Here is a 60948-nt window from a genome sequence, read left to right as displayed (position 1 = left end):
AGGCTGAAAGCTTACAATGTGCATACTGTAAACTGTGGCCATGCTTTTGTAAAGTACTTTCCAGACAGTTTTGACTGTTAGAAACTTCCTGAAGAGAGTTTAAGCCTCGCCCCAGGGATATACCATTGCCCCTGGAGTTAAAGTTGAGAGGCCCAGAGTAATTCTATTAACTGCGCTATGAGAGCCATTTAGCCTACCCTGCACAGACTGGGTGGTACAGTGAGAACCTTAGGGCCCCTTTCCGGTCCCTTGTGCTTCTGAGGTCCTCTCCGGTCGGATAGCTACCAGCCACCCATCCTCTTAACTCAAGCCTTTGCAGGGCTCGTGCAGCTCCAATCCCAGGTCTGCACTTGTGAACACCGGAGAGTGGCCAGCACGCTGCAGTTTTAAAGGGCGTGGACATAGTTCGGATGTCTGAGGGAGACTGCCCTAGACAGAGGCTGAGTGAGTTAGGGTATCTCGCAGAGTTGGCAGCTAAATCACCTTTCACAACCGACTTCTCAAGGACACTGTTGTTAGCCTAGCTCCACAGCTGACAAGTGGCAGAAGCAGCGTGGCCGGAAAGTACGTGGCAAGAGCCCAAAGCTGACGCTGTCCTCAGTGCAGCCGTGGGAGGCTTTTCAGGCCATGTTTCCGATGCTGCCCTGGCATCGAATTGCTGCATCTCAAATTAGCAATAACAAACGACGACGGCAATCTAGCAACTTAAAAGAACACCCAGTTTGGCACAATACGACTGTGCCTCAGAGATCCTGAGTCTAAAACAAAAGTGTCAGCTTCAGCTTGCAGACCCTGGGGAGACTCCATTTCCACGGTCATTGTTGTCTCAGAACTCAGTCCCTTGTGTTGCGGGGCTGAGGCCACCTTACCTGACTGGCTGTCAGCCAGTACCTACTCTAAACTTCTAAAGGTCACACACACCTACACTGTGAGGTGCCTTCCACCTACAGGCCACTAAGGAGACCCAGATCTTTCTCACACATTGAATTTGATTTCTACCATTGATAGCTGATGAACTCTGGGTTCAAATTTGAGAGACTTCGGTGGTTAAGCCAAGCACCTCCAAGCCTCCAGGAATCTCCCTGTAACCTAATGGTGGCTGAAGACCACAAAGTGAGTGGGGACTCGGGATAAGAGAGTGGGCTAGGGATGGAGGGGATGAGGGAAACCAATACAAAGTTCTTGTGCAAAGCTACACAGAGAAACCCTGTCTCGGAAATAATAATAATAATAATAATAATAATAATAATAATAATAAAGTTCTTGCAAAAGGAAGAGAGAGACAGAGAAGAAAAAAGGAAGGAAGGGAGGGAGGAAGGAAAGAGAAGAAAGAAAGGAAGGAGGGAAGGAAAGAGGAAAGAAAGAAGATTTTGTTTACATAGGGAAACCTGTCTCAAATAATTAGCCCTACTACATACTGAAGTAGAATAAGGCAGAAAAGACAATGACTAGATTTACTTAAAGCAGCTTGCGCAGCTCCTTGCTACGCATGACATCCTCTGCTACCTGGAACAGAACGGCCTGGGAAAATAGTTAAACAATTGGTCGTTTCCTTTAACAACCTGGCCACAGAAGCTTACACCTGTCCACTAGGGCTTACGCCTTTACGCTAACAAAAAGCCGATTGCCATACGCGCTTCTCTAGACTCTCACCTGCTCGACCGCTCTCCCATGGGGTTTTAGAGTCTGAAATGAGAGTGCAGACTGGACTAATAACAAAGCGTTTCAGGAGCTTCCGTTCACCAGGGACATCTCCTCCCTTCCACTCTTGTGGTCAGAGAGCTTATCCTAGAGGGATCTGCCACAGCATAAAGCAAATATCAACAAAATTTCTGAATTTCAAAAGCTTGAAATCTTTCAGACTATAATCTTTACATAGTGAAATTAAGGTTAAAACAAGTAAAAAAAAAAAAAACAAACTAGAGGACCTGTGACTTAGAGTCAATGAATATATTTTAAAATAGTCTATGATTAAAGAAAATTAGCAAAAGCACAAATGAGTCTTTGAAAAACTTAATTCAGTTTATAATACCCTATTAAGAAAGATTATTCCCAGCACTCGGGAGGCAGAGCCAGGCGGATCTCTGTGAGTTCGAGGCCAGCCTGGGCTACCAAGTGAGTCCCAGGAAAGGCGCAAAGCTACACAGAGAAACCCTGTCTCGAAAAACCAAAAAAAAAAAAAAAAAAAAAAAAGAAAGATTATGGGGAAGTTACAGATTTCAAGATTCAAGATTAAAACGGGGAAAAATCTCTACAGATTTTTTGATTGGTTGCTTGGTTTTGAGGTAGGGACTTCTGGCTGGCCTGGAACTCATAGAGATCCTCTTGCTTCTGTGCTGGGATCAAGGCATGCACTACCATGCCTGACAAATATATTTTGTGTATAGGTATTTTGTCTACATGTACATCTGTGCACCCACCCATGTGTCTGGTGACCACAGAGGCCAGAAGAGGGCTTTGGTCTCGTGAGACTAGGGTTGCAGATGGTTGAGACTGTCACATGGATGCTGGGAACTGAACAAAGTCCTCTGGGAATGTAGCTGGATCTGGAAACTGCTGAGCCATTTCTCCAGAAGATTTTTTAAATGTACTTCTTTTTTTTTTTCTTTAGAGTTTCATAAGTGGTGCTATATTCACATCATTTCCACCATCCCTACAATTCGTCCCTTCACATACACTTCTAAATTATTTTACTAGCATACATTAATTAGATATAATAGACTTTGCTAAGACATTTTATACATGTATGTAATGTAGTTCAGTCATACTCACACACACCCTGTTATCCTCTCTTGTCCTCATCCCACCAGTGCTTATCCCCTTCCTTTTCCAGATTAGCCTCTCCTACTTTCATGGCTGTGTGTGTCCCAGTGTGTAAACAGACGTTTTCTGTCCCAACCTCCCAGTCCCAAATACACACTCAGAGGCTCATATTAATTATAAATGCTCGGCCAATAGCTCAGGCTTATTACTAACATCTTACATTTTAAGTTAATTCATATTCCTTATTTACACTCTGCCACGTGGTGGTACCTTTATTAGCATGGCATGTTCATCTCCTGCTTCCTGTGTGTCTGACTGGTGACTCCTGACTCTGCCCTTCTTTCCAGCATTCTCAATTTGGCTTTCCCTCCTAAGCTTATTCTGCTCAACTATTGGCCAGTCAGCTTGTTTATTAAGGCAATCACAGCGACAAATCTTCACAGTGTACAAAAGGATTATTCCACAGCACCGTGGGTTTCATTAGGATTGTTTACAGGAATATGGGAATTTTACCAGTAGCTACACAATTGAAGATGCCCTCTCCCTGTCACCCATTAACTGGGTAAATCTTCAGGGAGGAGTGATGTAGCAGACTTTTTCTTTGGGGCCACCAACCAGCTCCCAAATCATGACACTGAGATGTTGGTGGACTTTTCCTTCCCACCCACCAGTTCCCAAATAACTGACATAGAGACTCAATATTAATTATAAATGCTCAGCCAATAGCTCAGGCTTGTTCCTAACTAACTCTTACATTTAAATTAACCCATATTTCTTATCTATGCTTTGCCATATGGCTTAGTACCTTTTCTCAGTATGGCACACCCATCTTGCTTCTCTCTGCATCTGCTCAAGACTCCTCAGACTCTGCCCTTCTTCTTCCCAGCATTCTCAGTTTAGCTCTCCTGCCTAACCTCATCCTGTTCAGCTATTGGTCAGTCACTTTCTTTATTAAACCACTCACATCAACATATATTTACACAGTGTAAAGGAATATTCCACACCAAGACTTACTATTAGTTATGAATGCTCAGCCTAGCTTAGGCTCATTTCTGGCTAGCTCTTTTAACTTAAATTAACTTGTTTCTCTTTATCTACCTTTTGCCTCGGGGCTTTTTACCTTTTTTTCCTTCTGTATATTTTACTTTTACTGCTTCTTAGGTCTGGCTGATGCTGTCTGGCTTCTTGCCCCAGGCCCATCCCTCTCTTCCTCCCTCATTCTCTCCTCCTTGTTCCTCTCCTGAGCCTAGATTTCTCCTCCTATTTATTCTATCTTCCTGCCAGCCCCGCCCATCCTTTCTCTTGCATAGCTATTGGCTGTTCAGCTTTTTATTAGACCAATCAGGTGCCTTAGACAGGCAAGATTGTAAAGATGCAACACATCTTTACATAATTAAATACATATCCATACATCGTTAAACAAATACAGCATAAACAAAAGTAACACACTTTTATACAGCTAAAGTAACATTCTGCAGCATAAACAAATATAACACATCTTTATATGGTTAGATATTCCACAACAACTAATAGCCAGAGTATGTATAGGACTTATGACCAAGGAAATTTTCTGGGGTGATTTTGAAAGGTAGACTGGATGCTACTTGGCCGGAGATTCAGGTATATTTAACTTAGTTAAATTCTGTAGTTTTCTTTGGTAACAGCTCTATCACCAGGTTGTTGTTTTTCTGTTATTGTTTTGTTTTTAATTGGCTTATATTGTTTTCCAAACTTGGGCAGGTTCATACATCTCTTTGTGGAGATACTAATTTATTATAAAACACTTGAACACCTATTTATCGTGCGCCAGACAGGGGGCTACGGGGTCCATGAATGGTCAGGTTCCCAGCGTAGGATACATCCCCATGCTCTAACTCTGCTCCATATCGTGACTTAGGATTTTAGATACAAATAAAAACAGCTCAGTGTCGACTTGAGGACAGTGGCTTACTCAGGTTCAGTCCAGAGAACCGATTGTAATGTGTGACCCCAATAGGTGGTGACGAAGGCTGACAGCCAGTATAATGGATGCTTAAGAATCAAGTTAGAGCCAGCCAGACTCTTGTTTTACCATAGAGCCTTGAGGTTTTTCTTGGAGGCTTGGCCACATCCTCCCGCTTCTGGTTTCTGCATAGCTCTTTGCTTATAGCTGTCTCCTTGATCCCTTGTACCTTCAGGTCTAGCCTCCTGCTCCACATCTAGCACTCGGTAAATGAGTGCTCAGTGGACACACCCACTCTGGGGCTTGACCGCCACCGCTGTCTTGGCCACAAACTCTCCCAGCATTCCTCACGCGCCCTTTCTCAGCTACTCCTTGAGGGAGCTGGGCTGCCTGGCCCCTGGATGCTCTCTTGGATTCTTCCAGCGTTGGAAGCTCTCTGGGGAGTGACTGGATTGTGTTTTGGGAGGCCTCTCCTGACCCTTCCGCGGATGCTGGCTGGCTGTATGTGTGCTGTTCTTGGAGTCTCATCAAAGCTGCTCCTCTTCCTGATTCAAATTCAGCTGGATCCATCCTCCGCTCACCCTCCCGCGTCCGCTGCAAAGCCAAACAATTATGCTCACGCTCCTGGTGACAAACGTCAGAGGTTACGTTTCCGTAATCAGTTCCCAAGTGACATTTCAGAGGGTTCATCACACTACAGTTACACAACCCCGGGGCCATATAACGCCCACCACAAAGGCAAGAGAGGATGAATGCCTGCCGCTGTCCTCATGGCTTGGTCTCCAGTGGAATTCATTCCATTGCCTTGTCTTCATTTTTATTTTCCTCCTCATGTAGGCCTGGCCTTAAAAGAACAGTTTGTGGGGCTGGAGAGATGGCTCAGAGGTTAAGAGCACTGACTGCTCTTCCAGAGGTCCTGAGTTCAATTCCCAGCAACCACATGGTGGCTCACAACCATTTGTAATGAGATCTGGTGCCCTCTTCTGTATACATAATAAATAAATAAATTTTAAAAAAAAAGAACAGTTTGTGGGGCTGAGATGACTCAGTTTTTGTTTGTTTGTTTGGTTTTTTGTGGGTTTTTTTTTTTGGGGGGGGGGTTGTTTTGTTTTGTTTTGGTTTTGGTTTTTTTGAGATGGTTTCTCTGTAGCTTTACAGCCTGTCCTGAAATTCACTCTGTAGACCAGGCTGGCCTCAAACACAGATATCCACCTGCCTCTGCCTCCTGAGTGCTGGGATTAAAGGTGTGTGCCACCGCCGCCCGGCGAGATGACTCAGTTTTTAAAGCCAATTTTCTGTGTAATCGAGAGGACCCACCTTCAGATCAGCAGAACCCATGTAAACCCTGGGTTGACACAGCAGCCTGCCTGAAATTCCAGCCTCAGAAGGCACAACAGGGGAGTCTCCCCGACCCCCAGCAAGCTGCCTAGGAAAATGAGCCATCATATAGCGGAATTCTGGGCTTGATTGAGAGATCCCTAAGAGACTAAGGTGAGGGGCTGGGGATTTAGCTCAGTGGTAGAGTACTTGCCTAGCAAGTGCAAGGCCCTGGGTTGGTCCTCAGCTCCGTGTGTGTGTGTGTGTGTGTGTGTGTGTGTGTGTGTGTGTGTGTGGTGGGGAGGTACAAAATAATAAGGGACTAAGGTGGAAGAGTGATCAAGGAAGATTTCAGACCTCAACTTTGGGCCTCCATATGCACACAGAAACATGTGCCCCCACCCACATGTAACCATGTACAGACACATGCATATACGTGAAAAGATAAAAAAGAAAAGAAAGGAAAACTTGCTGTGAGCTAAGGAATGGACATTCAGCAAGTTGGAACCTCAAGGTACCAATTGGAGAACTGGACAATCTGAGCCCCTTTATTTTGGCTAAAACAAAGAAAGTGCCAGGGCTTGTGTGTCATCCTCTCTCCAGCAGAGATGCTTTCGGCATGGAGCCAAGGACGGCATCTCTTCCTCCTCTCTCTCAGCAGCCTCTACATTAGAGACTGCCCCATGACTCTGCCTTCTACCTGTGTTCTCTCCCTCTGGAACTCACCTCCTTCTGTGGTATCCAGTGTCACTGACACCCCTACATTTTCAGTCACTAATCCAAACTTCTGATAACTCATTGTCATTTCCATGCGGATATCTAATAGCGGTTGCAGCCTGGACACATCTCACCCCGATACTCCCCTGAGCCCACTCGTCCCTCTTCCTTCTCAGTTCACACAAGTGGCCAGAAGATGAGGTAAGCCCTTGTGTGCTGGGACCATGACATGATCTCTTCTAGCTCTGAACATTCTCTTATCAAGTACATTTTTTTTTTTTTTGGTTTTTCGAGACAGGGTTTCTCTGTGTAGCTTTGCACCTTTCCTGGAACTCATTTGGTAGCCCAGGCTGGCCTCGAACTCACAGAGATCCGCCTGGCTCTGCCTCCCGAGTGCTGGGATTAAAGGCGTGCGCCACCACCGCCCGGCTAAGTACATATTTCTTAATCTCCAATTTGTAGATGGGCATTAGGTTATTCATTCAGATTTATATACTTAGCAATAGTCAGTGACGGACTCAGCGATTGGCACATAAAAGATCCTCCTTCCACTTGGCAAATCCATATTTCTGTTAAATCATTCAATATATTCCCGCCCCCACCCCCACTCAAGTTACCAGAATTGTTGCAGTCAAAACCTGAACTCTGGCAGTCCTAACAAGCTAGTCTTGGTCACCAATACCAATTAAAGAGTCAGAAAATGATGAAAAGCAGAAAAAAGAGATGTATCCAATATGACCGTGTTAAGAAGAGAAACAAAGTGGTCTATGACCCAGGTCCATCTCTGGATCCTGACATGAGGCACCAGGTGTAATGGTGCACATCTTTAATCCCAGAACTTGGGAGGCAGTGGTAGGCCTGGTCTACATAGCACGTTCTAGGACAGCCAGAGCTACTCAATGAGAGTCTGTCTTAAAAAACCACAACAGCAATAACCAAACAAAACCTTCAAAGGCATCCCATCAACAACTCACCTCCTCCAGGTAGATCTTACCTTTCTCATTTCTCCACATCTTAATACATAGTCAAGCTTTGACTCCATCAGTAGATAAACTACTGGCTAGCTCAGAGCCCTCCAGTCCTGTCTCTGGAAACTTACTCAGAGATGTATTTTACAAACTTCTTAGACACCTCTCAATTCAAGTTGACAAGATTAACTATCATACCAATGGAGAAATTTCTCAAAATATCACTGTTATAAAAAGGAACACCACTGGGCGGTGGTGGCGTTCGCCTTTGATCCCAGCACTCAGGAGGCAGAGCCAGGCGGATCTCTGTGAGTTCGAGGCCAGCCTGGGCTACGGAGTTCCTGGACAGCCAGAGTTATACAGAGAAACCCAGTCTCGAAAAACAATAACAATAGTACTTTCAAATATTGATAGCTGCAATACACATAACCTCTTTGGAACATTCCATGTTTTTCAACAGTATAGAATCCTGTGACCAGCAAGTTTGAGACTCACTGATTTACAATATCATTTTAAATGGTTCAACTAGTCCATTGATCTAGGGTATCATAATTTCTGTAACTCGTAAGTAATGCTGAGAATAAGATCCTTAAAGTGATTTGTGTAGACTCTTATTTGTCTTAGCATACTTTTCAGGGCTGCTTTATTTAATGTGCATGGCTGATATATGAGGTACTCTTTTTTTTTTTTAAGATTTATTTATTTATTTATTCATTTATTATGTATACAGTGTTCTGCCTGAATGCCAGAGGAGGGCGCCAGATCTCATTACAGATGGTTGTGAGCCACCATGTGGTTGCTGGGAATTGAACTCAGGACCTCTGGAAGAACAACCAGTGCTCTTAACCACTGAGCCATCTCTCCAGCCCTATGAGGTACTCTTATATCACTCTATTTTTAAAATAGTGTGTGCATGTGGATGTATGTGCATGTGTGTGCACCCATATGTGTGTATGTGCACCTGAGCACAGGTCTGCGTGCTTGTGTGTGTATGTCTGCACGTGTGCACGCACGTGCTTGCACATGTGCGTGTCTACTCCTGCCGTAGCACCTGTGTGGAGACCAGAGGATGACTTGCAGGAATTGGTTCTCTACTTCCACCTTGTGGACCTTGAGGATCGAACTCATGTCGTAAGGTTTGGGTGCCTTTTTTGCTTTTTAGACAGGGTCTCTCACTGCACCTGGAGTTTCAGTGAGCCCCAGGAATCCTCCTGCCTCCACCTCCTCCCAGGGCTGGATTTTGTACATAAACCGCTGTGCCTGGCTTTTACATGGACAGTACGGATCTGGACCCAGGTCCTCATGTTTATGTGGCAGGCACTTTACCAACTGAGCCATCTCCTCAGCCCCCGATTTAAAAAAAAAAAAAAAGCCAATATTTACTTTACAAAAATGAAATATCAACAATATGAGCCACTTCTTAGCTAATAACCCATTTCTTCTATTCTTCTCAGTCAATCGCCTGTTTCCCTTCTGCCGCCTTCCGGTAAAGCAAGGAGAGTGGAAGCTATTGGTGGGATAAACCCCATCTTCCTAAAACACAAGATGAAAGCCAGCACTGCACACGCCTCCCTTTCCATCCGAGGCTTCTGCACGGTCTCCCTCCTAGACCTAGCGACCGTCCCTACCAGGATTCATTGCTGCCTTCTCTCCATTTTGACGGAAGGGCAGCGCCGGGTACTTAAAGGATTCAGACATTTCTCATGAATTGCTGACTGAAGTGTGGGACAGACCCTTATCCAGTAACTTCGGCTCTTAAGTCAAGGGTCAGCCCTAGTCCACTCATCCGAGCCTTGTGTTTCGTTCCTTACATCCATGAAGGGGGACAAGACACCGCTCTCTTAAGAGTTGCAAAAACGCACATCCGCTGGAGCCAGAGGTGTGCCGTCCAACAGGTGGCAGCCGACCTTCAGAAGGCTGGCAGGCGGGGACCAGGCTCAGCGCCAGGGCCAGCGCACACACCTGGGGGCGTGGCCTGGAAGGCGTGGCCAGCCCGGGCTCCGGGGGCGGGGCCTGCGGGCGGGGCGGGGCCTGCAGGCGGGCGGGCGGGGAGCGGCCGGGGGTGCGGGCGGGCGGGCCTGTGTGTTGGCGGCGCCGGGGCTCGCGGGAGCTGCTCGGAAGCTCGGCCGCCGGGAGGAGGCCGCGGCCACGGTGAGCACGGGCGGGCGAGCGGGCGGGTGGCTCCGAGGCCAGGCCGCGGCGCTCGGCGCGGGAGCGGGTGCCGGGAGGGAGGCCCGAGCGGCGGGGACAAAAGGCCGCGGTGCTCGCCGCCTCCGGGACCCCGGGTCCGGGCTCGGGTGCGTCGACGCCCCTCCCTCCGAGGAGCGCCGCGGTCACCTGGCTCCCGGGAGGACGGCGGGCGCACGCTCGCGGAAGCCGGAGATGTCCGCGGGTCCCCGCGATCGGTGGCCGAGGCAAGATGCCCACAGACACGGCTGGGTCGGTGCGGGGAGCGAGCGAGAAAATTGGATTACTAACGGTCTCCTGTGGAATGTTTTGTGCCCGCGGTCAGGAGCGCCAGGACTTTCTGTTTCAAAACTGAGTCATACCCCATACAAAGCCCGCAGTGTAGCGCCGGCTCATGGTTTTCTGGCCAGCAGGGTCCACCTTTTAACCCTCCCTACATCAGAATTGGATGTTATTGTTTTGAGGGGATTTGTTTTTATTATTTTTCTTCCTTTTTTTTTTTTTTTAAATGTATGTGCATGTCTGTGTGTGTATGCAACACTTCCGTTCTGGTGCTGCTGGAGGCCAGAAGAGGGGCGTTCTATCCCGGAGCTGGACTTAGAGGCAGTTGTGAGCTGCCAGATGTGGGTGCTGGGAACTGAACTCAGGTCCTCTGCAAGAGCAGCAAGCTCTCTCAAAACACCAAGCCATCCTCTCTCGAGCCCCACCCCCTTTTTTGTTGTTGTGTTTTCGATACAGGGTTTCTCTGTGTAGCTTTGGAGTCTTTCCTGGAACTCACTCTGTAGCCAAGGCTGGCCTCGAACTCACAGAGATCCGCCTGCCTCTGCCTCCCGAGTGCTGGGATTAAAGGCGAGCCTCTTATTTTTATCCTTATTTTTAGTTTATTTAACTTGGAAGTAAAGCTAGCCTGCAATTCATTATCCTCCTGCCTTGTTGGCCAAATGCTGGGGTAATAGTCATGTCTCACCCAAGCCCAGCTAATATATTTATTTTAATTGATTTTATTGGGAATTTGTTTTTAGCCTTCAATCATATCTTTTAAGTTTTTACTTTATTACTGTTAGGTGTGCGCGCACGCCTGAGCACCTGTGCCATGGGGTGTGTGTGTGTGTGTGTGTGTGTGTGTGTTAAAGGACAACTTTGGAGGGAGGCGGTCCTCCCTTGTTATGACTTTGAGCAATAGAACTTAGGCTGTCTGGCCAGCCAAGTGCTTTTACCGGCCTAGCCATCTTGCCAGCCTCAAATTATAACCCCTGTGAAAATTTGTGTGGGTGCCCCCCCCCCTTTATTTTCTTTTTGTACTATAGTACCTTCTTAATAATGGAAGAATCTATGGTACTAACAGAAAGAATATCTTCACGGTTACCCACAATTCTCAATGCAATTAATAATTTACTGGCATTTGTTATCGGTACATTTATTTGAATGGTTGTAGATTTTGCCCCCCTCTCTGAAGTATTTACTGACAAAATGAGATCATCATTAGGATAATTTTTATGTACAGTTTTGTCTGGGTACTAACATTTTAAAAATTAGAGCTGAAGGTATAGTTTGTGGTAGAAACCTTGCCTCACACATGTGAGGCCCTAGGTGCCACCTCCAGCAGCACATGTATGCACATACACAGGGAATTTAAAAGGTGCATTAAAATAATACAGGATTAATATTTTTAAAGATGTATTTTTGTTATTGTTAATGATGTGTATGTGCATGTGTGTGCAGGTGTCCCAGGAGGTCAGAGGCTGAATTCAGCTCCCCTACCCTTGGAGCTAAAGTTACAGGTGATTGTGAGCTGCCCCAGATGGATGCTGGGAACTAAATTCAAGTCTTCTGCAATAGCAGTACATACTGTTAACCACTGAGCCATCTCTCCAGCCCTGAGTTCAGTTCCCAGCACCCACATCTGGCAGGCCACAACAGCTTCTAAGTCCAGCTCTGGGATACAATGGCCTCTTCTGGCCTCTATCAGCAGAACAGAAGTGTCTATATACACACAGACATGCACATCAATTTTTTAATAATAAAAATAAGCTGGGGAGTGGTGGCGCACGTCTTTAATCCTAGCACTCTGGAGGCAGAGGCAGGTGGATCTCTGTGAGTTTAAGGCCAGCCTGGTCTACAGAGTGAGTTCCAGGACAGCTAGGACTACTTCACAGAGAAACCCTGTCTTGAAAAACCATAAATAAATAAATAAATAAATAAATAAATAAATAAATAAATAAATAAATAAATAAATAATAAAAATAAATCCCCTCAAAACTATATATATATATATATATATATATATATATATATAGTTACATATATATTTTGTTTTTGTTTTTGTTTTTCGAGACAGGATTTCTCTCTGTGTAGCTTTGGTGCCTTTCCTGGAACTCACTCTGTAGCCCAGGCTGGCCTCGAACTCACAGAGATCTGCCTGCCTCTGCCTGCCGTGTGCTGGGATTAGAGGCGTGCGCCACCACCGCCCGGCTATTTTATATATATAATTTTTTTGAGACAAAAAATTTTTGTCACTAGGTAGCTCTGGCCGACCTTGAACATACAGAAATGCACCTGTTTCTGCCTCCTGAGTGCTGGGATTTAAAGGCACATACCACCATGCCTGGCAGTATTAATAGTTCTTATATGAATTTAAACACTGAAATTGAATTTGAATAAAATCTAAAGTTGAAATTTGAAGAGTAACATACAGTTGGTAATCCTTCAGATTGCCGGGGCTTTAGCCGTGTTCAGTATAATTTTCATCATCCCTGTGTCTGAATAATATTCTAGATTTCTTTAAGGATGGCCACCCAAGCCTGAATTTTTGAATGTTTAAGTAACCTTGGAGAATTATCTTCAAATGATTCCTCAAGGTCTGTGGCACAAGCAACTGATTCTTGGCTTATGTTTGGAGATTTTTACTTGTTTGATTTTGTGACCTACCACTTGCCTTTGAGTCAAAGCTTTTGTTTGTTTGGTTTTATGTTTAGCTTCCTGGCAGTTACTGAGGGGCTCCTTTGAAGAACCATGAAGTCACACTATGTTGTGCTAACTCTAGCCTCCCTAATGTTCCTGATGTGTCTCCCTGTGTCACAGAGCTGTAACAAAGCACTCTGTGCTAGCGACGTGAGCAAATGCCTCATTCAGGTAGGATTAAAGGAACTTTTGTTGTTATTATTGCCACAGACTGTGGAATAAATCAAAGCCAGTGTATGTGGTCTGAGCATTGGGCCAGGGCCTGAGGTGTTGAGCCTTAGATTTTTATCTCCATGGCTCTCTTCCATCCGACCAAGGTTGGGTTCAAGAAGTTCAATATAGAGTATGCTGTTCTGCTGTGTAAGCGTGCTGTTATGCCTGATGAGCACGCTAGTCTCTATAATCTAGTGTATATGGCAGAGTCTTAATAACTATATTTATAAAACTTTTAGCCTATCAATTAATAGACAAATTATTACATATAACATATTATTTTTTGGTTGCTGTGTAACAGATTATATCAAAACCTAGCAACCTCGGGCAAAAGTACGTCATCTCATGAAGCTCTGAGGACAAGGGTCTGGGAAGCAGTGTGGCTGGGAGGTTCTGGGTCAGGGTTGCTCACAAGGCCACAGGCCAATTGTTGGCTGGGATTATAGACTCTCCTTCCAAGTATTTGAAAATTATCCTTTCCGATGGACGCCAGGGGATCAACGTAGTTACCTCTTATTTTCCTAAGACAGAAAGTGACAGCATGTCGTTTGGGGAGGTTCGTGTAGGCGGGAGATAGCTGTGGGATTTGGTCTGCTTTTGACCCCAAAGACATGGCTTTTTCATTCAACATACTGGTTACTGTTCTCCATGCTGGTGTGATAGTTACTGACGAATTACATGGCTTCTCCTCTCTTCCCATCTTCCCTTTGTTCCGGCTCTCTTTTGAGGCCTCCATTCTAGGTACTGGCTGTGGCCTAAGAAATTTAATAACTATGCATACAGTTTGAATATTCCTTGTGTGAAATGTTTGTGGTCAAAAGTGTTTCACATTTTGAAATGTTTTAGATTTTGAGAGAGAGAGAGAGAGAGAGAGAGAGAGAGAGAGAGAGTGTGTGTGTGTGTGTGTGTGTGTATGTGTTCAGATACTTTGGTAATGGGACCCAATCAAAAGACAAAATATGTTTATGTTTCATGTATACCTTGCATTGCCTGAGGGTGATCTTATGCAGTATTTTTAGCATTTCTCTCAGATGTGGAATTTTCCACTTGTGATGTCATGTTAGTGTTCAGGAAATTCTAGTTTTGAGCCTTGCAGATTGTACCTTTGGGATGAGAGACACACAGCCTGTCTTAGCTTTCCATGTAGCGTGTGAGTCAGCTGTAATTCTCACTGGAGAGTACAGTCGTAAGTGTTTTTATAGATCAACGGTGTTTGGGCCTATTCCTGATATTTTCCTCCTTTTCCTTAGGAAATTGGAATTTTAGTTGTGTTAATCTCATACTCTGATAGAACCTTTACTCTGCCTTTCAAATCAAAACATTTAACTTGAGGAGTTTGTTATTAGCTGCTTGTAATTTTGTATCTCTTCTTTCAGGTGTATATGTGTTGTAGGTGTACGTGTGTGTGGTGTATGGGTGTTATAGATGCACGTGTGTGGTGTGTTTATGTGTATTATAGGTGCACATGTGTGTGTATGTGTGTTCTAAGTGCACATGTGTGTGATGTGTGTGCCCTTGTGTGTGTGGAGGTCAGAGGAGGGCATCAGGTGTCCTGTCCTGTCATTCTCGGCCTTACTCTATTGAGTCAAGGTCTTTAACCAAACCTGGAGTGAGGCTAGTGGCCACCAAGCCCCAGGGAGCTGTCTCCACAGCCCTGATTATTTCTAAGGATGTTTTGAAGTATGACTAGAGAGAGGACTATGAACCATTCATCGTAGTTAGTATATCTGCTGTCATTATTTTGTCTACACTAGTCTACGCCGTTTTCACCTTAGCTCTGTTTAATTTTAGGCCCATCCCCATATTGTTTTCTCCATAGTTTTAATCTGTATTTTTGATAGATAAGAACTCGTATGTGTATATGTATGTATGTATGTATGTATGTATGTATGTATGTATGTATGTGTGTGTATCAGCCTTGAGTGTTGGTCCTCAGGAGCTTCCACCCTGTTTTTTAAGGCGGGGTAACTCACTGAGACTTGAGGCTTGCTGAACAGGGTAGGCTGGCTGGCCAGAAATGTCTCTGTATCCCAGTGCTGGGATTGCAAGCACATGCCACCATGCCCAGCTTTTTATATGTATGCTGCAAGTAGAACTCAGAGCCTCATGCTTACATGGTAAGTGCTTACCTGAGCCATCCCTCAGCCCCCAAGAACTTTTAAACATAGCTGTTCAACCAGGACCATAATGTGAAAAATGAACTGGCAGACCCTTAGGAGTCACATAGAATGTGAAGTATGGAGCTGCTGCAAGCTGAGGAGTAAGCAAGGATCTTAGTCATGATGGGGACAGCCTTACAAGTCACCGTGGAAAGGGCGAGCCTACATAAAGAGCATATGTCTACCTCAGACCGTATCAAAACATAAATCCCATGTGGAGTAAAACAGTTAACGGTAATTCTTCAGCCGTGAAGGCTGGGGCTCCTGTCATCTGTGCATGTTAATGGTAATTCTTCAGTCGTGAGGGCTGGGGCTCCTGTCATCTGCGTATGTTAACCGTAATTCTTCGGTTGTTGGGGCCGGGGCTCCTGTCATCTGCACATAAAGGCTGTGACAGTGCTTGTAATCTCAGTGCTGAAGAGGTGGGCACAGGAAGGTCCTGGGATTCCCTGGCAGCCACTCCATCCTAATCTGTGAGTTCCAGGCCCCAAGGAGAGAGAGACCTTGCTTCCAAAGCAAAGGTAGATGACTTCCGAGAAACAGTCACTAAGGTTAACCCTAATTTCTGTGCAGTGTGTACATGTGTGCGAACATACACACACATATAGACCAAAGCAAACAGAAGAAAAAGAGCCCAAGAAAAGGCACAAGAAGCAGACCTACTCATCTGCACACTCATAAAATCCCATAAACACACAAAACTGGAAGTAATAACATATACACAAAGGACTGATAGGTAAAAAAGAGAGAATAAAAACATATAAATAAAACCAAAATATGATCAAATTAAGGGAAAAACAGCAAAGCCCCATGTCCTGGATAGTTTTATGTCAACTTGACACAAGCTAGAGTCATCTGAAAGGAGGGAACCTCAATTGAGAGATGCCTCCATAAGATCTGGATGTAGGGCACTTATTTATTTATTTATTTGTTTGTTTATTATTTATCTATTTGGTTTTTTGAGACAGGGTTTCTCTGTGTAGTTTTGGTGTCTGTCCTAGATCTTGCTCTGTAGACCAGGCTGGCCTTGAACTCAGAGATCCGCCTGCCTCTGCCTCCTGAGTGCTGGGATTAAAGGCCTGCGCCACCACCGCCTGGCATATAGGGCACTTTCTTAATTAGTAATTGATGGGGAGGGCCTAGCCTATGGTGGGTGTTCCACTCCTGGGCTGGTGGTCCTGGGTTCTATAAGAAAGCAGGGACTGGACCTGCTTCAGCTGAGTCTACCAGGCTGGGCTGACTCCCCAGGGGAGACCTTGCCTTGGAGGAGGTGGGAATGGGGGGTGAATTGGGGGAGAAGGTGGGAGGGGGGGGAGGACAGGGGAATCCGTGGCTGATATGTGAAATTAAGTTAATTATAAAATAAAAACATTAAAGAAAGAAAGAAAGAAGAAAGAAAGAAAGAAAGAAAGAAAGAAAAGGAAGGAAGGGAGAGAGAGAGAGAGAGAGAGAGAGAGAGAGAGAGAGAGAGAGAGAGAAAGAAAGAAAGAAAGAAAGAAAGAAAGAAAGAAAGAAAGAAAGAAAGAAAGCAGGCTGAGCAAGCCAGTAAGCAACATCCCTCCATGGCTTCTGCATCAGCTCCTGCCTCCAGGTTCCTGCACTGTTTGAGTTCCTGTCCTGACTTCCTTCAGTGATGAACAGGATGTGGAAGTGTAAGCTGAATGAATCCTTTCCTCCCCGACTCCCTTTTGGCCCCGGTGTTTCATCACAGCAGTAGTGACCCTGATAAGACACCATGACATGACATTGTGGGTCAAGGAACTGCCAAAGATGCTGCTGAACTCGCCTCCACTGGCCGTCCACGCTGGGCGCAGCCCACCCCTGGGAGTGGTCTGATTTCCCAGTCACCTCCCCAGAAGAAACCAAATTTTCTTTTTTTTTTTTTTCTAAATTTTGTCCTTTTATTGAAGATAGGTTCTTTTCTCATACAATATATCCTGATTATAGTTTCCCCTCCCTCTACTTCTCCCAGTTCCTCCCCAGCTCCCCTCCCCTCTGGATCCACTCCCTTTCTGTCTAGAAACAGGCTTCTAAGAGATAACGACCAAACTTGACAAAATCAAATATAATAAAGTAAAGGGAAAACTGTCATATTGAAGTTGGACCAGCAACCCAGTAGGAGGAAAAGAGTCCCAAGAGCAGGCAGAAGGGTCAGAGATGCTCTCATTCTCACGGTCAGGAGTCCCATAAAAATACTAGGCTAATAGCTGTAATAAATATGCAGAGGACCTGGTGCAGCCCCCTGCAGGCCCCGTGCTTGCTGCTTCAGTCTCTGTGAGCTCATGTGAGCCATGCTTAGTTGACTCAGAGGGCCTTGCTCTCCTGGTGTCCTCCACCCCCCACCCAGCACTCACACTCTTTCTGCCTCCTCTTACGCAGGATTTCCTGAGCTCTGAGAGATTTGATGGAGACCTCACATTTAGACTCTCTTCACAAAATGTCTGGCTGTGGGTATCTTCATCTGTTCCCATTTGCTGCCAGAGGAAGCCTCTCTGATGATGACTGGATAAGGCACTGACCTATGAGTAGAGCAGAATGTCATTAGGAGTCATTTTGTTGATTTATTATTATTATTATTATTATTATTATTATTATTATTTATCCGTGGTGTTTGGTCTTACCCTAGATCTCTGGGCTATCCAGTCTCTGGCTCTTGGTTACCAAGGTAGTGTTAGGTATGAGTTCCTTCTCATGGAGTGGGCCTTAGATCAAGTCAGAAATTGTTGGCTACTCCCACAAGTTCTGTGCCACCACTGTCCTGGCATATTTTGTAGGCAGGACGGATTGTAAGCCAAAGGTTTTGTGACTCGGTTAGTGTCCTGCAAAGCACCTTCCTGTACCAGAGAGACTAGAATATAGGGGTGAGAGCTCCATGGAGGCACCAGCTGGACTTCTCCATGTTCGATGAGTTGTGTGGGCATTGCCCTCAGCAAAGGGGCCCTGCTGTCAGTTTGCAGAGAACAACCCTTTTTCTTAGCGGCAGCCTGCATTTTTTTTTTTTGAGGAATTTCCATGGGATCCCCTTGGCCAACAACTCAATTGAATGTAACCTAGTCCCTCCAGTGGAAACCTCATCTGGCTACAAGAGATGGCCAGTTGAGACTCTGTAGCCCCCTTTATTAGGAGTCTTCATTAGGATCATCTTTATAGATTCTAGTATGTTTCCACTGCACTCGAGGAAGCCAGATTTTCATTTGCAAGTGGTTATTGATTGGAGACTTCCTCTGGATTAGGGATGGGGGAGGCATGTGTCTACCTCTCCTTCCAGCTCTGGGACTCTATCTGGTACAGACTGGTGTAAGCCCTGTGTATGCTGCCTCAGTCTCGGTGAGTCACATGGAGGTAGATCTTGTTGATTTAGGGGCCTTCTTTTCTTGGTGTCCTCCATCCTCCCTGGCTCCTACACTCCTTCCACCTCCTCTTCCTTGGGGTTCCCTCAGCCCTGAGGGGAGGGATTTGATGGAGACATCCAGGTTAGGGCTGAGTGTTCCAAGGTCTCTTCCTGTCTGTGTAATGTCTAGTTGTGGGTATCTGAATCTGTTCCCATCTGCTGCAGGAAGCAGATTCTCTGTTGATGGCTGATCAAGTCACTGATCATATATATTTGTCTTTCTGTGTCTAGGTTACCTCACTCAGGATAATTTTTTTCTAGTTCTATCCGTTTACCTGTGAATTTCATTTTTTTTTCACCAGCTGAGTGACAACTTCATTGTATAAATAGATCACATTTTCTTTATCCAGTCATCTGTTGAGGGACATCTATGTTGTTTCCGAATTCTGGCCTTTATGAATAGAGCAGAAATGAACATGGTTGAGCAAGTGTCTGTGGTAGGATAAAGCATCTTTGGGTATATGCCTAAGAGTAGAACAGCTAGATCCTGAGGCATATGGATTCCCATCTTCCTGAGGAATCACCACACTGATTTCCATAGAGGCTGGACAAGTTTGCATGCCCGTCACCAATGAATGAGTGTTGCCCTTACTCCACACTCTCACCAGAATGAGCTGTCATTGTTTTACTGAGCTTAGCTGTTCTGACGGGTGTAAGATGAAATCTCAAAGTAGTTTTGGTTTGTCTTTCCCTGATAACTAAGGATGTTGAACATTTCTTTTTCTTTCTTTCTTTCTTTTTTTGAGACAGGGTTTCTCTGTGTAGCTTTGCGCCTTTCCTGGAACTCACTCTGTAGCCCAGGCTGGCCTCAAACTCACAGAGATCTACCTAGCTCTGCCTCCCAAGTGCTGGGATTAAAGATGTGTGTCACCACCGCCCTGCAGGGGTGGCCATTTTTACTATGTTAATTCTACAAATCCATGTGCCTGGGAAATCTTCCCATCTCCTGATATCTTCTTCAATTTCTTTCTTCAAAGACTTGAAATTGTTATCATACAAGTCTTTCACTTGCATGGTTAGAGTTACCCCAAGGTATTTTATATTATTTGAGGCTATTGTGAAAGGTGTTGTTTCCCTGATTTCTTCTCAGTCCGTCATTTGCATATAGGAAGGTTACTGAATTTTGTGAATTAATTTTGTATCCAGCTACTTTGCTGAAAGTGTTTCTCAGCTGTAGGAGTTCCCTGGTGGGATTTCTAGGGTCGCTTATGCATGCTATCTTGTCATCTGTAAGTAGAGACACTTTGACTTCTTCCTTCCAGCTCATATCCCCTTGAGTGTCTTATTGCTGTAGCTAGGACTTCTACTGTGTTGAATAGATATGGGGAGAGTGGGCAGTCTTGTCTTCTCCCTGATTTTAGTGGAACTTCTTTGAGTTTCTTTCCATTTTATTTGATGTTGGCTGTGGGTTTGCTGTCAATTGCCTTCATTGTGTTTAGGTTTGTCCCTTGTATCCCTGATCTCTCCAAGACTTTTTCTCAGGAAAGGGTGACTTGGGGTGGCTGGGGTTGGGAACAGGAGGGATCAACTTGAGGGGTGGAGAATACTGGAAGTTATGACTGGAATTGGGGGGCATTTCAGTGGTGAGGTGTCACCCTAGTGCAATGAAAACTCCATGAATCTGTGACAGTAACCCTAGCAAAGACTCCTAGTAATGGGGGACATGCGCCTGTAACCATCTTCTGTAACCAGGCAAAGCCTCACGTGGAGGGATTGGGACACCAATGCAGCCACAAAACCACGTAGGACTACACGACTGAGCCTTGTGGTGTGTCGATGGAAAGGTTGATTTTCAAGTTGTATTCAATTTTGACTGCATTTAAATAGCTACATGTTAACTAGTGCTTACTAGTAGCTATGTGTGAAAAGCTGAAGACTCACTGTTAACTCCAGCTTTGGGGCTTAGAATACTGTTTAGAAATGTCTCTCCCTCTCTCACCTCTTTCCCCTTTCCTCTATAGCAGTGTTTCTCAATCTGTGGGTCTTGACCCCATCTGGTGTCAAGTGACACAGGGGTCGCATATCAGATCTCCTGCATATCAGATATTTACATTACAGTTCATAACAGTAGCACAATTACAGTTATGAAGTAGCAACAAAAATACCTTTCTGGTTGGGAGTCACCACAGCATGAAGAACTGTATTAAAGGGCTGCAGCATTAGGAAGGCTGAGAACCACCACTCTAGAACCTTCTGTGTGTAGCGTCTTTTCTGCCCGCCCTTTCTCCGTTTCTCTACCTCCCTCTTGTGTCCCCGACTTCCCAAACTTCTTTTCTCTCCAACAGGGCAGCTCGAATCTAGCTGGAATCCATGTGGGGACGCTAGAAAAGCTTATTGCGTTAGAAGTTATGGTGTCATTTCCCCCACAGTCACAGACCCGCCCCCTCCTGATGGAGGGCAGTGGTGCCACCTTGTCAGGGAGCATGTGCACGGGAGCTTAACCACAGTAGATTGGCCGCCTGAAGGATTGTGTTCCTTCTAGTTCTGTGCGGTTCTAATAAGTGTCACAAATATTCTTTTTAAAGTCAGAATGAAGACCAAGGAGAGCACATTGGCGGTTAAGGCTGCCAACCAAGGCTGATGACCTGAGTTCAATCCCTGGGACCCATATGGAGGAAAGAGAGAACCAGCTCCCAGAAGTTAACCTCTGACCTCCACATAGCCACACACACACACACACACACACACACACACGCACGCACGCACGCACGCACGCGCACACACACACACACACGCATGTACGTATATATACACACAAATAAATGCAGTAAAATATTTTTTAAGATAAGAATGTTAAATATGAAGTGGAAAATCCCATGACTCAGTTCTCCCTGCTCTGTTTGATACCCAGGAACGGCCTTTAATGTAGTAACTGTTTCTGTGTACTTCCTTTAGCAACTTTTAGCTATATGACTAAGAGATAAGCTTTTGTCACTATTTCTTTTTCCATTTTCATTTTTAAACTAGGGTCTTTTTTTAATAGATTTTTTTAAAATTTATTTGTTTTTATTTTATGTATATTAGTGTTTTGCCTGCAGGTATGTCTGTATGAGGATGTCGGATCCCCTGAAACAGGGATTATAGACAGTTGTGAGCTGCGTTGTGGGTGCTGGGAACTGAACCCAGGTCCTCAGTGATCTTAACCACTGAGCCAACTCTCCAGCCCCTAAACTAGGGACTTTTATAACCAAGGCTGGCCTCCAGCTTGCTATGGGATCGTGTGACCCTACCATTAATGGCTATGTTTAATGTCACAGAAAGCAGAGAAATTAGTTTTCCTTGCCCTGTGAACACTGCAGCCAGTATCATATTGTACTTTGTCATATTATACTAGAGACAGGATCTCACTGTGTGGTTCTGGCTCACATGAACCACTCTCAAAGATCTGCCTACTTCTGCCTCCCGAGTGCCGAGATTAAAGGCCTGCACCACCTGGCCAGCTGTCTTCAGTAGTTTATACTTTTAGCATAACTTATGGTGGGTTGCCTCAGATCCGTCTGGAATGAAGTGTTTCCTAGACTTTTACTTTAATATTGTCACAGGTGGTAATACCTGTGTCCTGAGAGGTAGTCTAATATAATAATTAAAAAGAAAATTAGCCTGTGACTCATACCTGTTACTCCAATTCTAGGGGGGGATGAGGCAGTTCCCACCAAAACCAACCCAAGAAAGAAATAAATGAATAAGAACATGAGCTCTGTGGCTGGGGAGGTGGACCAGTGGATAAAAGTGCTAGGTGAGCAAGCCTGATGACCCAGGTTCGATTCCAGGAACCCCCACATAGAGGTAGGTGGGTGTGCGACCCACATCTGTAACAGCCAAACTCCTAATGCAGGACAGGAGACACAGATAAGAGAATCACGTGGAAGCTGGCACACCAGCTAGCCTGGAGTCCCCAGAATGGCAGAGACAAGCAAAGCTACCTGGTCAACAAGGTAAACGGTGAAAATCACTCCCCAAAGCTGCCCTCCACCTGTGCACCGAACACACACCTGCTAGTGCACGTGTGCACAGGCCCACAGTAAATAAAAGGAATGTGAACTCTGAGTCCAGACTGCCCACATGTCATCCTCTTCATCCATTTACTGGATTTATATAGTGTTAGACAAGTGAGTAATTCAGTACCCCAGTTTCCTATAACAGTACCTTCCCATGTGGCTGATGTTAAGGGTGAAGTATTTTGAGCAGTACCCGGTACTTAGGAGTTCTGTCAATTACCATTAACCCGTGTTTCTGCTTTCTAGCAGTATTTGAATCCTCCTTGCTTTATTTACAAGTATATTCTAAAGCTGACAATCAGTAAATGAGGTTTACTTTAATGATTATGTTAGCACTGATTATATATTTACAGGGGGTACATTTCCCTTCTTGGGTGACTGTTTTTCATTATCCTACCTCATTAGTCATTAATGCCTTGTGCTATTTTAAATTCCTCATCTGGGTTGCCTCTCAAATGGAAGGTTTAGTTTTGGTGTTTCCAGACTCAGCTGAGGCTCCATGGCTGAGAAGCAGACTGTGGCACATGTAAGTGAGTGTTACAGCTCTGGGGGGAAAGGTATCCTGACTGCGTGGGGAGTCAGGCTATACCTGGAGCTGGGGTACGATAGGGGATGGTCTCCCGGCAGGATATAGCAATCCTGCTCCTCTCCTGGAGAGCCGCTGCAGCTGAGCTCTGCTTGACCCCCACTTAAGAGGGCTTCCTAGCAGAGCTCTGCTTCTTCTTCTCTCTGGCCCAAGGTGTTGCTTCTTTCGCTTCACTCTGCTAAAGGGGAAACCCCTGCAGAAGTGTGCAGTCTTCTCCGGCTCAGGTGAAAAGTTGGTACTTTTTCTGCTCCGCCTTGCTCAGCCCCACTAAGGGAACGTCTCTGCAAGGTTTGTTCTGCTCAGTCCCCCAAGGGATGTCTTAGCAAGGTTCTTCTTCTCTGCACCTTTGAATGAAGATCTTCACCCAAGACTTTTGAGAAAGACATTTATTTGGGGAGGAGGAATCTAGGAGAGTGGCTGCCTCTACCAGGGTGAGAAAGAACAGCCCACAACTGACCAGGCAGGGTGGTTTATATAGGATGTCTTGGGGGCAGAGTTGCTCCAGGGAGAAGATTTTCTGTTCATGCACAGAAATGACTATCGTAAGAAAGAGAGGCGGGGCTGGAGAATTGATGGCTCAGCAATTAAAAGCACTTGCTGCTCTTCCAGAGGACCTGGGCTTGATTTCCAGTACCACATGGCAGTCAAAACCAATCATCTGTAATACAGGCCCAGGGATCTGATACTTTCTTCTTTGCCTCAGTGAGCACCGGGCACACACATGACATATGGACATACATGCAGGCAAAATATCCATACGCATAAAATAATAAAAAAATCATAATAACTTAAAAAAGAAAGACAAAGATATGGTCTAGGGATGTGAGAGCTTACCTGTTGTGAAAAGCTCTGGGTTCACTCCTCAGCAGTCAAACAAAAAAAAAAAATAAGTAAATAAAAACAAACACAACAACAACAACAAACCAGGGAATAATGCTGTAGAGGTTTATAACAAGATGTTCCTTAGGGAACTTAGATTCTCTTTTGTCAGTTTGGTTCGAACATCTGTACTGCTGAAATGATGAACTGTGAGGATGTTAGAACATTTGCCTATGTTTAGTCCTCTGCATTCATGAAATAACTAAATATAAAAACGTTTCCCTGGAAGGTCATAGTCATGTAAATATTTTTACCAGGATGGTTGCAAGTAGTCAAGACAGTGTGCAGTCAGCCCAGCCACTCCTACAAGTTGCTAGGCATAAGGGTGGTCCCCATATAAATGTTTATTTTGTGCTCTGACTGCAAAGACATCTTGCTTTAAACATGAACAAGCAAATGGTTGTGGATGTCTTGGTGCACACCCTTGCAGTCCCCCTGTTTGGATGGAAAGCTATATATAACACAGGATGTTCCTTTTTACTGAATCTTTACTGTTTTGCTGCTTTTATAAAAAGAATAAATTAAAATTTGAATCAGTCGTATGTCTACCATGGTCTGTTAGCTTTCCATCACTGTTACACACTATCTCAGATAATCAGTTTCTGTAGTGTGATGGTTAGTCTACATTGGCAGCTTGGCTGCGTTTAGAATCACCTATTAGGAGACATACTGGCCGGGCGGTGGTGGCGCAAACCTTTAATCCCAGCACTCGGGAGGCAGAGGCAGGCGGATCTCTGAGTTTGAGGCCAGCCTGGTCTACAGAGCGAGTTCCAGGACAACCAGGACTGTTTCACAGAGAAACCCCCCCCTCCCCCCCCCCAAAAAAAAGAAAGAAAAAGAAAAGAAATAGGTTTAGTTGGCTTTAAAGCTTTGTTATTTGCAGTGTACTAATGTCTTAGGGTATGAAGAGACACCATGGCAATCTTATAAAGGAAGACATTTAATTGGGCCTTGCCTTACAGTTCAGAGATTTAGTTCATTATCATCATAGTAGGAAGCATGGCAGCATGCAGGCAGACATGGGACTGGAGAGGTAGCTGAGAGTTCTACATCTGGATCTGCAGGCAGCAGGAAGTGAACTGGATTGAGCTTCTCAGACCTCAAAGTCCACCCCTAGTGACACACTTCCTTCAACAAGGCCACACCTACTCCAACAAGGCCACTGATCCTAATCCTTTAAAATGATGCCAGGCCCTATGAGCCTATGGGGACCATTTTTGTTCAAACCACCACAGCTAACAAGTCACTCTCCTGGTTTTCCTTAGCACAAGTGAGATGCTGTATTAAACCTCGTGCTTCATTTACTGACATGTTATACAATAACATTTTGGTTTACACTAGGAAGTCTTGTAAACATCTTTTCCTGTATTGGTCTTCTGTCCAACCATTTTCCTGCTTTTTTGTGTGGTTCTATGTTTTGTCTTTTAAGAAAGGCTCTATGGGCTGGAGAGATGGCTCAGAGGTGAAGAGCACTGGCTGCTCTTCCAGAGGTCCTGAGTTCAATTCCCCCCAACCACATGGTAGATCACAACCATCTGTAATGAGATCTGGTGCCCTTTCTGGTGTTCAAGCATACACACAGAACACTGTGTACATAATAAATAAATAAAATCTTTTAAAAAAAGAAAAAAGAAAGGTTCTATGTGGCTCTGGCTGGTCTTCAGCTTGCTGTGTAGCAAAGGCTATCCCTGAACTCTTGATCCTCCTGGATCTTCCTTTCAGAGTGCTGGGATTAAGGATACATGCTCTCAAGCCTGGTTCAATTTCCCTGTTTTACAGTGTGCTTGCCAGACGTCATATAATAAAATCATGCAATGTGAATGCAGTGTCCATTTCTGCCCTCATTCACTTGTGTGTATGAAATGATTAGACTTGAGCTGGTAGATGGCTCAGTGAGGAAAGATGTTTACCTCCTCGTGGTGTATGCCTGATGGCCTGAGTGATTTTGGTGGCTGTCCTCTGACCTCCACATGCATGCCATGCCATATGTGGCCACGTACATGTATGCACATAAAAAACTAATTTTAAAAAATTAAATGATTAGACTTTTTCCCAAAACTTTTACCCTGCCTTGTTTTCCTTTCATTTAAACTTTTTAAGAAGTTAGCCACATTCTCACTAGAATGGTTAACAGAGGATAACTGAAGCACACATTTCAGTCTTTCATTTAGTATAATTTTCTTTTTTTCTGTTATAAAATTACTGAATGGTGTGGTCACCAAATTTTAAGAACACCTAGTGGGATCCTTCACCCATAGAAAGAACAACTGTTCTGTGTCCTGACTCTGAGTCAGAATCAAGGTGTCACTGTGAACCCTGAGGTCATCTGCACTTTCTCCAAGACTTTCCACTTGGAAAACAGATGATGTTGCCATTAACCATCTGAAGCGACAGAAGAATGAAGTGCTGGACTACAATTTCTAATAATACCCATTTTCCCTTTACCAACAGTGCTTGAGCTTGGGCAAGCACTTGTGATTGTGTCCAGTAGTGAGAATAAAAGGCACCTGTGCTCAAACGATTTGAAGATTTCACCTGAGGACTGGTTGATTTCTCTCGAAGAAGACTAATAACTAGTTATCGAAATGCTAAACAGAAACAAACTGCATGAAACAGTAATGTCTAACTCAAACCAGAGTCACATCCTAGCCACTTGCTAATTGAATGTTATGTGCATTTTATACCTTCATTTGAAAAGTGAGGGTAATCTGCCCTGATTGGAGCTTTATGAGACGTGAGATATTGCACACACAACACTTCTAGTGGTGCCTGTGTTTAAAGAGACCCGACTTAAGACTTTGGGGAATGTGGCCACAGAAGTAATTGGAAGCTTTGAGTCACTTTCCTTTTTGGGCTTCTGTGAATGTTGTGTTTGGTTCGGTCACATGTTCCATTTGACTAAGCAGCACTCAAGTTTATTCATAGTGAGGCTGGTGAAATATATAAATAACCCAGTTCAAAGGAAAGCTCACATTTTAACTCGGTCGTTTTTTCTGTTTCAGAAGTGGAGGGTTTTCAAATACATTTCTGTTTTAAAAAGTGGGCTCATGGAGTTTTTGAAGGAGGTGATCAAGAACCAGGCCTCGTGTGCATACCTGCAATCCTGTCAGGGCAGCCTCACCCATTCCACCCTGTTGAAACAAAGACCATAAAATAACGAGCAAGTTGACAAGGCGCAGAAGAGATTAAGAAGAGAGTTAAGGGCTGCTTTCTGAGTTTGGGCACAAAGACGCACTGCCATGCAAGATATTTCCCCGGGTTTTGATAATAGTATATTCCTTATTTTTTTATATCAGGGTGTTATATGGTTATTATTTTGTTAGACATGCATTGGAGGGATGAGGAGATAGATCAGTGAGTCAAGCCCTTACCCCGTAAGCATGAGGACTGGTGTCCGGATCTCCGGTGTGTGGTGGCCTGCCTGCAGTCCCAGTGTGCAGGAGGTGGAAGCAGAAGCAAGCTTACTCGCCAGATGAGCAGACACCAAGAGCTGTGGCCCAGCAGGAGATTCTGCCCCAGTACATAGATGGAGAGCGATTGAGGAGGACACTTGAAGTCCCCTTAGGCCTCCTTGTGCACACACATGTCCACACATAGACACACGCCAACATTTCTCTCATGGGAGGCATTGATTTGATATTATTTAGCACAATATATGCAAATTCATATAATGTAAGCTACTATTTGTAAGCTGTGTGAAAGGCACTATATTTTTTTAATATTTATTTTATGTGTATGTATGGGTGCCTAAGTGTATATCTGTGCACCATGTGAGTGCACATACAGGTCAGAAGAGGCATCATGTCCCTGGAGCTGGAGTTACAGGTGGTTTATGAGCCATCATGTGGGTGCTAGGAATTGAACCCTGGCCCTCTGCAGAAACAGTGAATATTCTTAACTTTTGAGCCATCTTTTCAGCCTGGCACTATATTTTTTTGTTTCTCTCAATTGGCCTAAGCAATAATTTATAAGCAACTAAGAAAGTAAAGGAATATATATATATATATATATATATATATATATATATATATATATAATATGTGTGTGTGTGTGTGTGTGTGTATGTATGTATGTATGTATGTATGTATTTAAAAGAAGTTTTATGTCTTTGATCAAGTGGAAGCTTTTATAAAGTTTGTAGGAGTCTGTGGGAGACCACCTCTGACCTGTTCCCACCTTTCAAGGGGTTCTTGGGTGGAGGAGAGAGGAATAAAGAGATGTTAGGTAGAAAGAAAGAGACAATAAGAAAGACAGAGATGCAGGATAGTTCCGGAAGGCCCTGGGTCAATACCCAGTCACCTTGAGGTTTTTTCCAAAGGGCTTTTTGTACAATGCCAAGGGGCGAGGCAAAAGACCTCCCCTTATCAAGATCAAAGAACAATGTATAGCCAAGTGTAGACCCTTCAAAACACCTGGTAACCATGCCCGTGGTCAAATCATCACATTATGCAGCTCTGCTGGGTAAAGCAAGCTCAGATTCTCTGATCCTGAGTAATTTAAGCCCCCACAAAAACTAAAAACCAAGAAATCAGCATTAGCTTTATGGTCTTTAAATACTTTATGTATGTTCAGAGAGTGTTCTCTTGATCCAAAGACACAGGTTTTATGGAGGAACAAGTTACAAAGCTTTATAACTCTTGTTTTCCTAGATTTCTGGAAAGCTTGATCTCACAGCGTTCTGTTTCTATGTTGTATTAGGTTTCTGTGTTGGTTCTGCTGTTTCCTTTCTGATGCACTAGGACAGTGCTTGCTAAGCTTCACAGGCCTAGCATGCACTCCACATGAGTTCCATGTCACTCTAACAGGCCTACCAGTGCCTCCTGATGTCTGCACAGCAGAACTACAGCCTCGGTGTACAGAATTCTGCAGAATTCACGAGGTAGAAGTTTGTATGTATTAGGTTATGGAGCAGACATCAACTCAATGAACGAGTCAGAAAGTAGTGCACCTGCCGGGCGTTGGTGGTGCACGCCTTTAATCCCAGCACTTGGGAGGCAGAGCCAGGCGGATCTCTGTGAGTTCGAGGCCAGCCTGGGCTACCAAGTGAGTTCCAGGAAAAGGCGCAAAGCTACACAGAGAAACCCTGTCTCGAAAAACCAAAAAAAAAAAAAAAAAGAAAGAAAGTAGTGCACCTGCCAACTATTGAAAATGCTGTGTAATAGCTAAGGGTGAAAATAAGCAAAATCAGTGTTGGGGAGAAAAGGCCACATCATGATTATGGACTCACTCTATGAATTTAGACATGTAATAAGATGAACTTAACAGAGATGATTTCTGTCCTGTGTCTAAATTTTTTAACTGCGGTGTTGATGTAGAGACTCAAGGGTTATATAGTATCAAGAAATACTTTAAGGTTTTTTTTTTTTTTTTGGGTTTTTCGAGACAGGGTTTCTCTGTGTAGCTTTGCGCCTTTCCTGGAACTCGCTTTGGAGACCAGGCTGGCCTCGAACTCACAGAGATCCACCTGCCTCTGCCTCCCGAGTGCTGGGATTAAAGGCGTGCGCCACCACCGCCCGGCTCGAAATACTTTAAGTTTTTAAATTACATTCATTTGTTTGTGCACAGACACACACAGACACACACAGACACACACACACACACACACACACACACACACACACACACACACACACAGAGTGTCCATGCGGAAGCCAGAGGACAACTTACTAGAGTTGTGTCTCCTCTCATGTGGGTCCCAGGGATTGAACTCAGGTCTTCAGCTTGTTGGCAAGTGTGTTTATTCTCTTTGCCATCTCACCAGCTCCCAAGGAATGGTCTAAACTGTCTCTAAGTACTTCATGACGTCTTCATCTGAAGTCACCGTGGAGCTTAGCAGCAAGCACCCTTACTAGCTTTTCTCAGACTCCACAGGTGTCCTCAGGTGATAGGGTCTGTGCCTAGCCACCAGGAGATACTGGCCCACACTGTACCCAGTCCTGCCCCTGGACTCCTCAGGTGTCTGTCGGCCCTTCTCATCAATACAGCAGCTTCCTGTCACTGTCCTTCACCCTTCAGGCAGGTTGATCCTTAGTTTCCTGACTTGTAACTGATCCTTAGCAGGCACCTAGGATAACTCAGTCTTAAAGAATCTCCAGATGGTTTGGCTGCAGACCCTGAGGCTTGTAGAGTGACAGAATGGCCAGGTCTCCTCTGGATTGCCAACTCATCATGCAGAGGAGTCTTAGTCTCATAAAACCCCCTGAATAGATTGAAGGCTTGTCCTTGGCTTGAGTCCATAGTCTTTATATCAGGATGGCTGGCTTGCCTCTTCTGTGTCTCCTCCTCAGGAGGCCATGGCTGGAGCTGTGGTTCCTATCCTCTGTGATAAAGCCAGAAATCCATAGAGTCTATTTAATGAGCACAGTAATTTATTTGGGGATAACTCATTACAGCATGGGTGTTTATCATAGGGTTCAGGAAAGCCAAGCTATGTCCCATGCTCATCTGCCTGGTCAGTCCCAGCATCCAAACCACGAGGGAGCAAAGAGAGCACTGTTTGTGCATCCCAGGTCTTAAGGGTCCCGAGTGGCCATGCCCCAGGGGCATGTACTTCAAGGTCATAGGCAGGTATAGCAGTTACCTGCTGCCTCACTAGGGGCAGTGCTTCAAGGTCAAAGCTACTCACTACATCTCCCCCTTTTGTCAAAATAAGAAAGTTCTAACCTAACATAAAACTATATACAATAGGAATGATTATCTAGTATAGTCCAGGAGAAATAAAGGGTAATGACATAAACAAAAATGGAACTACAACCAACAAGAACATCAAACAATAGACACATACTAAAATCCAGAGATGTCCAGAACATAGGTAAATGGCATGTTACAGAGGTTATTCCAAAAGCTATCCTATCCTAAAAATCTGAATCTAGTACTTAATATGTTCTAGCTAAGATACAAGAAGATTGTAACTGTAACTATTAGTCTTCAATTCCATCAAAGACCTGAGTGCTGTGTATATCCCTCTGTATAAATAAAATGCTGATTGGCCAGTAGCCAGGCAGGAAGTATAGGTGGGACCAGCAGAGAAGAGAATTCTGGGAACAGAAAGGCTGAGTCAGGAGACGCCAGCCTGCCGCCAGGGAGCAGCATGTAAAGGCAACAGGTAAAGCCATGGAACACATGGCGACATATAGATTAACAAAAATGGGTTGAGTATAAGAGTAAGAGCTAGACAATGGTAGGCCTGAGCTAATGGCTGAGCAGTTTAAATAATATAAGCGTCTGTATGTTTATTTTATAAATGGGCTATGGGACTGCTGGGACTTGGCGGGACCCAGAGAAAAAAACTCTAGCTACGCCTGAGAAGGAACATAATAATACCGAGAAAACGGGAAATGCACATAAGCAGTTTTCAAAAGTCTTATGAGAATAGACAGAGACAGCTGGCAGCCTGGACAGTCACCTAAAGTTTCTCACCACCATTGGGGCATCCAATTTGGCTACAGGTCTAGAATATCTGACAGACCGTTTTCAGAAGCAGGAATTTTGAAAGACCATCTTACCCTGTCTTGGCAAGGTTCAGTAGTCACTTTTCCTTGTGTCCTGCTCATCCGAAAAGGACAGTGTTCATACCGTCAGCAGTCGAGGCAAGGGCAGTTCTTTGCCCAGCAGGCCAGTTTGTGCCAAGAAGACAAACTTCCAAATGGAGTGTCTCAGAAGCCCAGCATTTTCTTGGGATCAGATCGGTGCTGCCAGGAGCAATCTTATCCCACATCAACAGAATTCTAAGTTATCAAAACTTTTAAATGCCATATTCTCTAGGTCTGTGAAGTGTTTGACGATTACCTGTCCATCTGACCTGTGTATCTGTAAATCTGGACAACATAACTAACATAACTATAGAAATGACAAGCATGGATGATTATAATTCTCTAAGTCTTATGTGCCTAAATAACCTAAGGACTAAGGCTTCACATAAACAAGGTAAACAGTCTGTAAACAAATGTACAGTAAAAGGACAATGACTTCAAAATTGTGACAATACACAAAATATCTTAAACAGAGGTAGAAATGTATAGTGCAATATGCGATATGACCACAATATTCTTAATATGTATCAATATACAAAATATCCTGAGCAGAAGTAGAACATATATACCATGACAAATATAATTTTACATTGTATCAATATATAAAATATTTCAAACAATAGTAGAAATATATGTAAAATACAACAAATACAGTTTTGTATTTGTATCAATATACAAATTATCTTAAATAGGAATAGAAAAATAATTTACATTTGTATCAATATATAAGAATCCATAACAGTGCAAATTATCTAAGGCTGATATTTTACTTAAATATTTTAGTAAATACAGTAATCTGCCCTAATATCCTGTACTTATCCATTCCCCCTTTTCTTTTCTTAAGGAGAATACTGAGTCTAATTTTTATTGTTCCACCCCCAACCTTATAGCCATTACCCATAACCTGGAGAAAAATGAAGCCTTTGGGAGAGGGGGATTGTTCTTTTAGAGTTGCTTCCTGCTGTTTAGGGGGCGATGGCATCTCTGTGGGGTTCTGTAAGAAAGCATAGATAGTTAGGTCTCAATAGGACTAGCTGTATATTCTGCAGCTAGTCTCAGAATAATGGGTAAAGTTGTCTGAGATTCTGGCTAGAAGTATAGTATGATGGACCATCTCATCTTGGAGCTGTCCTGCAGAGTTTTCAGTCCAAAGTTGATCATAGAGTAATGTTTGTGGATACCATGGCATCATTCTGGACTGGGTAGAGTTGTTGTAGGGCCCCATCATCCTTCTGGAGACTTCAGAGATTGCTTTTGAAAAGACTTATCTTTCACTGTGGAAAACTTGAACATTATTAATATCAAAATGGAAAGTTTGGATTTATTCAGGATAGAGAAAGGATTCCCAGAAAGCAAGGACAAGCATGGAAAGAAATAGAATCTTGATAACAATGGTTGCTAGATTATTGGTTTTCTTCTGTCTCACGCCAATTGTCTCTTCTGATATGAGACAGAATCTCCTAATTTTTCTTTTAGCAATACGCTTGGGTTTAGAGAAGAAGAAAGCTATATTCCAACTCCAAAGTCAGCTTGATTTATAATTGAATCGGGACCACAACTATTCTAGAATTAAAGAGGTTAGGCAGTAAGATATTGCCCTGTGTATATTGGTACCAATAGGTTCATCCCTTCTGCTGTAGATGTCTAGGTGTCCAAGGCCTTATGATTCCTGGAAGATGGGTATTTCCATTATCCCGTAACGACAAAAACAGAACTCTGTCCTGACCCTTGTTTGTTGAGTTTTTCTTACAACTTGTAAAGATGTCACATCAGTGGATGAGCTATTCTCCTCATCAAGGGGTTTCTCCTGTTCGAATTGAATTTTTATTAATTTTGTTGATATTCGTAGCTTTTCTTCTCTTGTAGGAACAAAAGCAAAACCCCTTCCCCAACGTAGGCTGTATCTTGGTTTCCATTACGAGGTCAACACATCTTCAAAGTAAACTGATTGGTTTAGCTCAGGAGTTTCTTCTGTTGTCCAATGTCTCTCTGCAGCCGTTGTTCCTTTCTCATCAGCATTGAGAAAATTCAAGGTTAATAAAGCATTATGCAATCTATTTCTAGGAGTCATTGTTACCTCTTTCTGTTTATGTAGCATATCCTTTAAAGTTCAATTAGATCTTTCCATGACTGCTTGGCCTGTAGGATTGTGTGGTATACCTGTAATATACTTTATATTGTAATACGCAAAAAACTGTCTCATTTTATTTGAGACATATGCTGGGGCCTGTCTGTCTTAATTTGTACAGGTACTCCCATGATGGCCATAACTTCTAGTAGGTGTGTAATCACAGAATCAGCCTTTTTAGAACTCATAGGAATTGTTCATTGAAATCCTGAATAGTTGTCAATGGTATGATGCACATATTTTAATCTTCCAAATTCTGCAAAATGAAACATATCCATCTGCCAAATTTCATTTCTTTGTATACCTTTTGGATTGCTTCCTGCAGGTAATAGAGTTTGGTTACAGAAGGAACAAATGAGACTTTTTTTTTTTTTTTTTTTTTTACAATTTCCTTGGCTTATTGCCAAGGGATGGAAAAGTCCTTCTTCAAACCCTTGCTATTTGCATGGTGTTTCTTATGAAATTCGGAGGCTTCTAGCACATTACCTATTAATAACTGATCAATCTCATCATTGCCTTGTGCTAGAGGACCTGGCAGACCCATATGGGATCTGATGTGTTACATATATATGATGATCCCTATTTCTGATGAATCCCTGTAATTGTATAAATAACAAAGTTAATTCTATATTATCAGGCATAAATTCAGCAGTTTCAATATGTAAAACAACTCTGCATATTGAGAGTCAGTGACTATGTTGAGGGGTTCTGTGAAGTCCATTAGTAAGTACCATAAGAATAGTATATGGTTCTGCCTTTTGTGCAGAATTGTAGAAACTTGGAACCACTTTACTTAAGTCTCCTGATTTATATCCTGCTTTTCCTGACTTATTTGCATCAGTATATAATGTGGGGACTCCAGAGATTGGTTTTTGCCATACAATGTGAGGAAGGACCCATTCAGTTCTTTTTATGAATTCTATTCTCTTGCTTTTGGGATAACAATTGGTAATTTCTCCCCAAAAGTTACTGCAGGCTCTTTGCCACTATTCATTATCTTTCTATAAAGAAGAAATTTCCTCATTAATTAAAGGTACTACAATTTCTGCTGGGTTTATTCCTGTCGACTGACAAAGTCTTAATTTTCCTTTTAGACTCAAATCAGAGATCTTTTTCTATTAAGTCTTTAACTTCTTACTCAGTTTACATGGTAGAAATATCCATTCCAATATAATAACTTCCCTCTGCATCAAAATCCCTGTGGGGGATTGTCCACTAGGAGTTCTTGGTTAAATCGGTGCTGTTGGGCTCTGTTTCTCCGGGAGCAGCTTAGTCCAATCAGTGTTAGTGGGTTCTGTCTCAGGGAGCAGTTGTTCCCAGTTGGTGCAGGGTGTGCTTATGGTTTCAGTGGTTGTTAGGTTCGTAGGGTTGTTTTTTTGTTTGTTTGTTTGTTTGTTTTGGTGGGAGAGCAGGGAAAGGTAGCTGTCTGGTCCCTGGGACCCCGATGGGTAGGGCCTAGGGGCTAGAGACCTGATGTGCTGGTCTGGAGATGGGGGCTTACCTGTTCCCGGTTGGTGTAGTGTAGGCTTATGATTCTGGTGATCTGGTTCGGTGGCTGGTCGGCGCCTTCTTTTGTGTTCTCAGGTCACGTTTTGCTCATTCATCAACTCCTCAGCTGATCTTGTTTCCTCAGACTGCAGACTGTAGGATTCTGAATCCTCTCCCGAATGGATCTCAGCTGAGCAGGTTGTTTAGTAGGGTAATCTCACCAACACCTTCAAGTTGGGTTTCGCAGGATCCGCAGCTGGGCCCTGGGTTGGCCTTAGAGTGTTCGGATCCATTCTGGTTGAGTCCCACGGAGATGGCTCCTTCCCCGGGTGCTGGGTTTAAAGGCGTCCCTGTTCCAAGCTCTCAATCTCCTTGTTTTCACTAACTCCTCAGCGGGTAATAGCTCAGTTTCTGGTCTTTATTACGACCACATCTCTGCCACCGCTTTGCCTGCCTCTGCCCCTGTGGGGATTGTCTAGAGGTAAATATGGCTAGAATGCAGTTAAGTTCTGGATTCACAAGAGCCACATGTGCTTCTCATATTTTCTTTTCTACTAGAGCCAATTCCTTCTCAGCTTCAGCTAATAACTCTCTTGGACGTCAAAGTCATAGGCAGGCGCAGCAGTTACCTGCTGCCTCACTAGGGGCAGTGCTTCAAGGTCAAAGCTGGAACAGCTACTCACTACACTGTGTCTCCTCTTTAGGAGGCCATGGCTGGAGCTGGGGTTCCTTTCCTCTGAGTTCTCTTCTGCTTCTCACCTGCCTCAGCTGTCCTCTCATCCCCTTTATTTCTGATTCTCTTTCAGTCTGTTTGTTTGAAGGAGTCAATTCTCTGTCATCCTGGCTTTTCTTATTCATTGCGTCACATGCAGTCTGCTTGAGTCTATCGTCCTAGCCCAGAAGATCTGTTCAGTTTCAAGCCCCTGCCCCATAATTGGAGTGATCATGAAGTTACAGTCCAAAGAGGGAAAATATTTGTTACTATCTTATAAACAATCTTCCATGACAAGCACACTGTTTGAATGTATCAATAAAAATAAAACCTTGTATGTGGACGGAAGATGTAATGCACACCTAGCATTGGCTAGGCAAGCACTCCACTGCTGGGCTGTACATAGTATTTTTAGGTTTGCTGTGTTGGAGATTGAACCCAGCACCTTGGTCATGCTAGGCCAGTGCTTTTATTACCAAGCAACATCACTGGCCCTTGCTATTTGATGTATGTGTTTTTATTTGTTTAAGACCAAGTCTTGCTATGTAGCCCAGGCTGGCCTTGAAATTGCAATCCACCTAGCTCAGCCTCTGGAGGGTTGGAACCATATAGGCTTGTACCCCTTCACGGGCGACACACTAACAATTGTAAGAAGATATTGGTGGTTTTTTTTTTTTTAATGTATATGTGAAGGTGTTTTATATGTATGTCTGTACACGATGCATGCGCGTGGGTGAGTGTGTGTGTGTGAGTGTGTGTGTGTGTGTGTGTGTGTGTGTGTGTGTGTCTGGTACCTGTGGTGGCCATATTCCAAGTAACAATTTTAAAAGGATACTAGTGTTTTTTTGAAAAAGAATTGTATGTATATGGGTGTTCTACCTATGTTTATGTATTTCTTAGGATTTCTATTGCTATGAAGAGACACGTGGCCCACGGCAACTCCTTTTTTGTTGTTGTTGTTGTGTAGTGCAAATTCTAGTTGGTCTTAATAATAAAAACCCGGAGTCAGATATCAGGTTAAATGCTGAAAGATCAGAGAAGCAGAGCAGCAGCCACTAGAAAGACTAGGAATCCTCAAACTGTCTCCATCCTGCTTTATTGCTTCCTCTCTCCACGAAGCCTGTTTCCTCCTCCCTAGTGCTGGCATCAAAGGCGTGTGCCTCCCAAGTACCAGGATTAAAGGCCTGAGATCCCAAGTGCAGGGATTAAAGGTGTGTGCCACCACTGCCTGGCCTCTATGGTTAACTAGTGGCTAGCTCTGCACTCTGATGACCAGGCAAGTTTTATTTGTCAGAACACAAACAGAATATCACCACACTGTTGTTTTTTGTTTTTTCAAGACAGAGCTTCTCTGTGTAACAGGGGCTGGCCTTGAATTCTCAGAGATCCATCTGCCACTGCCTCTCAAGTGCTGGGATTAGAGGCATGCACCACCATGCCCAGCTAACCAAGGCAACTCTTGTGAAGGAAAACATTTATGAAGGGTGTAGCTAGAAGTTTCTCCGGTCCTGCCTGGGCCCTGCAGTTCCATGGCCTGCTTATAAAATAATCACACACAGGCTTAATATTATTTATAACTGCTTGGCCATTAGCTCAGGCTAACTACTGACTAGCTCTTACACTTAAACTTAGCCCATTTCTGTTCATCTATATGTCGCCACGTGTTCCGTGACTTTACCTGTGTGCCATTACATGCTGCTCCCTGGACAGCTGGCTTGTGTCTCCTCACTCAGCCTTCCTCTTCCCAGAATTCTTCTTGTCTGCTTATCTCCCCTATACTTCCTGCCTGGCTACTGGCCAGTCGGCATTTTATTAAACCAGTGTACAAAAGCATTATCCCACAGCAGAAGGAAAACATGGGTGGCTTACAGTTCAGAAGTTCAGTCCATTATCATCATGGTGGGACATGGCTGTGTGCAGGCAGACATGGTGCTGGAGAGGTAGCTGAGAGTTCCACATCTTGTTCAGGCAATAAGAAGAAACTGAGGCACTGGGCCTGACTTGAGCATATATGAGACCTCAAAGTCCACCCCTACAGTGACATACTTCCTTTAACAAGGCCACACATCCTAATAGTGCCACTGTCTATCGCTTATGAGGACCAATTACATTAAACTGTGTGGTGGTTTGAAAGAAAGTGGCCCCCAAAGGGAGTGACACTATTAGGAGGTGTGGTCTCATTGAAGGAAATATGTCACTGTGGGGTCAGGCTTTGAGGTCTCTTTTCTCAAGCTTCACTCAGTGTGAGTCATGGCTTCTTGATGCCTTCTGGTCAAGATGTAGCACTCTCAGCTCCAGCACCTTGTCTGCCTGCACACCGCCGTGCTTCCCACCATGATGATAATGGACTGAACCTCTGAAACTGTAATCGGGCCACCCCAATAAAATGTAAGAGTTGCTGTGGGCTGAGTAGTGGTGGTGCATGCCTGCAGCACTCAGGAGTCAGAGGCAGGCGGATCTCTGTGAGTTCAAGTCCAGCCTGGTCTACACATCTAGTTCTAGGACAGCCAGGGCTACAAGGAGAAGCCCTGCCTTGAAAAACCAAAATTTAAAAAAAAAAAAAAAAAAAAAAAAGCAGTGATCATGGTGTCTTTTCACAGCAATAGAAACCTTAACTAAGACAAACTGCCACAGTGTATATGTACGTGTGTGTGTGTGTGTGTGTGTGTGTGTGTGTGTGTGTGTGTAATGTGAACTGTGGGGGTCAGAAGAGGGTGTCAAATCCCCTTTAACTGAGGTCACAGATGGTTGTGAGCTACCCTGTGGGTGTTGGGAACCGAACATGGGCCTCTGGACAAGCCAGTGCTCCTAACCCCAGCCATCTCCCAGGCCCTAGAGGATGGTTTTGGTCACACTTCCTGTGCCGATGAACCGCAGCTCGCTTCAGAAGTTGGCTTTTCCTTTAGATAACTTAGACAGTGAATGCAGTAAAAGGTTTCATTCTTCTGCTGAACTATGTATTGAGGTGGTATAAAGTTGTGGGTTATGAAGGAAAATGTTTTGTTTCAAAGTAAAGTGAAAAACATCTTTGTTCATTGTATATATCCAAAGGAAATAAAAACCTACTTGACATTGAAAGTAGTTATGCTCCTGTAAATGATGTTGTTGAATAAAAATTGCATCAGGAATAAATGTTTATAATGAAAATACTGTGGGTTACTGTTTTGCTCCGAGAGTTTTAGGTATTCTAACATGTGGTCTTTAAATTCTGTCTATTTTCAGGAGCTCTGTCAGTGCCGGCCTGGAGAAGGAAGCTGCCCCTGCTGTAAGGAGTGCATGCTGTGCCTGGGGGCCCTGTGGGATGAGTGCTGTGACTGCGTGGGTAAGTGGTGTGCAGTGCAGTCTCCAGACTGTCCTAAGTCCCAGGAGCCTTGACTCCAAACGATAGGATTGTCATTGATGTGATGTGACACCATGACCAAAGCCCCTGGGGGAGGAAAAGGTTTATTCAGCTTACACATCCACAGCAAGGGTTTATCACTGAAGGGAGTCAGAACAGGATCCCAGAGGCAGGAGCTGATGCAGAGGCCATGGAGGGGAGCTGCTTACTGGATTGTTTTCATGGCTTGCTCAGCCTGCTTTCTTTTTTTTGTTTGTTTGTTTTGTTTTGTTTTGTTTTGTTTTGCTGGTTTTTCGAGACAGGGTTTCTCTGTGTAGTTTTGGTGCCTGTCCTGGATCTCACTCTGTAGACCAGGCTGGCTTCAAACTCACAGAGATCCGCCTGGCTCTGTCTCCCCAGTGCTGGGATTAAAGGCGTGCGCCACCACCGCCCAACTTTATTTCTATTCTTATATTCAGCTCCTCACTGTCCCTTCTCCTCCTGTCCTCTCACAGCCCTAACTAAGCCCTTCTGCTATGGATCTCATCTTTGTCCTCAGTTCCTCCATCCACGCTTGTTCCGTCCTTTCCTACTCTCCTGACCTGACCCAGTCCCCACAATCTGCAAAAACTCTGCCTTGTTCTTTCTTCTCCAGCCACATGACTCTGCTCAGCACTAGGAATTCTGCCTCAATCCTCCTTCACCTGGTATGCAAAAAACCCTTTTGTTCTGAGTCAATTGTTCTGGAATGCCACTTGGCCTGTCAGAGGAAGGAGAGTCTGAGCTTGATTTGTACAAGAAGCAAAGCTATGTACCTAGGAGACAGGCGCTTGGCCTAGGAGCCAGGTTGTGTCTCCAAATGAATATTTTACCTTAATTCAGGGGCCTCAGGGGCCTAGTGTGTGGTCTGGCCAGGTTGCTTGTTCTTGGATGCTTTGTTGGGAGCTGGTCCTATCTTTGGATGTTAGCTAAAGGGGATATTTGCAGAAGGCAGATATCCAATTCAAATGCTAAAAAGAGAGCAGTGAGCCTGGAGACAGAAAGCCTTGTCTACCTGAACTTATCCAAGTACTTTGAGTGTATATGCCCAAGGAATGGTCCACTCACACTGTTATAAGTTCTTGGAGAAATTATGAGTACAAGAAATTCATAGCAAGAAACAGCTGACATATTAAAAGCCAAATAACACCAAATATTCCTTGATATATGGCTTCCTCCAGAAGAATTCCTTGATCCTTCTAGGTATAGCTTTATCTTATACAGCTGGACTTCTATTTCATATTCCTGTGGCCTGCTGCACTGTCTTTGAAATCAAGTAAATAAACCATTAAAAGAAATACTGAGTTAGACTTTAAGAAGGACCACTAAACTAGGCATGGTCATGAGTGTGTGTGCATGTGTGTGTGTGTGCTTATAGATGATGAAGGTAGAAACAAAATTGGGAGAGAAAAGAAGATACGTATGGGAAGTGAGAAATGGAGAGCGTAATGGAGTGCATGTAATAGTAAAGCAAAAGAGAGGGAACAAAGAGAACGTGCAGAGCAGTGAGGAGGTTCTGGAGTAGGCACTGGGAAGAGGAGTGAATGAGAACAAAGGATAATCTCTCTCTCTCTCTCTCTCTCTCTCTCTCTCTCTCACACACACACACACACACAGAGGGAGAAAGAGTTTTACTTGCTTTTCTATTGCTGTGACAAAACACCATGACCAAGTCAACTTACAAAAGAAAGCATTTAATTTGGAGGCTCCCAGTTCCCGAGGGTCAGAGGCGTGAACATCGTGGTGGGCGGAACGTGGCAGCAGGCAGGCAGACATGGCGCTGGAGTGATAGCTGAGAACTTACATCTTATCTGAATGAAAGGATGAAATAAAAGGAGGAGGCCATGACTCCTTCTGAAGTGCAGAGAAGGTTTTTATTGTAGATGTAAGAGAGAAAGCAGGCAGAGGGACGAGTCCAGCTGAGCATGACCAGCAGACTAAACGGTACCACGAGGGGAGAGATGGGCAGGGAGAGGAAGAATGAGGCAGCCGAGGCAGCCCGGGGGCCAAGTGACCAGCTTAGCCATATGGTTGAGTTTTGTAGGGATCAGGCTGGAGGGAAGGAAGTAGAAGCCCAGCCCCTTGGAGGACCCAGAGGTACCAAGTGGTCCTGGGAGAGATGGCCAGCATCTACTTTGATGTGTTCATAGACACCTCAGTTAGCCCTTTGTCTCTGATTTCTTTACCACTCTAACCACATTATACTCTTTTTTTGTTTTGGGGGTTTTGAGTTTTTTTGTTTGTTTTTTGGTTTTTCAAGACAAGGTTTCTCTGTGTAACAGCTCTGGCTATCCTGTCCTAGAACTCACTCTGTAGACCAGGCTGGCCTCAAAATCCATCTGCCTCTGCCTCCTGAGCACTGGGATTAAAAGTGTGGGCCATTACTACCCGTCAGGAAGCCTGTCTTTAACTGATTATCTTTTTGAGAAAATATACCTGTATTATAAAAAACAATTGCAAAACACATTTGTTTCAATATGACTCAAAAAATATTAATTAAAAAGGATTGAAAATAATATCAGGATTTGGGGGATGGAGAGATGGCTCAGAGCCCCTGCTTTTCTTCCAGAAGACCTGGGTTCAGTTCTCAGCACCCACATGGCAGCTCACAACCATCCATAATTCCAGTTCAAGGGGTTCCAATGCCCTCTTCTGGCCTCAATTGGCACTGCATGCATGTGGTGCGCAGATCTCACAACTGCAGGCCAAAACATCCATACACATAAGATCATAAAATAAATATAAATATTAGAATGTCATGGACTATCGAACAAACAAATAGGAAGTATAACAGGATACTCAGAAAAAGAAATATTTAAAATGGAGGAAAAAAAAATCAGCCAGGCATGGTGGTGCACACCTTTAATCCTGGCACTCAGGAGGCAGAGTCAGGCAGATCTCTGTGAGTTCGAGGCCAGCCTGGTCTACAGAGCGAGATCCAGGACAGCCAGGGCTACACAGAGAAACCCTGTCTCTAAATACCAAGAAGAAGAAGGGGAGGAAGAGGAAGAGGAGAAGGAAGAAAAAGGAGAAAAGGAAAAGGAAGGAGGAAAGTGAAAATCTCCCAGTGCTGGGGTGGGGTCTTTAGGTTGAAAGGCCCCCCAGAATGCTGAGCAATTTTTAAAGAAAGCCTTACATCTAGATAAGCCTTTATAAAAATTTATAGCTTTCAAGTTAAAGAATATTCTAAAAGATTTTAGGATAAATAATGCATGAATGTGGTGATGCCTACAGCCTACAGCATGGAAGGCTGAGGTTGGAACCTGAAGCTTCACAAGTTTGAAATCAGTGTGGGAGAGAGGGAGGAGAGGATATAGAAGGAAGGGAGACAAAAAAAGAGGAGAGGGAGGGATGGAGGAAGGCAGCAGAGTGCATGTCCAAGAAATATATATGATTATAATTATATAATAAGGGCTGGAGAGTTATATAATAACTGGCTCAGCAGTTAAGAGCACTGACTGCTCTTCTAGAGGTCCTGAGTTCAAATCCCAGCAACCACATGGTGGCTCACAACCATCTGTAATGAGATCTGGTGCCCTCTTCTGTCATGCAGGCAGAACACTGTATACACAATAAATAAATAAATCTTTAAAAAAGAAAAAGAAAAAAAATGTTCACAAGGTGCCATGGTGCCTTTAAAAAAATAAAATAAAATAAAATAATTATATAAGTCCACGCTGCCCTCAGACAATTCAGTATTGCTGAATCTGTGACCCTGTTTTGTAGACATGTAAGACAGAATGTCATACTCACCATTTTTTCAAACAAAGAGTTTCATTGTTATCGGGGACTACAGGGGTCCAGCCCCTCGACAGTCCCCTCCCAGGGTCCGGGAAGAATCTACAACCAGCTGATAATTAATCTTTGATGAGAAGAAATGAATCTATGTACACGAAACTCCTTAGTCCATACACTTTATTCTTCTGAGTCAGTTACAAGCTTATATTCTGCTCTCGTATTTAGTTCATTTCTAGCCTGATTTCTCTCTACACTTGTCTGCGGTCCCCTCTAGGTTCTATCGTAATTCCTTCATCTAGTTCTGCCCCTTCTAGGTTCTCATCCATCTTGTTCCTTCCCATATCATCTTTTCTCCCATCTCCTTTTCTCTCCTCATCTCATTCTTCCTCAACTTTTTCTTCCCCAGCTAGTACTTCCTCATCTGGCTCTTCCTCATCTTCCATCACGTTCCTCTAGTACTCTCTTCTAGCCCTTCAATCTAGTTCTTCCCCATCTCAGTTTGCTCCTCTCAAGTTCTTGCCCATCTAGTTCTCCCATACTCTTTTCTCTTCTCTGACTCTCCGTGCCCTGGAAGTCCTGGTATATAAAGCCAGGCTTCCAGGGTCAAATGGAAGGGTGATAAGAATCACATAGGGAGCCAATAACCGTTAATTATCATTTGCAACCCCAAAGGGAAGTGACCAATGGGGAAATGAATTAACTAAAGGCTAAATTCGGGTAGTATCTAAGAAGAGGGAATCTTATGTGCTCAACTATAGTCTTAAACGTGATTAGTAGAAAATGTTAAGAATCTATAAGTTGCCAGGTCAATGGGAGAAAATAAAACTGTCTTCTTTTTTCCTGTGGCTCCTATCTGTCCAAGCTATCTGCTGTTTTTCTGCAGGGTGGGGGAAAGTGTGCTCAGTTGCTAGGCAACCTGTGTACAGCTGGATGCCTCTGGTGATAGTTAAAGGGAGATCTGGAACTAGAGGTAAGGTTTGGGAAAGGAGGAAGTAAGGCTTAATTGACACATCCGCCAGGCCTTCTCAAACATGTAGCCTGGATGGTTAAGTCTGTTCTTAGAGAATACAGAGGTATCTCTGATAAGGTACTTTCCTCCATCCGGTGATGGACCTGGCCGGATGCTGCCAATAATGATAATTACAGGGAGGCTTGAACTGGGGTTCTGGCTGAGCATAGCTGTCAGCACAGAAAGTTATCTAAATATTCCTAGAAGTGGTTAGGTAAGGAGTTAGTGGTCTATAAAGTTAGTAAGGCTGTAAGAAAGGAGGGTCCGAGCTGAATTGCACCTGACCTAGGCGGTGTCTTCTTGTGGAATTGACCTTAAATCAGAAGACTTGCATGTGGACTGTTATTACTGTTAGTCCTTGAAAGTGGCCAAGGGAGATATCTGATTCCAGAGAAAGCCTTTCCTGAGGCTGTTCTCCAAATACCTGGAATGTGTATGTCCAGAGAGTGATCAGTCCACACTGTTAGCCCTTCTTAGGGAAAAGTCAATTGGGAAAACTATGAAGGCACACATGACTTTCATAACAGAATACAGCTGATATATAACAAGCCAAGTAACACCAAAAACTCCTTGGGATTTGGCTTCCTCTGGAGGAATTCCCCGATTCCTCCAGGTAGTGGCTTTGCCATAACCAGCTGAGTTCTTATGATATATTCCTGCGGTCCGCAGCACATTGTGAGATTTTCATACATGTATGTAATATACTTTCATCATGTTTACCACCTCTGACACCCTCTCTTGCCCTCCACGCTCCTACTGGTCTTCTCCTGACATAGTCCTTTTTGTACCTTTGTCCTTTTTTAGACAGGGTCTTACTGTGTAGACCAGGCTGGCTTGGAGTTCAGAGATCTCTATCTCTACCTCCTGAATGCTGAGATCAAAGGTGTACACCACCACTCCCAGCTTTTATGTCTTTTAAAAAAGAAAATTTACATTTTTCATTCAAGAGAGAGAAAAAAAGACATCGCACACCATTCTTTAAAAGGAGTAACAGAGACCAGTGAAACAGAACAGGGCAGACAAGCAACGAGAAGAACATGGAGGAAAGAGCAGTAGGAGCTCTGACTGAGAGTTCAGTTAAGTACCCTTGGAAAACAGCCATGGCGGCGACTGGGAGACAGACTGTCCTGGCTGAGGCCAGGAGAAAAGGCTCTGGGAAGCTCTCCTCTGAGGAGACACTGGGCCTTCTGACCTCCAAACATGTGTTTGAGAAGCATAATATTTTCTCAAGAAATGCTGAAGCTTTGTTCTGTGTCCAGCAGTCCTAAGCTGAGTACCACAGAGGTGCATGTGTATCAGGCTGTTAAAGCACTGCCCAGATGTGGGGACGGCCCAGATGTCTGTCAGCAGATCAGTGGATAAGGAGTTGTGGCACCTGGATACAGTGGGCGTGAGGTTCCTTTAAGTAACTCCAGCTTAGTGGTCGTGAATTGCTTAGTTTGTCCTTATCCTAGATGGTTTCATTCATTTCTTCACTTTAAAAGATGAGTTTGCTGGACTTAACAGACTTCACTCTCAGAACTTGAAATATATCTTTCCAACTGACCATGATGGCATATACCATAATTCCAGCACTTGGGAGACTGAGACAAGAGGATGGCCAAAAATGTGAGGCCAACTTGGGCTACATAGTGAATTCAAGGCAAGCCTGAACTGTATAGAACATACACACACACACACACACACACACACACACACACACACACACACTCACACGAGAGGAGAAGGAGGAGCAGTAAACAATATGCTCTTTGTCTTTGTTGATACTCTGCTGCCTGACACAGTATTTTGTCATCCTTGCCCACCATCCCTAATATTCATCCTTCTGTTTGATTTAGTAGTCTGTTGATAATGCTTTCCATAATATTCTTACTTGAATTGTTGAGATTTTGTTACCAATATTTGCTGGGTTTGTTTTAGTTTTTTGAAAATTTCCGTTCTCACGCTGAATTTCCCGTTCAACTCCCTGCCGCTCTCATGCACACTGCTTTTTAAAATCCTGGCCCGTGACTTCCTCCCTCACTCATCCGCTTGTTCAGACTCCCCCGGGATCACTGGTGGGTTTTAGAAGGAGATTTTAGATTCTCTGTCATCTCTGCTGTTTCAGCCATCAGTCTCTTCGGCAGCTGTGACCTGAGGCAGAGGCATGCCGCCTGTGTGCCTCTAGTGCTGACCTGCATCTCTGCATCCTTCCTTGGGAAGCTTCTAACTTAGGAGGTCTCCACTCCCGAGGTCCCCAACTCCAGTCCTGCTCTAAGAGCTTGTGACGGCCTGCAGCCCCACCCCTTCCCACCCCAGGTGTCAGAGGTGCAGTTGCTGCCTGTCCCTCCTTGTCCCCCTCAGTTCTGTCGGTGCCTTCTCTTTGTCCTGTCACCTTTGTGGGCACTGGTGGTTTTCTTTTTCTTTTCAAAATAAAATCGGTCCTTTATCAGCCCAGCTCTGTTCCTTTGTAGTGTTTCCAAGAGGCAGTTCCTGTACTCTGTCTTACCTAAGCAGTCCCTCCATGTCCTGGTTTTAATGCAATATTATTTAAATTTTTTTGTCCGGAGTTGGTTAAATACACAAACTGAATTTTTTGTGATGAGCTTTCTGATAGTAAGTACTGGCGTGTGAAGTCTGACTTTTGAAGTCAGCCATGGCCTTTTCGTTTCTGGTTGCTAGCTCCACTCAGAGACTCTGGCAGAGCCTTGTGAGCTGTCCACAGTCCACGGGTTCCTGCTGCCCGCGCACTGGGGCTGCCTGAGCATGTGCTTGTCAGAACGGTGAGCAGGAAGGCAGAGTGAGCCATGGCTGTGGCTCTGGCCCTGGGGTATGTAACAGTAGACAAGACGTTTTCTTTATCTGGGTCTGTTTCCTCACTGAGATTAAAGTGTTCACACTTGATCTTTTAATCTCTGACTCTGTGGCACAGTCTAATTGTTAAGTTCAGATTTCTTACATTTTATGAGAGAAATACACATTATTCTACTCAGCTCTTGCCAAATTCTTTAAGAAAATGTAAAAAAATGAAGAGATACTTTTCTCCTCTCTGAATTTATGAAATTTGAGAAGTTATAAATTTTGGCTTAACTTTTTAAGCATTTACTCGAGAGAGGCATGAAACTCCATATTAGACCTAACAGATATTAAACAAAAAAAAGAATCATAATTGTGCTTTTAAAGTATGATGTACAGGGAGTGCCCACCTGGTGTACGCAAGGCCCTAGGCCTGATCCCCAGCACCTCACAGACCAGCTGTTTTCACCCACACCTGTAATCTCAGCACACAAGGGACAGCGGTGGAGCATTGGAAGCTCACGTCATCCTTGGTGTTGTGGTTTGAATGTGAAATGTCCCACTGCTCATGTGTCTGAATACTTGGTCCCAGCTGATGGTGCCTTGGGGACCTTAGGAGGTGGCACTGCTGAAGAAGTGGGACACTGGGGCAAGCCTGAGGTGTGATAGCACAGTCCCACTTCTGTTCACTCTGCTTCCTGGCTGTGGATGTGCCACCAGCCTGGGATTGCAGGTGTGCAATTGAGGGCCGCGTAGCGTTCTAGCAACTGGGCTGTATCCCAAGCCTTGGCACCCCGCTTCCATGCTCACACTGTTGATTGAGTCAGTGAAAGTTGACATTCCATGTCTTCACATTGCCTTCCATGTCTTATACACACGCACGCACGCACGCACGCACACACACACACACATAAGCACGCACGCACATGTATTGTGTGTATTCCTGGCTCACTGTGTATTTGTGCATCCAAAGCCCTGGAATCACACTCCCGGAGTCCTGTGAGTGGAGGTAGTTTGGAACCTTGGTTTGTTCGGTGGGTGGTTCTCATACTTTTTGTTCTTTCAGGGGACAAAAGGCTGGAAAACATGCACTCGTAATGCTAGAAATCACAGTGTTAACATACAGAGCCTTCATTCCATGGAGTTAGCAACCCCCCGAAATGTTATAATGGGTGAGGAAAGTAAACTTTGGTTCTTCCTGTCTTCCCAGGCATGTGTAACCCTCGGAATTACAGCGACACACCTCCCACTTCCAAGAGCACAGTGGAGGAGCTGCACGAGCCCATCCCTTCCCTGTTCAGAGCGCTCACTGAGGGAGACACCCAGCTGAACTGGAACATCGTCTCCTTCCCTGTGGCAGAAGAGCTCTCACACCATGAAAACCTAGTTTCCTTTTTAGAAACTGTGAACCAGCCTCACCACCAAAATGTGTCTGTTCCCAGCAACAATGTTCACGCCCCTTATCCCAGTGACAAAGGTACCTGTTCCACTCTGTGGCCTGCCCTGTGACACACTGCAGTAGGTTATCTTCTGGAGCAGCTTTGAAGTTTGGATTTGTGTAGTCTTAAATAGATGGTAGATGAGGAGACACATCAGCATGGAGACTGTCGGAAGATGAATGACTTCCTAGTTCTGCTATTTATTTGAATCAGACTTTAACTGTTCTTTATTACATGGCATTTGTGCTTGCTGTCATGTGACTGTCAAAGGTCCTCATAAGTTAGGTGTTTGCAAATGATGCCAACATCATCAACTAATTAATTTTTATTTTGTTGTTGTATTCGTATATGCTTCTGAGTGTTGGCACACACACCGTGGCACTTGTGGAGGTCATAGGACAATGTTGAGGAGTCAGTTCTGTCCCTTCCGCTATGGATTCTGGGTAGACCAGGTTGGGCTTCTACAGGACGGGTTTTACTTCTTGTTGCCATCAGTTAAAGTGTTACAGACAAATTGGTATTACAAACATCTCGATTCCAGGTATAATTGTTGATTACTATCTGAGAATCATAGCAAAGAACATTTACTAGTGAGAATAGATCGTGTCGTAATTGTGGAGTATAAAGAGCTTATAACTATGATAAAGTAATGTTTTCAATACAGTTTATAGCAGAAGAATAGGCATTTGTGAAAATACAATTGCTGTGGCTTTTCTTTTAGTTTTTTGAGACAAGGTCTGAGATGTAGACCAGGCTGGTCTTGAACTTGCGGCAGTCCTCCCTCTGGGACTACGGCTGTATGCACCACACGTGGCTTGCAGCTGTGTCTTAAAGCATTAGATGAAGTATGTGCAGACACTATCATTTGAACTCCCTTTTTTTTTTTTTTTTCCATGGACAGGGTTTCTCTGTGTAGTTTTGGTGCCTGTCCTGGATCTTGCTCTATAAACCAGGCTGGCCTCGAACTCACAGAGATCCTCCTGCCTCTGCCTCCTGAGTGCTGGGACTAAAGGCGTGCGCCACCACCACCCGGCATGAAGGTCTTTTTTTTTTTTCCTCATTTTTGTCATTTGCTGATCGGCAATAAGAGAACTAAGAAAATAACTGCTCGCATTACTTAACTGAGTGCCAGAACTCTTCTTGTTCACGCTGAAATCTGCGTTTCTTTTGTTTTTCAGAGCACATGTGCACGGTGGTTTATTTTGATGACTGCATGTCCATACACCAGTGTAAAATATCCTGTGAGTCCATGGGAGCGTCCAAGTACCGCTGGTTTCATAACGCCTGCTGTGAGTGCATCGGTCCCGAGTGTATCGACTATGGCAGCAAAACAGTCAAGTGTATGAACTGCATGTTTTAAAGAAGGAGAAGAAATGCAAACCAAAGCAGTTCAGTTAACAGGAGGACGTGACATTGCTCATAAGTCACTAAGTGTGCAGAAGTACGAGTGAGGCATGCTAGGACCGTGTTAAATTATATGATTAGAACTGCACTTTGTATGTTTGCTGCCTATTTGTGTATGTCTCTTCTGTTGGATACAGTAGACCTTCAGTCATATGAGAATCAGGGTGCAGAGGAGTCCTGGGAGATCTGAAGATCTGAAGAAAGACTCGTGCTTTTGTTTGGAAAGTGATAGAGAAGACTGTTAACAGGAAGTCCTAGGACACCAGGTCTCTATGCTCACACCTTTCCTAACCGTGCCTTGGATTGCTTATCTGTTTCATATAAAGAGAGTCAGTAGTGCAGTACAGAATTCGAACTCCCATTCAAGCCGCTGTAGAAGCTTAATTTCAAACCATTTTACATTGGTCTTAGAAAGTCAATATTTACTGTATTTTACAAGAGAAAACTTGTACCTAGGGCAGGTGAGCTGCCACACCTGGTGCCTGAGCTTGTTCCCCAGTCCCCAGAGCCTGAACAGTGGAAGGAGAGAACCAGCTCCCGCAAGTTGTCCTCTGACCTCCATACCTGCACAGTGACGTGCATGCAGGTATGCACCTAGGCGTACGTACACGCACACACACACACACACACACACACACACACACACACACACACACAAAGTAAACATTTAAAGGCATTTTAAACCTCTCACATGGTGAAATCTGTCCTGTAGCACTTATGCTGACAGCAATTTAGACCTAACCTTCCACTCCCATCCACAGTGCTGATGTGTGGATATAGGCAAGTGAGTATCTGCCAAGGATTGCAGCACAGCGTGGAAACTCCACTAAAAGCACGGTGAGGATCTGGGTGCGGGAGCAGCCAGTGAAGAGCGGGACTGTAGATCACGTGATGCCACCTCAGGCACCAGGAAGCAGCTGTCCTTTTCCAGGTGCACAGCAGAGTGAGGTGCACCAGGAGAAGGGTCCGGCTCCACCCCAGCAGAACAGCCAGCCTCTCCAGCACGTGAGACTGCAGAGGGTGAAGAGGAATTTCCAGAGAAGGGCAGGAATGTCAGGAACTCTTAGTGGGATCCACTTTAAAACCGTTTATAGTCACTAGTTTTGTTACTTTGTAACAAATATCTGATATCTGAATCTAATATTCTTATTAAGTAAGCATCATATTTTGGGAAGCTATATTTCTGAAAGTGGAGGGGGAAATCTGTTTAATATGTTCACTCCTAGCATACTACAGAATTATCTAGTTAGCTTCTTACGTAGTGTTTCCATAGAGACAAGCTGAAATACTACATGCCCTTCATAGAAATAAAATCCTCACCTTCAATCATGAATCTAAAACAAATATTTATAATACACAGACTCAATTTAATAAAATTGCTATTTTCTCTAGTGCGTATTTGAATTAAAAGTAACTTTTTAGGAATACTCTTTATATGTCTACATATTTTAGTACCAAAATTAGAAAATGCTCTTTTACACATTTTGCATTCTTGTTTGAATAGGAGTTAGTTACAAGGTCATTTGTGGTTTTATGGCTATAACTGTAAAATCTGTGCTCTTTCCAGTAACTGAAGAACACTCCAGGTACTCCAGCCTTCTAAGAAGCTGACTTAGAACGTGGGTAGATTTGATTGTTAGACATCAAGGTGTCCTCTCTTACTTGTACACACGGTGCCTCTGTTTCAGAGTGTCTTGGCAACATTTCAGCTCCTTTCTTAGCTCCGACGTGGTCGTGGGTTTGCTTGCAGTCAGGAGGGGGCTCTGAAGGATTGTAGCTGGCCGCTCCATTGCAGCTTGCTAATTGTTGGGAAATTTCATGCCTGCGACTGGAAGGATGCTTTGATGGTTTCAGGCATTCTTCCAGCGTGCCTCAAGTTTTCTTTTTTGTTGGTTTGTTTTTGCTGTTGTTTTGTTTTGAGGCAGGGTCTCTGTGCAGCCCTGGCTGGCCTGGAACTTGCTCTGTAGACCGGGCTGGCCTCTCTCGTGTTGTCTTATGATGGCCACAAACACTGTTAAAATGTGTCGTGACCTTTCTTAAGCTTTTCATTATCAGATTTTAAAATGGTGTATGTCTTTTTTAACCCATACATTTCTTTGTGGAGAATTTCTTAAACCAATTGCTTTAACTGTTTTATTGCCCTGTTTTCCCCACAGGAAATGATCCCCAGAGGTAAATTTTATGTTCATATTTTGTGTATTTCTCCTGGTTTGCTAAGGCCTTGAGGAGAAGCAGCTGACACATTTTCTTTTTAGAGCCAGGGTTTGTGTGCACACTTGTGGTCCCACCACTTGAGAGCTGAACAAGGAGATCAGAAGGTCAAGGCCAGCCTGGGGTACACAGCAAGACACTCTCTCCAAAAAGCAAAGAACTCCTTTCTAGTTCTGTATCATTGTTCTGAGTAATGTTTTTTCTAAACTGAAGTTGAACATTTAGGAAGCGTAGCCTTGCTAACTGTATACATTCTTTACCGTTCTAGCATAGTCACCTCCGTAATGAAGATTTTGTAGTAGTTTCTTTTTCAATAAAAAATGATGTTGTCTTTATTACAGCCAGATCAAAAAACACTAGATTTTTAAGGGCTGAGGTTGAAGCCCAGTGGTGGAGCTCTTACTTATCATGTGTGCAGCCCTGGGTTTCGTCTGAGTAAAACAAGAAACAAGACACTAGATTGTGAGTCAGAGGGTATTATTAAATCCATACATATATACACCTTTCTGTAGCAAGACATGGGCTCACAGGCAGGTTTTTCTCTTGTGATTCCCCCATAACGTGTAATTATGACTGTAACTATATTCCTGTTATGGTACAAAAGCAAACAGTGATTCACGTAAAATGTAGTGTTTGTTTACACAGGATGCTATGAAAGCGGCTCCACACCAAAGTGTGGCTGGTTGTTTGTTTGTTTGTCTGTTTGTTTTTCAAGACAGGGTATCTTTGGTAGCCTTGGCTGTCTTAGAACGCCCTCTGTAGACCAGGCTGGCCTCAAACTCACAGAGATCCACCTGCCTCTGCCTCCAAAGTGCTGGGATGAAAGGTGTGTGCCACCATCACCTAGCCAAAGTATAATTTCTAAAGTTTCAGAAAATAAGATTGTCATTAGCATATTTGAACAAGTATTTGTAAATCAAAAAAGCATCAAAATCGAGGAAAAAAAAACCCTAAAACTTCTCTGGAAAATGAAGCTTAGAATTGGGCACAGTTGGAGGGTTTGTACTTAGAAATCGTCTTTCCAGACTTTAAATTCTTTTGTTCATTCCCAAGAGTCTATGTTTATTGCATTTGACATGACCTACAATATTGTATATATTCTTGTTGGTTGTCTCTGTAATCAAAAAAGTATTTTAATAAAAAATAGAAATGAACACGAGTCATTTTTTTTTTTTTTTATTAATTTCAGCAGAGAATGCTGAATATGGCATTCTGTCTAGTGATGTTAGCATCCCTTTTTGCTGGCTGTCCCCATGGAGTTGCTGGACCAGCTCACATGACTGTAGCAAATGCTTCTGCACTCTGCCTGTGGGGTCATGGCACCAGCTGCTTTCCAAGAATGATCTTAGCACACAGATCTGACCTCAGGCCATGTGCCCCAGGTGCCCCAGTTCAGCCATGAATGCAGTAGTAGGTGCTGATGGCGTACCGCAGTGCCGAACCGCAGTGCTGAACCTCAGTGCCGAACCGCATAGCTGTACCGCAGTGTGGTACTGAACAGTCCTGACGGGTGGAAAGGAGGAGGTGTAGGAAGTTTCCTTCCTAGCTGTCCCACAACAACGCACACAGGCCAGTGTGACTGTTAGACCCGGGAAAGAGGCGATAAGCTGTGCTGTCACAGTGTCGCACCGTTCTATTGCTGTGAAGACGCCATGACCAAGGCAGCCTTCTCAGAAAGCACTCACCCAAGGGCTTGCTCACAGTTCAGAGGTTAGTCCGGGGTCATGATGGGGAGGATGTGGCTGTAGTAGGCAGATGTGCTGGAGCACCTTAGCACACCTGACGCCATGATAGAAACACCATTCAGGCCTTGCAGTCCAGCTCATAGGCAGCATTGCCTGCTGAAACAGGAGCAAAGTTAAGTCAACAGTCCGGGATGTGGCTTGAAAATCCCCAAGTGAAAAGTCCCTACCTCTACGAACCTTGCATTTTTTCTTCTATAGTTCCGCTTCTTACTAACTGAAATGTGCCAACCAGAATATGGGTTTGTGCATAAAGGACTGAGAACTGTAAGACTCAGGGCTATGTATTTTGGGCAAATTTCCTGTGCAGCTGCAGGCGGACACTACTTTCTGTTTGGCTTTAGGAGCGTCCAAGTGGTGGCCTCAGCTGGACCTACCTCGCAACAGCAGTAGGCAGAGTGATGGAGACTTGGCCTGGAGTGGCCTTTCAAAACCTTAAAGCCTAGTGACACACCTCTTCCAACAAGACCACACCTCCGAATCCTTCCTAAACAGTCCACTAACTGGGAACCAAATATTCAAATATGTGAGCCTACGGAGGCCACTCTCATTTAAACCACCACACATACATAGTAAAATCAACTGGTGTGACATGTCGTACTGATGAGAGAAGATGGGCTGAGGTCCTGGTGGGGTAGCGGGTCAAGGGAAGACAGATTTGTTAGGAAAGTGGCTCCAGTGGCCGATGTGGTGCAGATGTTAGAGCTGAGATAGCGTTGGAGGCCACACCGGAACTTGGGCATCTGGGTGGCAGGGCAGTGCCAGGCATGCCTGCCCCATCCAGCAGCCTTTAGAAAGTATCTTTTTAAGCCAGGCATGGTGGTGCACACCTTCAACCCAGCACTGCTGAGGCAGGAGGACCTCTGCTCTTCTTGAGTTCGAAGCCAGCATAGTCTACATAGCAAGCTCCATGATAGACGGGACAATGTGGAGAGATTTTTCTATTTCAAAAATTATGTGTATTTTTACATTGGTACATAGTAATTATACATATTTGTGGGACACAATGTGACCTTCCAAGACTTGTATACAATGTGTAATGATCACACACACACACACACACACACACACACACACACACACACACACACTCGTCTGTCGTCCCAGACATTGTTTCTTTGTGTTGAGAACTTTAAAAAAAAAAAAACAGTGGGGGGAAGTGGTGCACACCTTTAATCCCAGCACTCAGGAGGCAGAGGCAGAGGCAGGTGAATGTCTGTGAGTTCGAGACCAGCCTGGTCTACAGAGCTAGTGCCAGGACTGTTACACAGACAAACCCTGCTTCAAAAAATAAAAAGTAAATTCATTTTGCCCAATGTTGGTGAAAAAGTACAGGAGGCCATTGTTTTACCCTAAGCCTCAGCACCAGCAAGCAGAGCAAAAGAGTCTCTCACACCCCAAGCCCCAGGATCGAACTTTAAGAAAACTGGTAGGTCCCCAACAGACCAGTTTTTCTTGAAAAAGCAGTCTCCAGTCTACCTGAGCATAAGAAAGCCCATCTGTTTTAATGCTTACCAAAAATAAAAAATAAAAAAAATAACTAGGTACAACTGGATTATAATCAGTGAGGTTTTTCTTTTTGTTTTTAATGCCATTTCCTTATTTTTAATTTACGAAACCCATTGTTCTGATGGGAGCTCTCTTTCTGTTTTGTAGAGGACATTGATAGATCTCAAATAAAAGCCAATTAGATCTGTGACGCAGGCTTTTACAGTATCATCTTTTGAGGAAGTCGGACTTTATTGTCTAGGCTGGTCTTAACTCTTGAGCTCAAGTGACACTCTGGCCTCAGCCTCCCCGAGTCACTCAGCCCCCAGGCTTGTACCATCCCGCACAGCCCCGAGCTTCTGCTTTGAAAAGGAGACGGGTCAATGTAGAAGCACACAGAAGAACCTCCTCCTCCTTCTGTGCCAGGCTGGGGATTGGGAGAGTTCTCAGACCAGATCCCGGGAAAGCCGAGGCCCCTATCTGCTGGCCAGGGAAACAAAAATTCCCTTACTGGATTTCAGGGAGCCACTGAGGTTAGTCCCAGTCACCACTGAACTGTCTGTCTGGCAGAATGGTTGTGTGACCTACCTCTCCCGAGGCTCCGGTAAGTCAGAAAGTCTTCATGCTGCTGGGCCTCAGAGCAGCTGGAGTTACCTCGTGGGAAGGCAGAGCAATGGTAGACAACCAGCCTTTGTTTTCTAGACGTTTTTCTTTCTTTTTTATTTTTATAACTTTATTTTATGTGCATTGATGTAAAGGTGTCAGATCCCCTGGAACTGGAATTACAGACAGTTGTGAGCTGCCATGTGGGTGCTGGGAATTGAACCCGGGTCCTCTGGAAGAGCAGCCAGTGCTCTTAACCGCTGGGCCATCTCTCCAGCGCATTTTTAGACGTTTTTCCTGCTCTCTAGTCTACTGGAAGGAAGAGAGCGCGAGGAGCTGGAAAAGACCTCATTCCCATGGCCCCCATCTCAACGTGCCCACCTATTCTGTCCATGACACTGACCTGGGGCTTGTAGGGAGGCGTTTCCCAGAGCTGCATTGCCCTTTCTCAGGGAAGTCCCCACCTGGACATAGCAGCCCAGCCTAGAGGATCCCAAGATGGGCCACGGAGGCTCCTAGCTGGCATTGGCAGATATGGGGCAGAAAACAATGAGATAGGATGTGTTGCAGCTTTAGCTTTACAGGGTGACACATGTCCCTGGCTGCCTGACTCACACCCTTCTGCTTTCAGTCCTGCTCTGATGTCCCCCAGGTCCTGCAGACCTTATTCCTTCTACTGGGTCAGGTTTTCATAGAGACTGTGGTCCCTTGGTCTGAGGTCTCAAATGCTACCTGTTAGAGAGGTCTTCTTTGACCACATTTCTAAACATCCACTCTGTGGTGATATTTTTATTGGTGCTCTAACAAATAAAGCTTGCCTGGGGATCAGAGGACAAAGCCAGCCACTATATTAAATATAGAAGTCAGGCAATGGTAGCACACGCCTTTAATCCCCAGCACTAACCGTAGAGGTTTGGAGGTCTGGACAGACAGACAGGAAGTGATGTAGCTTGGTGGAAAGAAGAAATGATATAGCTGAGTGGAGAGAGGAAGTAAGATGGCAGGGCACAGACAGGTATATAGGTGTGGGTGTACAGGAAGTAGCTCTCTCCTGGGCTGAGGATTTCCTAGTGGAAATCCTAGTAAGAACTTGTGTCTGCCTTGTTCTATCCCTCTGATCTCTCAGCTTTCACCCCAATATCTGGCTCTGGGTTTTTTATTAATAAGACCATTTAGCAATTCGTGTTACAAGCCCCCCCTTCCGATGACCCATTAGCCTGCTTTAATTCTTTAATACCAGAGATACCCCCAAAAGGTAGCCTCGATACTTCTATCTGTTCTTCTGGACTGGGGCCCAAGAGGGCAGGACATAAGTGTGTCCCTCCCCGACAGGTGTTTGTTTTGGAAGTTCGGTCCCCAGTGTGATAGGGTTGGGAGATGGTGGGACCCTGAAGCAGTGGAGCCCACGAGAGGTCCTCAGGCTTCCTTTTCTTGTCCGTGTGACAGAATGCGTAAGAAACCATTGAAGAGAGGAAGTACTTCGGCTCATGCTTCAGAGAGCGGTCCAGTCCACCCTGGCAGGGAGAGCAGGGGCTGCAGGAAGGTGAGGTGAGGCTTTCATCCCTTCCAGCGAGGAAGGTAAAGGCCCAAGCCCCGCGCCTACAAACCTGTGCCTGCCAGCCAGGCTGTGTATCCAGAAGGTTCTACCGTTGCCCTGCGCAGCACAGGGAGCCTGTGGGAGACACTCCCTTGAGAGTGGATTAGTGTTTGCTCTCAGGGGTTACAATTCTCATCAGACTGAACTAGCACCCCAGAACGGGTTATTACGAAGCAGGAGGGGTGGGGGTGGGGGTGGGGGTCCGGCTCCATGCCATGGTCCTTTTTGCGCACAATCAACCGACTCCCGTTGTGATGAGGCTAGGAGGGCCTCTCCAGGATGCTGTCACCATGTCACTTAAAGCTATCAGTCTTGTAAAAAAAATACCCAGCCCCAAGTATGGTGTTAGAGCGTCGCAAAGGACACTAATACAGAAACCTTGTCTCCTTTAATGCTGCTTTAAGCCTCTCCACAGCACCCCAGTGTCTCACGTACGAAGACACACACTTTTCAAGGTTCCTGACTGAATGGCACATCTTATACACCTACCTACAGCACTGCTTTCAGAAAAGTCCCAGCTCCACCGCAGACCCCTCGGGGGCCTGTGGTCTGGTCCTGCAAGCCCCACCTCACCCATCCCAGAACTCCACATAGGGCCGGAGCCATAGTCCTGGTGAGCGGTTGGTTGTCTTCTGAGTGCTGCTTTTTAGTGGGTTGGGGGAAGTGATAGATGTAAACGGAGGTGAAATTTTTCTGTCCCGACCTCCTGGTCCCAAATAAACACGCAAAAGCTTATATTAATTACAAAACGCTTGACCAGTAGCTCAGGTTTATTACTAACTAGCTCTTACTTTCAAATTAACCCATTTCTATTCATCTGTGTATTGCCACGTGGCCGTGGCTTTACCGGTCTTCTGGCATCTTGCTTCTTGGGCAGCTGGCTCACATCTCTCCCGACTCCACCCTTCTTCCTCAGAATCCTCAGTTTGATTGTCCCGCCTAACTTCATCGTGCCTTGCTATAGGCCAGTCAGCTTTATTATTAACCAATGAGAGTAATACATATTCATAGCTAGGGAAGGGCCATCCCACAGCAGATAGAGATGTCTCATTTAGAACGGAGCACTCCAGGCTGGAGAGATGGCTCAGAGGTTAAGAGCATTGGCTGCTCTTCCAAAGGTTCTGAGTTCAATTCCCAGCAACCACATGGTGGCTCACAACCATCTGTAATGAGATCTGGTGCCCTCTTCTGGCCTGCAGGCACACATGCAGGCAGAACACTGCATACATAATAAATAAACAAAAAAACAAAACAAAAAACACTTAGAACGGAGCACTCCACTGTCATGGTCTCAGCGCTCTGACCAGTTGTAATCTCCGTATTAACCACCGCCTGATGCAATAAGAAGCTTTTAGCCAAGACAGAGAGCAGCACTGCCCTATGGGTGTAAGTGTGAGTATTTAGAAGGCAGTTTCACCACATGTCCACTTAGCAAAATAATAGTAATGGGCCAACCCCAGGGGCCTGTGACTGTCCCAGCCTCGGACTCTCCACCAGGTTTACAGTACCGTTTGAGATGGTAGGTTCTCTTCCCTGTCCCCTCCCTGCTGTGGGATAATGCTTTTGTACACTGGTTTAATAAAACGCTGATTGGCCAGTAGCCAGGCAGGAAGTATAGGCAGGATAAGCAGACAAGGAGAATTCTGGGAAGAGGAAGGCTGAGTCAGGAGACACCAGCCCGCCGTCCAGGGAACAGCATGTAATGGCACACGGAACATGTGGTGACATATAGATTAGCAGAAATGGGCTGAGTGTTAAGTGTAAGAGCTAGTTAATAATAAGCCTGAGCTAATGGCCAAGAGGTTATAATTAATATAAGCCTCTGTGTGCTTACTTGGGGGATGTGAGTGGGAGAGATTTGTCCTGACTGCCATCAGCTGGGACACAGGAAAACTTCCAACTACATCTCCCCCTCTCCCTCTATACATGCCTGCCTATGGGGCCAGAAGTCAACATGGGGTGTTTCTCTCTATTGCTCTCCACCTTATTTTTTGAGACAGGGTTTCTCACTGAACCTGAAGCTGGCTCATTCAGCTAGGCTGGATGGCCAACAAGCTCCAGGATCCTCTGTCTCCTCATCTCTGGCCCTGGGGTTACAGGCTTACTGCCATGCCTGGGTTATTTACATGGGTGCTCGAGAGTGAACTCAGGCCCTCCAGCTTGTGTGTCAAGCACTTTACTAACTGAGCCTTCCTCATCCAGAAACTTTCTTATTTATCTTGATTATGTTTTGTCAGCTTTAATTTTTTTAATATGGAATATTTTCTGGGCAATCTAGCCTATTAAAACTCACTCATTAAAAATTTCACTGTAAACATACATATATTAGCAATGTCAAGGACTGAAAATAGGGTAATGTCATTAACCCTGACATGGAGTAGACACTCAAGAGTAAGTTCCTTCTCATTACAAGCTGTCAGTGGCCTCCATGTGATACTGACCATGCAGGCTTGTCATAGCTGAGTGCTCCTGGGGTCAAGACACCTTGTGGTATATGTGAGTCCAGAAATAGATCAAGATGTGTAAAATGTAACAAATAAGATGGAAGTGGTATTGAACACCCGTGGGCATTTATGTCTGAGAAGGACCCTGTAACCAAAGCCTTGTGGATGTCCAGAGCTGACTGTGCTATCCCAGAAGGCCATGTGGCAGCCTCCAGGGAAGGAAGGAGTTGCTGAGGGTCAAGAGCAGAGTCGGAAGGAGGAACCTCATCTCAGGCCTTTGCTCCTTTGGATTTTGAGCTGTGATGGTGCTTTACCTTGCCCAATGGAAACTAACTCTTACAAGGTTTATTTGTTATTTATGTGCCTGCATGAGTTTACGCTCACCACATGCATTCAGGAGCCTGGGAAGGCCAGAAGAGGGCCTTGGGTCTCCTAGAACTGGAAAGCATGCATGTGCGCACACATGTGACGGGACAGCCACAGTCTAGTACAATACTACTTCCTTCCAGCTGGCGGTGTGTTTCAGTGGCACGGTACTTGCCTCGTTTGCCAAGGGCAAGGACCTGGGTTCCCTCAGCCACCACTGTAACTAAACAAACAATGCTGCCTTCATAACCAGGTACTGTAGTTCCGTTTATTTATTTTTTTTTTTATTTACTTTTTACTCTTTGGGGGGCCCACCACCCAGCACCCAAATAAATACATGGAGTCTTATTATTACTTATGAATGCCCAGTCTTAGCTTGGCTTGTTTCTTGCTGGCTTTTCTTAAATTATCCTGTCTATCTTTTGCCTCTGGGCTTTTATCTTTCTCTATTTTATATACCTTTCTTTACTTCTTACTCCTTGGCTGGCTGTGTAGCTGGGTGGCTGGCCCCTGGTATCCTCCTCTCCTTCTCCTTTTCTTGCTCCTCTATCTCTCTTCCCCAGATTTCTCCTCCTCTTTATTCTTTCTGCATGCCAGTCCCACCTATCCTTTCTCCTGCCTCGCTATTGGCCATTCAGCTCCTTATCAGACCAATTCAGATGTTTTAGACACGCAAAGTAACACAGCTTCACAGAGTTAAACAAACGCAATATAAAAGAAGGCAACACATCTTTGCATCATTAAACAAATGTTCCACAGCATAAACAAATGTAGCACAACTTAAACTAATTCTACAACAATGCGCTTGGGTTGTTGTTTTGTCTTGTGTTTGC

The 60948-nt window shown here is 44.5% G+C and overlaps 1 protein-coding gene and 1 long non-coding RNA gene across 2 annotated transcripts; one reads left to right on the top strand and one right to left on the bottom strand.

Moving 5' to 3' along the window:
• The first annotated feature begins 9742 nt into the window (after nucleotides 1-9742).
• Nucleotides 9743-50139, top strand: Twsg1 (twisted gastrulation BMP signaling modulator 1). Its single transcript, XM_059278152.1, has 5 exons — nucleotides 9743-9858; nucleotides 12870-13026; nucleotides 39164-39263; nucleotides 48032-48298; nucleotides 49439-50139. The coding sequence occupies exons 2-5, from the start codon at nucleotides 12907-12909 to the stop codon at nucleotides 49618-49620; spliced, it is 669 nt and encodes a 222-aa protein (XP_059134135.1). The 5' UTR covers nucleotides 9743-9858; nucleotides 12870-12906; the 3' UTR covers nucleotides 49621-50139.
• LOC131923218 (uncharacterized) lies at nucleotides 29803-32983 on the bottom strand. Its single transcript, XR_009382546.1, has 3 exons — nucleotides 32511-32983; nucleotides 31587-31772; nucleotides 29803-30400 (listed from the first exon to the last, which is right to left on the bottom strand). It is a non-coding gene; the product is annotated as an uncharacterized LOC131923218 (long non-coding RNA).
• Nucleotides 50140-60948: the final 10809 nt, after the last annotated feature.

This window comes from Peromyscus eremicus, chromosome 13, assembly GCF_949786415.1.
Source record: "Peromyscus eremicus chromosome 13, PerEre_H2_v1, whole genome shotgun sequence".
NCBI classification, from domain to species: Eukaryota; Metazoa; Chordata; class Mammalia; order Rodentia; family Cricetidae; genus Peromyscus; species Peromyscus eremicus.
The sequence above is the reverse complement of the archived record's forward strand: the minus strand, read 5'-3'. Positions and strand labels throughout refer to the sequence as shown.

Bases quoted from the DNA above. Each gene is read 5' to 3' on its own strand.
- Twsg1 (XM_059278152.1), top strand. From the start codon at position 12,907: ATGAAGTCACACTATGTTGTGCTAACTCTAGCCTCCCTAATGTTCCTG. The intron at 13,027-39,163 runs GTAGGATTAAAG...GTCTATTTTCAG, and splicing joins TGAGCAAATGCCTCATTCAG to GAGCTCTGTCAGTGCCGGCC. The intron at 48,299-49,438 runs GTACCTGTTCCA...TTTGTTTTTCAG, and splicing joins CCCTTATCCCAGTGACAAAG to AGCACATGTGCACGGTGGTT.